Here is a 71,853-nt window from a genome sequence, read left to right on the forward strand (position 1 = left end):
ACATTCCATGTTCCTGGAAGTTGATCTCCTTTAAGAGTTTCTAGTTTGTAAGCCCCCTTTCCGAGATTCTGGAGAACTCGGAAAGGTCCCTCCCAATTTGCTGCTAATTTGCCATGTGCTGGAGTTTTCCGAACTTCTTCTGTTCGCCTGAGTACAAGGTCTCCTTTATTGAAGGACCTATGAACTACTCTTTTGTTTTGTCTTCGCTCTATGAACTGTTTCCTGGCTCGTTGCTTTATGGCTGAGATGTCTCTTTCTTCTTCCACAAGATCCAGCTCGGCTGTTCGAGCTTGCAAGTCGTTCGATTGATCATAAAGCTCGGCCCTTAAAGTTGGGACGCTGACCTCTACCGGGATCAGTGCTTCTGCACCATATACTAGTTTGAAGGGAGTTTCTCATGTAGCAGATTGGATGCTGGTATTATGACTCCATAGGATTTCTGGAATGAGGTCAGCTCATTCTCCTTTGGCCTCGCCGAGCTTTTTCTTTAAGCCTTGTAAGATAATTCTGTTAGCTGATTCAACTTGCTCGTTAGTTTACGGGTGCTTGACTGAGCTGAAATGATGTTTAATGCTAAAATTTGTTAAAAAGGCAGCAAATTTATGGTCTGTAAATTGTCTTCCATTATCCGAGATTATCTCTCTTGGGATACCATATCTACATATAATGTTTTTCCATAGGAAAGATCGCACTTTTTCTGCCGTTATATGTGCTAGTGGTTGTGCTTCTATTCACTTAGAGAAATAGTCTATTGATACTAAAAGGAACTTTACCTGGCCTGGCGCTTTCGGAAAAGGTCCGAGGATATCCAATCCCCACCTATCAAAAGGCCAGCTTACCTCTATGGTGTGGAGTTCTTCGACCGGGATCTCTGAGAGGGTGGCGTGCTTTTAACAATTATCACATGCCTTGACTTTCGAAATACAGTCCATTTTTATCGTCGGCCAATAGTATCCTGTTCGCAATATCTTCGCTGCCAGTGCTTGGCCGCCGATGTGGTTTCCACAAACCCCTTCGTGCATTTCTGCCATAACGTCTTTGGCCTCATCGTTGCTGATGCATTTGAGAAGTGGTTGGGAGTGTCTTCGCCTGTACAGGGTATTTTCGAGTACTGTGTAGAAGCTTGCTCTTCTTCGGAAGAGCGCTAAGTTCGACTCCTCGTTTGGTATAGCACCTGTGTTGATGTAATTGAGAAAAGGTGTTCTCTAGTCTGGTTCCTGCATGATGCTTAATATTGTGTCCTGCTCAAATCTTGGCTTGTTAAGTGTTAGTTGGGACAAGGCCGGTGTGTTTTCCGCCTGCCTTGTTGTGGCTAGCTTGGATAACACATCGGCTCTGGTGTTTTGTTCTCGGTTTACATGAATAATATCAAATTTACTAAACTTTGAGATAAGATCCTTTGTTATGAGCCAATATTTCTCTAGCAAAGGATCTTTTACCTGGTACTCGCCCTTGATTTGATGTACTACCAGTGAGGAGTCGCAGTAGACTGTTATTTGAGGTATCCTGAGTTGTTGGGCGAGCTTCAGTCCTGCTAGCAGAGCTTCATATTCCGCTTGGTTGTTACTCGCATTGAAGCGAAACTGTAGTGATTGCTCGGCTATCACTTTCTCTCCCTCTTTTAGCAGTACCCCAGCTCTGCTTCCTTCTATGTTTGATGCTCCATCTACATGTATACTCCAATTGGCTTCTGTGTGTTGTGTTTCATTAGTCATTTCTGATACGAAGCCGGTGAGTACTTGTGACTTCAGGATTTTTCTCGACTCGTACTGAATGTCGAACTCGGAGAGTTCGATTGACCACTTTATTAATCGTCCGACAAGCTCGGGTCTGGTTAATATCTGCCTTAATGGTTGGTCTGTTCGTACTATGATTGTGTGGCTTTGAAAGTAATGTCGCAGTCTTCTTGCCGTAGTGATAAGTGCCAATGCTAGCTGCTCTATCTTCGGATACCTTGTTTCTGTTGGTTGTAGTACCTTACTAATGAAGTATACTGGATTTTGCTTTTTTCCTATTTCCATCACTAGGACCAAGCTTATGGCATGGTTAGATACTGATAAATACAAATACAACGGCTTACCTGCCTTTGGTCTCTGGAGTATTGGTGGTGATGTTAAGAGCTGTTTGAGTTCCATAAAGGAGTTTTCACATTCCTCCGTCCATGTGAATTTCTTGCCCTTAGAGAATGTCTAGAAGAAATGATAAGATCGGTTTGCCACTGTAGGTAGGAAACGTGATAGGGCGGCTACCCTCCCTGCTAATTGCTGGATTTCTTTTACTATCTTTGGGCTTGTCATGCTCAGGACTGCATTGCATTTCTCTGGGTTGGCTTCTATACCTCGTGAGGTTAGTATGAAGCCGAGGAATTTCCCCCCGTGAACTCCAAAGGCACATTTGTCCGGGTTGAGCCGCATGTTATAAGCTCGGATCTGGTTGAAGACTTCTACCAGGTCGTCACAATGTGATCCTTGTGCAGGTGTTTTTGCCACCATATCATCGACGTAAATTTCCATATTCCGACCTATTTGATGTTGGAATACTTTGTCTATTAGCCTTTGGTAAGTTGCTCCTGCATTCTTTAAAACAAAAGGCATCACCTTGTAACAAAAATTTCCATGTTGTGTTATAAAGGCTGTTTTGCTTTGGTCGTCTGGGTGCATTAGAATCTGGTTGTAGCCAGAATATGCATCCATAAAACTCAAACTTTTGAAACCGGAAGCATTATCAACTAATTTATCAATGCAAGGTAAAGGGTAAGCATATTTAGGGCAAGCTTTGTTTAGATTTGTAAAGTCGACGCACATACACCATTTACCTGAGTTTTTCCTTACCATTACCACATTTGAGAGCCATGTGGTGAAGCGGATTTCTCTTATGAAACCTGCGCTGAGGAGTTTCTTGGTTTCTTCTAGTGCTGCTTGTTTTTTCTCTTCTCCGAGGTTTCTTTTCTTTTGTGCCACTGGTCGGACTGCCTTGTCAATTGCTAAGTTGTGGTAGATGACTTCTGGGCTTATTCCAGGCATGTCGTCCGGTGTCCATGCAAATAGGTCGGCATTCTGGCACAGTAAACTTATAAGCTTTGTGCGCTCCTCTCCTTCTAGTGCTTCACCAATGTGTGTATATTGTTTGTCATCCGATGTTAATATTACTCGGTGGAGGTTATCCATTGGCTGGGGTCTCTCGCCGAGGTCTTCTCTTGGGTCGAGCTCGGCCAACGTGAGGATCTCTGCAGTGTCGTGTATTGCTTGAACTTGTGGCCGAGCTGTCATGTTTGCTGGGCTTTGTTTCAGACTGACATTGTAGCACTGCCGAGCTTCCTGGTGGTCGGCGTACACTGTTGCTATCCTATTTTCCTGTACTGGAAACTTAACACACAAGTGTAACATGGACACTACCGCTTTGAATATATTCAAGGCGGGTCTCCCAATAATAATATTATAAGGGCTATAACAGTCTACTATTAGGTACTGAATACCAATAGATTTTGACATAGGGATCTCTCCCATCGTGGTCGTTAGCCATATGTATCCCATGATGGGGACCCTTTCTCCGGAGAACCCAATTAGCTCTCCAAAAGAAGGCTGTATTGTTTTTTCTGATAACTTCATCTTTTTAAAGGTAGAATAAAACAAAACATCAGCACTACTACCTGGGTTTAGTAGTGTTTTTCTTACCAATAGCTCTCCAACCTATATGGAGATTACTACTGGGTCGTCGAGGTTAGGGCTTGCTGATCTGAAGTCTAATTGATTGAAGGATATTGTGACATCTGGGTCCTTCTCCTTCTTTGGCTGCAATATTCCCTCGATTGCCAGCATCGCCCTATAGCTTCGTTTTCTGGCCGAGTTTGTTTCACCTCCGCCTGCGTATCCTCCTGAGATGTGGCTGATGATTCCTCTTGGCGGATCAGGAGTTGTCTGATCTTTTTTGTTCTTATCTGTCACTGCTTGTTTGTGCTCGTTCCTGTCCGAGTTTGTCCTTCTGGCTTTCTGACCTTCGATATATTTGTCTAAGAGCCCTTGGCGTGCCAGTCTTTCGAGCAGGTCTTTTGCCACGATGCAGTCATCCGTGGTATGGCCAAACTTCTGGTGGAAGGCGCAATGCTTGCTTCTATCCACGAACCTTTGGTCTTGGTAGTTCCCTGTTCGAGCTAGTGGCTTCACGATTTTGGCATTTAGAATCACTTTGATGATGTTTTCTCTCTTGGTATTGAATCTGGTATACGTGTTATATTTTGATGTGAGCTTGAAGGGCCTCTTTGTATCCTTGTTGCCTGGTGATCTGAAAGCTTTTTCCTCATCTTTCCGCTGTGGTTTTTTGTCCGGCTTTTGGGCCTCGCGGAGTTCTTCAATCTCCATTTGACCTGCAGCCCTTTCTCGGAACTCCTCTAGTATTTTTGGTTTTGTTATCGTAATGGTCTCCTGGAATTTGCCAGGTCTGAGGCCAGCTTTGAGGGCATGCAAGTGGACAGCTGGATCCAAGTCTTGGATCTCCATAGTAGCCTCAGCGAACCTGGTCATGTAGTCCTTTAAGCTCTCATATTGGCCTTGCTTGATTGTTCCCAGGTAGTCTGATCCATGGACATATATTCTCGATGTCGCAAATTAATCAATAAAAGATCTCGCCAGCTCCTCAAAAGAGGAAATGAAACTTGCAGATATTTTAGAAAATCACACTAATGTAGTACCATCAAGATAAGTGGAAAAAGCTCGGCAAATCACTGGTTCGTTATTAGCGTCATTAAAGAACATCATGGATTGAAATTTCTTGACGTGAGCTCGGGGGTCACCGAACCCCTTATATGGTTCCAGTGCCGTGGGTAGCACAAAATTTTTTGGCATCTGAAACTTAATGATCTCTTCAGAAAAGGAGTTTTCAAGGGTGAGCTTCTCCTTAGGTGGAGTGATGTTCAGGGGATCTATGTTGCCCTGTGCCGAGCTTTTGGAGGTTTCTCCTTCATGCTTTCCATTGTTCTGTGCGGACAGTTCAGCTATCCTCCGCACCTCTGCCTGGAGTTCGGCTATTTGAGCTAGGAGCTTTGCCTGTGTGGGTTGAGGGTTCTCATTGTCAGCCATGTCCGAGGATCGAGAATCCTGCAAAACAAGGTAAGAAACTAAATAAAATGGATGGTGAGATTAGATATATTCCGGGCCCGCGGTGAGCGCCAAGTGATTCGTCCTGGTACTGGGGTGGCCAAGGTTTAGCAATTCTGAGCAGGCGGTTGTCGGAGAGGAAGGGCTACACGTCGGCCTGGATCGAACACCGCGGCGGGAATACCTGCAAAAGATACTCCGACGCTCAAGTCAATAATGATCTTCAATGAATCAGTTAAGTAAAAAATAGAAGACTGAGAATGGAACATGTCCTTTAGCCGAGAATATGAGTTCGGCTTTATAGAAGTTGTTTTACCCGTTTACTATGGATAAGTCCGAGTTTGTAGGTTGGTTATCATATTCTGTTTTGGTAATTAGATTTGTTGAGCACGTTTCCTATTTTCAAATGAGTGAGGCCGATCTTATCTGTTCACGTGCCGAACTTTTCGGGCGGCCGAGGACATTGGTGACGTATCAACAACAACAACAACAACAACAATAATAATAATAATAATAATAATAATTGTTCCTGTCTAGTAATATAAATCGAGGTACAACTCCTTCTTCCGTGTGTATGGAGCTTTTTAGACGCCGAGCTATACTTCAGCCGTCAAGGAACACCGGAGGAGGTTGGGACCTGCAAAGAAACTCCAACGCTCAAGTTAATAAGAGTAGAAGATGAATATTAAATTACTCAGAATGAATAGTGTACCTCTTTCATGTCAGGAGTGGATGTATTTATAGAATTGTTGTGTGGTTACTTAGTGGGTCTAATATTGTGGTAATTGCTCTTTAGTGAGCTTGTTTAGAGAGATTTACGGAGAGATTCTGTGCCAATTTGGGTTGGCACATAGTTGTTTAATTTGATAGGATAAAGACCAAAATACGTACTTTCCACGTACTCCCCATAAAACACGTGTTTATTTAGTTTTGATCATATTTCGATTTATAATTTTACCTGAGTCGAGTTATAGCTACCGGACAGATCAATAATAATAATAATAATAATAATAATAATAATAATAATAATAATAATAATAATAATAATAATAATAATAATAATAATAATAATCAATAAAATTATTAGAGATTATTTTACAAGAAATTCAAGGTTAAAACTATTTGATATTTTTATATTTAATATAATAAAAAAATGTCCTATTTTAAAAAATATGTTTGTATTAAAAAAAAGTATGTATTTAATATAAATCTAAATTAAAATATTTTCTTTTAATACATATTTTTTAATACAAACATTTTTTTTACATAGCACATCTTTTAATTGTATTAAATACAAAAATATCAAATAATTTTAACATTGAATTTCTTGTAGAATGATCTCTAATAATTTTTTTTGTTATTATTATTATTATTATTGAGTGACTATATATATAAGAATCTAATGAATAAATTTATTATTATTTTGTCAAAAAAATACAAAAAAATATAGTACAGTATTATTGTACAATTAATAATAATAATAATAATAATAATAATAATAATAATAATAATAATAATAATAATAATAATAATAATAATAATAATAATAATAATAATAATAATAATAATAATAATAATAATAATAATAATACTTGTTGTTGTTGTTGTTGTTGTTGTTGTTGTTGTTGTTGTTGTTGTTGTTGTTGTTGTTGTTGTTGTTGGATGGATGGAGGATTGCTATGTCTAATAGAGAGAAATGTTGGGGATTAATTTGTACATTAATTTTTTGGGACCAAAATGTCTATTTTTTATATCTTTGGGGACTGATCTGGGTAATTATTTTGCCGAAAAATAAACTGGGGACTAATTTGTTTGCCGGAGTAAAACCTTGAAAATTGATATGTGTATTAATTTTTCTTGTGGACTAAAATATCTGATTTTAAAATCTTTGGAAACTGATTTAGATAATTACTCTAATATTTAATAATGATTTAATATAATTATTTATATTAATTATGATTTAAATAAAAATATAATTATTTAATTAATTATAATTTAATATAATCATTATTTTAAAGATATACAGAGTCCTGAGGAGAAACTAAGGTTTCTCGAAAGGGAAAGTATGAGGAGCCAATAGAAGTTTTGTATAGGATGTACAATGGAGGTTTAGAGAGTATTAGAGATATAACCATTAGTGTTACCTTTTCTCATCAGCTAAAACTTTTGGGATGAGTGGTATCATGACATGATATTAGAACTCTAGATTCAAAAAGTCAAGAGTTTGATTCTTGGTGAACCCCAAAATCAATTTAAATTTTTGGGAAGATGTTTATTATCCTTAGTATGGGGATGTTCATTTTGTAACTCAATAACTCATTGTACGCATAAATCCTTCTGGCACTACACAGGGCTTCAAATTTTCTCTCATTGGAGATGCTCTTACAACTTGAGCCATTAGAGCATCTCCAACCGGAGAAAATTTGAAGCGCATTTACTGTAGTATCAGAGGGATTCATGCGTTGGAGAGGAGAGAAGAAGAAGAGGATGTTCCTCTACAGAGGGACCTTGTATATCTAATGATAATTTGTCATGTGACAAGTTATCTTTAAAATAAATAATTATATTAAATTATAATTAATTAAATAATTAAATCATATTTATAATTAATGAATAATTATTTAATATAATTATTAATAAATTAATTATAATTTAATTATTTAATTAATTATTATTTAAATAATTATATTAAATTTTAATTAATATTATTTAAATAATTAATCATAATTAATTATACTTAATTATTTTTATTTACATAAAAAATAAATTAATATTTTCACACTTTACAAAATAATTTTTAGTTGGGTTGTTTATTTTTATTTATAAAATTTAAAATGTTAACCACCTTACAAAATTAACTGTTGTGATGTAATATGTTTTATTCGTTTGTGATATATAACTTTTAAAATTAGTCAATATTATTATGCCGTTATTGTTTATGAAAGTAACTGTTATAAAATTAGCTGTTATAAATTTTTTTCTTGAATATTAATATCTTTTAATAGTAAATTATTTTTGAATTTATAAATTTAAATAATATTATTGAAAAAAATAGTAACTACATTAATTTTAATAACTTTAATTAACTAATTAAGTGGGACCACAATAGAGACTAAAGTTAGTTTTTCCTAATGGAGAAGAGATGGATGCTTTGAGTTTCTATTTACTGTTTATGATGCAAAAGCGGGTGTGAAACTACTTTTTATGATAGGTGGGATATAAATAGGGATTGGGAAGAGTTTCCTATTGGAGATGGTCTTAGGAGAATATAATTATTACCTCAATCTTATTCAAAATATATTTGAATAATTCTCCACATACAAGCGTTTTTCCATACAAGTCATTTATATTGACGCGCTTCGAGCCGTTACTGCACGTTCTTCTTCTTCTTCTTACTGCACGTTCTTCTTCCTCTTCTTTTTCCTCCTCCTCATCCTCCTCCTCCTCCTCCTCTTCTTCTTCTTCTTCTTCTTCTTCTTCTTCTTCTTCTTCTCTTTCGTTATCATCGTCACCAACACCACCACTTCCTCCTCGTCCTCTTCCTCCTTCTTTTTCATTGAAATTTTTTCTAGTTATTTTTTCTGTTAGTAGTTTATGATTCTGTAGGTGAATAATGTTTCATTATTGATGGTTTGAATTGAATATAATGTAAAAGTTATGCATTAAAAAAATATATTTTCTGTATTTGCAGTAAATTTGGGTGTAACACGAAGATATTTGGGTGTAACATGAAGATATTTTGGTGTATTTTAAGAATTTTTTGCTGATTTTCACAATTTGAGACAAAACGGCACTGTTTGATTCATTAGAAAAGAAAAAAGAAAACAAAATGTAAAACCTAATTCGATTTGCCCTAAGCTCAGCACTCAGCATCAATGTTCTTCTTCTTCTCGAGTTCTCTTCCTCTCTCACTCCCTCAGCAAAAGAAAAATTCATCACTTGCTCTGTCTAGCTTGTAGCTACCCCTGTGTAACCGCTGCGTCGCTGTTGCAACTTCTTGAAGCCGCCGTCCCTAGTCCCTACTGTGTTCGTCTTCTGTATCGCTCGAAACTGCCATCTGCACTGCAACTCATTTCGTGTCGTTCCTCAGTCGCGTAGCCTCTGTTTTCCCATGCTGGCTTTGTTCCACTGCGCTCCACTCCTTCTCTGCTCTAGTTCCGTCACGCTTCACCCTCCTTTGCTATAGTTTCTCCACGCTCCATCCTCTGCTACTCTAGTTTTGCTGCGCTCCACCCTCCTCGGCTCTAGTTCTGTGGCGGTCCAAGCCACCTCTTCTTCAGTTCTGTCGTGTCTAGCCTTCGGTCGTGCTCCTTCACCTCTGTGTTCTAGAAGGTATTTTTACCGTAATTATTGTTTTAATTGGTTTAGTATTGTTGATTTGTGTTTTTTCTTCTTCATTATTGTTGTTGTCACTGTGGTTTAGGGTTGTTAATTATATTCTTGATTCTGTTATGCTGTTGTTGTTCTGTTGTCTTTAATTTTTTCTAAAACTGTGATTTTTTGTTCTTGAACTTGTTAAGTTGTTAATTTGTTAAATTGTTAGTCTGCTATGTTTTAATTTGCTAAACTGTTTGGTTCCTATGATTTTCTAATTTGCTGTGATTTATATTTTATTATAAAACGATTATTCTGATTAAATAACGATTGAATCAATGAACCAATAGCTAGAATGGTTTGATGATCGGTTCGATTTTTATAATTTTGGTTTTTCTATATATTTTTTTGAGTATATACTATAGTTCTAAAAACCAGATCAGACCGATTAGTCGGACCGTGAACCGATGGTATTACCCCATTCGGTCTTCCGAAAGAAACCGTCAATGAAAAAACCATGCTAAAACTGTTGACCTGGATGGTTCTCGGTCGGTTGAACCGAACCGATACCCATCTTAAATGACACCGTTTTGATATTTAATTAAAAAAAAAAAGGGAAAGGGTTTGCCGTTCTGAGTTCAGTCTTTCACTCTCCTCTCCCTCACGCAGCTCTTCCAAGTTCCAAAGGTCTTCCATCGCGCCGCCGTTCGTCTCACCCTAGCCGCCCGTCGCGCCGCCCTCCTGTCTCACCCGGTCATTCGCTAATCCTCTTGGTTCGTCGTGCTCGAAGATCCTCCCTTAGTTCGCCAACGTGAGCATCTCCAGGTCCTGCTCCGCAGCTCTTGCCCGTCGTCCGTCCGTCGTGTGCGTTGGCAGCTTGCCAGTGTTCGTCGCCAGCTCCCCATCGTCCGTCGCCAGCTCGCCAGTGTTTTTCTCCAGCTTTCTGTCGTCCGTCGCTGTCCCTCAAACCTACTACCCACTCCGGAGGTAATGCCTCGAATGCTCAGTGGCTCAGTTCTCAGTGTTTGTTCTTGGTTGATTGGCTTTCCTTACAATTATTCAATCATACTCATGAGGGAGACAGAGACATGCAACAGTTATTCAATCAAACAATCATATCTAAAAAAAATTACCTGAAAGTTCGCAGACGCTTTTAGCAGAGCATAAAAGAGGGAGATAGAGACACCGAGTGACCAAGACAGGGAGCAGGGGTGGAGCACTTTCGAATGGGACCAAAACCTAATGTTCTATGCATAATCTTACTCGCTTGGAATGCAATATGCTACTCTTTCCCTTTTCTATTGTTCTTGTTGCTTTGTTGCATTGTCCCTTTAATTAGTAGCCTCCTTGGTTACAACATGAACATGGGATCTAATGCTAAGGGTGCTTCTGACGATCAAATCTCACAGATTCCAAGTTGGAGATATAAACAAGTTCATGATTATCATGCCTTGGATCATTACAATCATGATGATTGTTCTCAAACATTCATCAATGAGGATCAAGTAAGGAATAATGAATTTATTAACTTACCTCTTCTATACATATACATTAAAAGGAACATGTTACAATGCAACTATCTTTTTAGTGTCTTTCACTCAATTGAATAGTTTTTTAAGTTCACTAATAAGTAATTTATAAGAGACATGCTACACATACAAGTCTTATTGGCATACAAGTTTATATAAGTTAACTCTAATTTAATAAAATTCACTTTTATAATGCAAGAAAGAAGAGGAAGAGTTTTGAATTATACAAAACTTATCAATACACATACACAAAAAATTTTTAAACAATACAATATAAATGACTTGTATGTGTAAATAACTTATATATAAAGAATAATTCAATTTATAAATTTTAAAATCCAGATTTTAACTATAAGATTCTATTGGAAAGAGTCCATATTTTTCCTATAATTTTATATATTATATTTTTAAAGTTGGATTTAATAAATTATATTTCTAAAAAAGAAAAAAAATTATCTAATGCTTATATTGAACGTTGGTATTCATTATTAATAAGTAATGAATCAATTTTTTTAGTGTTTATTTTTTTTTTATTTTATAGATTTAATTTCAATACATTAATAATGTAAATATGTTTATCAAAATAATTTATATGTTGATAATAGATAAAAAATAAATTATTATTAATCCTATTCCCATCTATATTATTATTAATTTTGTAATATAAAGTAACAAATTAGTTATGGTCGGTGACTTGGTGTGATGACAGGAGTGTTGCATTTGCTTGAACAGGTACAAAAAAACAAAGAAGAAGTTAGGCAACTGCCCTGTATCCATCTCTTCCATAAAAAATGTGTGGATCAATGGCTAAGAATTATATCATGCTGCCCTCTTTGTAAACAAGGATTACAAAGGAAGCAATAATAGCAGCAGAAACAAATCAAACAAAATTCACCAAGAGAATTTTTAATAATTTTATTCCATATATTAGTTCTTTATTTATTTTTGTTGGTCATATATATGTACACACTTTACACACACGGGTTACTTGAGTGAGAATTTACATGTACAGAACACGCCGCCACCAGTAATTCATATTAAATTGAATATTTAAAAATTGAGATTGCAAGCATAAAACTTCTTGTCTTTTTTTTTTCTCTTTAATTTCACCAAACATATTGTACAAGCATGGGTGAGTTTTAGGATGCGCCTGCCCAGTTCAAGCGCTCAAGATGCCGATAGCTTTTTGTCGTGTTGGAGGTTGGTTTGAGTATTAACCACGTGTACACTCAATTGACGTTGATGGTAAAGGACGTGTTGTTTCTAACCTGCACAGAGTTAGAACGGGTTTATAATATTTACAAATGTATCTATTGTGTCTTAGGTGAGAACATAATATATATATTTATGGGAAGTCAATATTAAATATTTGCTTTCATCAGGTTGAATAGACAATGGAGTGATTAGACTGTGTTTGTTTTTAAATTTGTAAAGGTGTGATATTAATTTTTGTGTATAATTATAAAACGGTGGTAATATATTTTTTTATGGCTGTATATATATTTGATTTTGGACTTGTTCCAAAAAAAAAATTGATTTGGACAAAACAAAACACTAGCTTAATTTAAATCAATCCGAAATTCAAGAAATAAGTGTGCCTATAAACTGTTAGTTTCGAAAAAAAAAAATTATTGTTACAAGTTATAAAGTTAATTTATAGAACTTAACGTTATAGTTAGTAATTGATGTATGTTTATGAAATGAGAATTATTGTTATAGTATTGTAATGAATTATTGATTAGGTGACTATGGAATAGAAAAGAAAGAGTTGACACATTGATAATTATTTTTACATTAGCTAATGAACTGCTTACCTTAGCTAATGAACTGCTTACCTTTTTGTAGCTCATATTTTTTTTTTAATTTTCATTTTCAACTCAAACGTAAACTAATTATCAAAATAAAAATTACTAATATCTAATAACAATTCATAATAAGTCAAAGTTAAAATAATTTAATTTGTACAAATAAAAAATGTTTCTAGTTATTAGACAAAAACAACTTTTGCATAATAATTTATAATTATTAGCTCAAATAAAATATTTTTATTTTTTCTATAAGAAAATGAAGTACTAACTTTTCAAACGGTTCTCCTTGCGAAATGAGAATGGCATTTCAAAGTCAAAGAATGTTAGAATTTTTCCATGCTCATTTACATTTACAGAAGCAGCAACTTTTCTCAAATTTTTTTATATTAAATTTTCCCAAATTTTTTTTTATCTTGCCCAGACTTTCACTTCATAACAGTATTCATCCTTTTATGAGTGTGGGTTTTTTAGTCTAAGTTTCAAGATTTTTTTCATAATTTAACAAGTATTCAAGTAAAGTTTTGACCCATCTTTTTATAGGTGTTATTTACTTGTCTGGATCTTTTATGAGCCAATTAACATAAAAAAAAAAAAAAAGGAAAAAATGAAAATATATTAAGCATCAAAGACTACTATATAATATATCTTCTTAGCTAGGGTCAAAATGAAATTTTAAAGAAGACCCGCTAACAAAGCAGCAACTTCGACCAGAGAACAGGCTAATGTTGCGCCTCATTGTGACAGACCGACAGCACTTCTTAAAACTCACCTACAAGCATGAAGCATATCTTTGTATTGAATAATGAATCCTTCTTATCCATGCAACTAGTAAAAGAGATTTCTCCAAAATCATTTGGATTTTATTCATGATAAGGTTTAACTTAGATTCTTAAAGTTTTACTTTATATTATTAAAAAATAAAATATTATTTAATTCTTAATATTCCAGTTAAATCTTAATTATAAATTTAATATTTAAACTATTTTATTTTTATCTCAAATATTTTATTTTTTATTTCTGTTCTTTGATGAAAATAAATTTTTTTATCTATTATTATCTTATTCTTTCTCTTGTTCTTTTGATGTCACTCTTGAATTACTACAACTACAATTGTTATCATGGTCTAGAAAAAGATGATAATGAAAAAAAAAGTATATTTGAAAGAAATAAAGTTTGATCAAAAGATTAAAATAAAATAAGATGTTTATAACAAAAATAGGATATTTCCAAACAAAATTGTTAAGTTACAACCTCAAACCTACAAAAAGAATAAAGTTCGATGAATGACTTTTGATCAATTAAAGATTCTTTTGACATTATCATTAAGAATAAGTAATTTACAGCAAAAACCATAACAAATACACAAAAAGAAAACATAAACACAATCACACAAGCATAACACCCAAAATGCAAAGAAAGCACCACAACCAAAAATAAAGAAATAATAATCCCAGACTAGAGAGGCACCAGCTGCATGATAACATGTCCAAGCACACCATCACAATAATTCCATTCTCCAGAACCACCTAAGCTTCCATAAATAGACCCACCAAAAATTCATGCTACACCAAACCTCCATGCAAAAAGTACTCCTATATTGTATGATAATAATCTCTAACAAGTAGCTAGGCACCAATAAATCAATAATTGTCCATTGGCCCCATTCGAGCACTACTCATCATATATAAATGCAATGAATCCAATTTACTAATTGTTAGACTACTATCGAACCATATAGCAAAAATGATAGAGATATTATATTCTTGGTCCTGTAAAAACAAAACGCACCAACCCCTTACCATCAACTTCTATCTATACCACATTATTATTCTTTCAGCCTGTGTTGTTATTAAATTAATTTCACCAAAAATAAGTGGCGATTTTGTCCAACAATCATATTAGATGTATCAAAAAATCAATCACCAGTATAAATATATGTTAAAATATAAAATATATATAAAAATAAGTTAAAATAAATTAAATATATAGCGATTAATTTTTAATATATACATAATAATTTAATTTACTCTAATATATACATAACAATTTTTAATATATAAAACTGAATGTTGTATGCATAATGTTGCTCTCTTGGAATGCAATATGCTACTCTTTCCCTTTCCTATTGTTCTTGTTACTTTGTTGCATTGTCCCTTTGATTAGTATCTTCCTTGGTTATAACATGAACATGGAATCTAATGCTAAGGGTCACTACAAAGTTTTTGTTTATTTGTGGATTTTTTTTTATTTGTGGAGATTTATAACCCCACCAAATGGTTGAGGGATTTCTAAAATTCCGAAAATTTGAGGTGCCACGAAGTCTTTTGTGGGAGTTTAGTGGAGGAGGGGTGTCACTGTTTTGTATATGTTTAGTGGAGGTTTTATACTAGACTTTTGTGGTAATTTTAAATCATTTTTCTGGCAGTTTGAAACCCCCCACAAACTGATTTTTTAATTTAACAAAAATTAATTATTTTGTGAGATTTTCAAACATTTACAAATCCTATAATTATTTATTTATTTTTAATTTCAAATTACTCATTAATCTCATCTCATTTACATACTATCAAATTAGAAATTTATTTGTTAATATCAAAATTTAAAAAGTAAATCTTTTATAATACAATTCTTCAATATAAGACAAAATTCTATATATATAAAAAAAAATTCTCAATGTCAATAGTTCCAAACATAATTGCATATTGTATTGTTTTACATAACTATTACTGTTTTCTTTAAAAAGTAAAATAAAACAATTTCAATATTTCAATATCATCTAATTACATAAAAGTCTCAAATATACAATCCAGATCCAAGAATGAAAAAATATTCTATGAACTACACAACTTTAAGAACATGTCCAAAATTCCAAACCTATAAAACATTTTGCCAAAGAAACTACCAGCAATTCAGCTTCCTTAGTGTCCCAAGCTTTATCAGCATTGAACAAGACAAATAACATTCACCACTCAAATTGAGAATAAGGCAGAGAGTACAAAAGAAACACTGCATAGTTTCCATACTAATTGTACATCAATCTTAGCACATAAAAAGTTCTCAAACATGTTTTATTTAAATCTTCTAGCTTAACTAAATCATTAGCCCTGACATTCATCGAAATATAAATAAATAAAGTGATGATACAAAATAATAACCATGTGATAATAAGAGTAAAATTAGCCATTGATGGTGGTGGGTACCTTAATTTATCAAGTGGAGAACAACCCAAGTCAGCATTGCATACTGGACAATGCTTTAATTACTCATCTATTAGCTTCTTATCTATGCAAACTGTTATTCAACAAACACAGATTCAACTCACATTACATGCTGCATGGAACATACTCACAGTGACACACAGCTAAAAATGAATCAAAATATATGAGGTGATAGATACAAATATTTTCCACAGAATTGATTAGAAAAGTACTAAAACATGACAGTAACAAATAATGTATCAAAGAGTGAACAAAATAAAAAAAAATTGTACCAAAAGATGATCGTAACAGATACAAAGAATTAATAATGTATCAAAGAACAACCATAATAAATAAAAATTGTATTGAATTTACCAAGACAACAAGGCCAAATAAAAGAAAATTAAATCCGATCGAAACTAAAAATAAAAAGAAAAAAGAGAAAGAAAGATAAGAAAGAAAGATAAAAAAGCAAGAAGGAGGAGGAGGTGTACTGTAACAATTTATTGCACAAAGGACATGTTAAGCATGCCTCAAGCTTGGCTCTATTCAGCTTCAGGGCTTGCCCTTCAAGATTTACTCTTTTGTACCTGAAATCACGACAATCACGAACATCCTGTTAAAAAATAAAAAAGGTAAAATAAATTAAAAAGCGAAACATTTATCTAAAGTGATTCCACTGGCATAATTATTCACCTTATTATTATTGGTATTATTATTACTGTAGAGTGTAGAATACTTTATAAACAAAGACATTTGAGACTAGAGTGTAAGCCATAAATAAGAGTATAACACAATAATCATCACTACCAAACGAAAGCAAGTTCAATTTTCTGCATTATGAAATTATTAAAATCAAACAACAATTGACTCAAATACTTGCCAATACAAACCAATGCATTGGGTTCTACAAAGTCAACTCTCTTAGGTATGAAACAGGACTTACTTCACACCCTTTGTCTTCAAACCTTTATTTACTGTATCAGGTGTAGCTTTAGTCTGAAGATTTCTTGGCACAATATCTTCAAACGGGTTCCATAATACCTACCAAGAAGAAACTGTGGAGGTGAAATTCTTAAAGTGCCAAGGTACAGGTCTTTGTTTCCGGCTACTCTGCCTATTCTTGCCTGCCATCGCCCATGCTGGTGGTGCCTTAAACAACACATGCAATTTCATCATTTTCACACACTCAAATTAAATGTGGCCACATAAAGTACAATATGCATAGATAGATGTGATAGATATATTATACCTAGTTACTCCTCTGTATAGAGACGCCCCCCTAGAGAATCCACTGCTCTTCCTATTAACAAAATAAATTATATCTCAAAAATAGAAATAGTGTGAAATATATTATTAGTAGAAATTATTAAATACCTTCTTAGAGAAGCAACAAAGTCTTGTCATGTCATGTTTTTCACTTCCTCTAGCTCCTTCTCATAGTTGGAAACCTGTATGTAAAAAGAAAAATGATTAAAAAAGAGGGGGGTGTTGTGTAATGAAAGGGGATCCTTAATTATAGTAAAGTAGTTACCGGAAAGTTGGTGGTAGTGGTTGGATCCCAGTATTTGAAAGCAGCGAGATCATAAGCTCTGGCCGCTTTCTCTTCCTTGTCATAGCCACCTACATTATTAGAGAAAAATCATTCAACTTAGACAAGAATCTGAATCTCAATACACGGGAGGGTGGGGGAATATACTTCACACTTGAGCACAGTAAAGTAAATCAAAATGCATCATGTGGTCAAAGTATATAAAAAAAAGAGGGAACTCACCCAAATAAACTGAGAAATTAAGGCATAATGAGAAACACGAATCCACGGTCAGTCAATGTACCTGTGAGTCACCACACTCTCCATAGATATCACCAATCCCACAACAGAGAACAGATGCTTCCTTCAAAGGGTATGTCTAAAAGATCTAAAAACTGTGTTACACAAGAAAGAGAGATCAGCCAATGTGCATAATTGCAAGCTTTGAATTTTCAAGCTAGTGTAGGGCTAAGCTAATCCTTCTAAGGTATCTGACATATTTTGGACTCTGATAGTGAAATTCAAACCTTGGTTCTGAAAGAACAATTAACATAACTTCATTTTTATATTGCTTTTAGGTAACATATATTTAGAAAATCATCATCCTTAATTTCTAACCATTGAATACAGCATCTTTTATCAAGTAAACAGAAATACATTATAAAATGAAAGCTTTCTGCCGGCAGATTCCAACATCAATGCAAAGATATCCACAATTGTCTTAGGAAAAAACCTAAGCATCATGTGATAATCATCTTCATTCAGCAGAGGAGATGCAAGTTTATGTGATCATAGCCAATCTGAGATTTAACAAACACCTCATACAATATAGCTGTTTCTAAATAAAATCAATTTATCAGGATTTTAAATATATACATTAGTATCAAAATTAAAGAGTTTCATGAAATCAAAATTCAAAAATTAGCAAATCAATTTATCAGAATTTCAATTAAGAGAATAAACAATTCATCAAACACTTAGAGTGCTTGAGAATTTGAAACAATGTTATCTATTAAGAGATAATAAAACTCATCGAATGTTATATCACATAGCAAAGTATTCATAATCTACGAACGAAAAAAAACGAGGAAAAAGAGAAGGAGAACCAGAAACTAAGAATGAGTGGAAAGAAGAACATACGGAAGGGATAGAATGCCGATGGAGAATACGAGCGTCATTGGCGGAGAAGAGTTGACCGAAGAGGCACTTTCTCTCAATCTCAAATGCTTTGCGATTAGATCTGGAAACGCGTTGATGAAGGAGGTGCCTTGGCTCGATCTCAATAGCTTTATGGCAAAAGCAGAAAGGAGATGAACTCTAGCGACGGCGACGGCGGCAATGGCAGGATGGAGATGTCTATCGCAAGTTTAGGGTTTCGATAAGCTCTCCCTCTTCGGTTCTCTCTTCCGGTTTTTTTTTTTTTGTGACTTAAAAGAAAATAAACAAAAATGAAGAAAGAAAAAAAAACAAGAAATTGCATAAGAAAGACAGTCTCGCTGAATACTACTCTCAAACTCCTTCCAAGGCAATGGAAGCTCTACTTGGGGAGAAATAGTCCTCATTGCAGTCTTTGCCATGATGTCTGCTACTGTATTTGCATCTCTCAAGATCAGCACGCCATTTTCAAGACATGATATCTCGGATTTTTAACACTAAAGGATCAATAAACCCAGAGCAATCTTGTAAATTATTGACAATAGTAAAAGCCTCCACACAGTCTGTCTCACATATAATGTCTCTTTGTCCCGAGTCCCATGCTAAAAGAAAGCCTCTCCAAATAGCAAACAACTCCTTGCAAAATGCTACGACTCTCAATTGTTCCCAGACAGCCTCGTTGCCACCTTCCCTTCCAATCTCTGCTAACACAAGCAAAACCAACTCGAGCACCACTGCCAGGATAGCTAGCATCACAATTAATCTTAAAGGTACCCACTAAGGGAGGGAATCCAAGAGCCACTAATGGTTGAGAGGATAGATAGTCGTTGCAACTCAAAAATATTTCGGAGCTCCTTTTCTAAGGACAAAGCCATACCAATCACCTTATTTGTGGTCCAATGCTCATGAGGATGAAAGATCTCGTTATTTCTCGAACACCAAATCCACCAGAGACCAGAAAAGAATCTAAAGGGGCGCTGTTTGCTATTATGTAAGAACCAACTCATCAAATCCACTGGTTGATCGGAGATCCCTAAGGCTTGCCAAACAAGTTGGGCTTTTAGACAATCCCGAATACAATGTAAAACCGATTCCTGACCTGAGAAACATCGTGGACAGCTATCCACGTGCGAAATGCCCCTCCTAAAATGAAATGCAGCAGTAGGAAGAGCCTCTCGAAGACATAGCCAGGCCAAAAATTTGTGCTTTTCCGGAACATGTTGACACCAAAGCCAAAGTCAATTACCCATATCCTCCCAACTAAACATCTTCTTACTGAGTCACAAATAACCACTATGAGCATCATAAACCTTTGAGGCCGCACCAGTCCAACACCAACCAACTTCTGAACCAGCTTGAACATCTGGGTTGTAAGAGTTAATGTTGCTTTGCAGAGACTGATTTAGAGGAGAATAGATATTCTCAAGGTTCCACTATCCAGATGACCAAAGGTCCAAGATCCTGAGATCCGAATCAGAAATGTGAACATAATCCATCTCCTGACACAGTCGCCCCTCTCTTCTCCATTTAGAAAACTAAAAGTTCTGTTCCAAATCCCCAATGCACCAACTAAAACCTTCCTTCAGGATATCCCAAACTCGACATATACTCTTTCAAACATAAGATCCCCTTCCTCGAGACCGACTAAAACAATCATCCTTAGAAGAATGGTATTTCTCCGTCAACAGTTGAACCCATAGCTTGTCGCGATGGTGAAAAAGTTGCCAAAACTAGTTTTTCAAGAAGAGCAATATTGGCACAAAAAGGATCTCTAATTCCCAGACCTCCAAACTTCTTAGGAGTGACCAACACTTTCCAGTTAACTAGATTCAGGCCTCTACCATCAGCTTGACCCTTCCATAGAAAGTTTCGCATCATGGATTCTATCTTATTAGTTACCCCTTTAGGGAAGAGAGATACTTACATGCGATAAGTAGGAATCGCAGTCACTACCGAGTTGAGCAAACAGAGTCTGCCTGCCTTATTAAGCAATCTCCCTTTCCAGCTGGCTAGCCTTCCCCGAATCTTGTCCAAAATATCGTTGAAAGTTGCGAGTGTCACCCGAGAGTGATTAAGGTTCACCCCTAAATACTTGCCCAAGTTCTGGATGAATCTGATGGAGGAGACTCCAGTGAAAATCTCTTTTCTTGTCGCTGAAATATTCCTGGAGCATAGCGCTTTAGATTTTTCCACATCAACCTTCATCCCAGAGGCTCTGCAGAAATTTTCCAAAGCTACCATTACAGTTTGAACTTGCTGTTTTTCAGCTTTACAGAAAAGAAGCAAATCATCGGCAAACATCAAATGAGAAATTCTTGGACCCCCTCTAGAAACCGAAACCGGCTTCCACAAGCCCTTATCAGCTTACTGATTAATAGAACAGGACAATCTCTCCATACACAACACAAACAAATACAGTGATATAGGATCTCCTTGCCTAAGACCCCTGCTCAGAGTAAAGCTATTTAATCTATCCCTATTCCAGAGGATAGACAGTGAGAAAGCAGTGACACAACGCATAATCAGATTGACTGTCGGAGGAGGACAGCCAAAACTCACCAGGGTTTGTTTTAGAAATCCCCAATCCACTCTATCGTACGCTTTCTCCAAATCAATCTTAAAGGCTAGGGTGCCTTTCTTTGACTTTGTCTTCTTCATGAAATGGAGAACCTCTTGTGCTACAATGATGTGGTCTGGGGTTCCTCTTCCTGGGATAAACCCTCCTTGAAGGGACCCAATAATCTCTTTGAGATGGGGACGAAGTCTATTGACCAGGACCTTCGTTATAACTTTGTAAACCACATTACAGAGACTAATTGGTCAGAAATCCTTCATGGAAACCGGGTTTTCTACCTTCCGAATAAGAACCACAAGAGTTTCCATCATCCTTGGATCTATATCCAAACCAGAGAACGCATGACGAACCATAGTCCAAACATCAAAACTAACAATCTTCCAGTATTCTTTAAAGAAGAAAGCCTGAAACCCATCAGGGCCCGGCGCCTTAAAAGAATGCATACTGAAAACAGCCGACTTAACTTCTTCCAGAGTAACTGGCACTGTGAGGCTACAACATGCTTCATCATTCAGGAAAGGCAGCGGCACATCACCAAGACAACCTAAGTCTACATCCTCCGACTGGCAGAATAGGCGTTTATAGAAGGATTCAGCTTCCCTTCTAAGGACATCCGGGTCCGTTTCCCACACCCCATCTTGAAGAAAGAGACCATGAATCTTATTATGCTTTCTCCGCACAAGAGTCTGGACATGAAAGAACTTAGTATTTCTATCCCCAAATTTTACCCACTGCTCTCTGGATTTTTGAAACCATAGAAGTTTCTCCTGCACAAGCGTGTTATTAAATTCCTCAATCAGCTGTTTTTCTTTTTGCCGCATAGACAAATCTTCCATTACTTCAAGTCGCTTCTGAAGGAAATTAATCTGTCTCTCCAATTTGCATTTCCTAACGAAAATATTGCCGAACACTTTAGAATTAAACTCCAAAGAGTTCTTCTGCACTTCTGAAAGCTTGCCATGCATCTCTCTGTAGCCAGCCTGCCATGACTGGTTCACAATATCTCTGTACCTCGGATGAGTTGCCCAAGCTGCAATAAACCGAAAAGGTCTATTCTTTTTCGGTTGGGGACGACCTGTACAGCATACTAGGATAGGACAATGATCAGACTGAAGCCTATTTAAAATTTCTGCGTAAGCCTCTGGAAAGAGAGATAGCCAGCCACTATTGATACAAACCCGGTCAAATTTTTTCGCCACCTCAACACCATTTTTAACCCTTCTGTACCAAGAAAACTGTCTTCCAATAGTCTTCAAGTCAAACAGATTACTATCCCCTAGAGAAGCAGCAAGCCAATCTGCATGACGACTCGAGAAGAGGCAACCCTTAGATTCATGAAAGAATAGTACTTCATTAAAATCACCAAGAGCAATCCATGGCCCGCAGAAAGACGAAGAGTGAGTAACAAGATAATCCCATAGCAGAACTCTGGTATTAAATTGAGGACTACCATAGATACCACTGCACCTCCAAATCACATTATTTACCTGAACCTCAACTGTAACACACTGATCGAAAGCATCAACCCATTTGCAGTGAACACTCTGTATTGCAGAAAGGAACCAGATACCCCCCTTATGTCCTGACGCCTCCACTATACCAATAGGGTGATAATCAAGTCTTTTCCAGAACAGTTTCAAGTGTTGAAAAGGACAGTGAGTTTCAACCACAATAAAAATTACAGGTTTAAATTTTCTAACCAGCTCTTTACAATTCACCCGGGCTAACTTATTAGAAGCACCCCTAATATTCCAAGCTATTATATTTAAACTATCCATAATATAAAATATAAAAATATAAAACAAGGAAATCAAAGTACTTCACCAACCTCAAACCGAGGCTTGTCCAGCGGAAGTGACTCCCGTGACCTTCAGGTTTGCCGGATCTCCATGGAATATCTCTTTAATCTCGCCTACCGACGTAGTAACAGTCGGCAATGCGCCTTCCTTCTCCAATGGAACCGCCACGGTAACACCCTCCTTCACGGTTGCAGGAAGACATGACGATGCTTCCACCACCGTGCCTCCATTCTTCTCAACTGGCAAGCTCTGTAGGGACCCCGGCCTTGGTCGTTTCTGGAGAGAGGACCCGCAAGACACTGGGGTGTGTCGGGTTGAGGAGATCGACGTCTCACCAACACGGAAAGCGCTGTGTCCGACCTTGACTCGTGACCCGACCCTAGCGCGATAGGAGCTGGATCCATTTGTGTGAGAGAAGTGAATGGTGGACCTGATTACTCTACCCGAATCGGTTCTGGATTGAATGCCTCTTTGGACCTTGTTAGATTGCTTCTGACCCAGCTTGGTTTTACCTTTCCTCACAACTTGCTCCCAGCCTGGTTCATCATGCATGCAAGCCTCCTCAACATTATTTCCTTCCAAATTATTAGCCTCCAAATCCTCTTGCAAATTCGATGCAGGATTCTCGCCAGTAACGCCACCTACCACATTAGGTTATACTTCATTTGAATTGTGAATTTTGGTCTCAGGATGTGGCACTGCCTTTGTACCGTCCCGTAGCTTGGTGGCATCGGAATCAGCACTCTTTCCTTCCCTAGAGTCTCTACCTAAACACTGTGCCATATCGTGACCATAACGTGCACAAGAGTTACAAATTAAATTTAAATTTTTATACTCCACTACATGAGTTACGCCTTCCACAATGATATGCTTGATCACTGGCAGTCCTAAATTTATTTGAACACATACTCGGGCATATCGTCCTCTCTCAGCCAACTTAGTGGCTAAGTCCACTTTGATGGAAACTCCTATTGCAGAAGCAATACGCATCATGGCCTGTTCCTGATAGCACCAGATTGGGAGCCCCAAAATTCGAACCCATAGTGCCCCTCAATCAACCACGGGCCACCAAGCATGACCTTCTCACGATTTTCACATGCATCGAATTTTACCATGAAGTACCCAAACCCCACATCAAGCAGATCAAAGCCACTTTTGATGCGCCAAACCATCCGAAACTTGTGTGAAAGAGCTGTGTAACTATAATTTTTATCAAGAACCTTGATCACTAAAGCTTCTCGATAAGGCTCTGCCAAACAAAGCTTGGCTTCTTCAGTGAAGTTTACACATGGAGGTTGGAAATCGCCCTGCTTGCCCACCACCGTGGCTATGCTATCCCCAGATAAAGATCCTGCAAGTGCAAACGCCTTCGATTTCTCTGGACCAATGACTTTATCTTTAAGGGAGATCTTTGTAGGATTTGAAAAACCCTCTCATGAAAAACCCTCCTTGGCACCGGATGCACCCCCATCCACACTCTCCCCCTTATTTCTTTCGACGGCATGGCCGCCATCCTCACTGTGTTTCGCCTTCAAACACTCGTTCCCGCTCTCTCCTTCTCTCTCTCCTTCTCTCATTCTCTTTGAGTACGGAGTACGTACTCGTTTCTGGTGTTTTATTTAATTTTAAAGTAGTTTTAATTATTAGGTAATTATAACAGTGGAGTTTATTGTTAGTTTGTGGGAGTTTATCAAAATATCATATATCAAATATATTGTGAAAATTTTTAAAAACTTCCCTTAAAAAATACCCACAGATATATATAAATGTTGCAGTGGGTGTCTGATATTCCGAATTGGAGACCTAAACAAGTTCATGATCATCATGCCTTGGATCATTGCAATCATAATAATTGTTCTCGAATATTCATCAATCAAAATCAAGTAAGTAATAATGAATTTATTAATTTATCTACTCTGTACATATAAATAAAAAGAAAGATATTATAATATAACTATTTTTTTTTTACAAAACTAGTATGTGAATACTAAAATCAGTAATCAAATAAGTTATTATATATTTATGTATAAATATATATTATTTAACTTATTTTTAATATATATTCTATACACATAGTTGATTTTTGTATGTACAATTAGTATGATTGATTTTTTTTATTGTCTTTCATTCAATTAAATAGCTTTTTTAAATTTACTAATAATGAATTTATAAATTTTACAATTCAGATTTTAACTAAAAGATTTTATTAGAAAGACGAGAATAAAAAATATTCTAGATGTGTTTATTTTTTCTATAATTATATATATTATATTTTTTAAAATTAGATTTAATAATAAGTAATAAATTTAATTTCTTTTAATGTTTATTTTATTTTTAACTTATTGATTTAATTTTAATACATTAATAATGTAACAAATATATTTACGTGATGATAATATATAAAAAATAAATTATTATTAATAATCCTGATCCCATCTATATTATTAGTAATTTTGTAATATTAAATTAAAGCAACAAATTAGTTATGGTTGGTGTGATAATAGGAGTGCTGCATTTACTTGAACAAGTACAAAAGCAAAGAGAAAGTTAGACATGTTCCCATCTCTTCCATAAAAAATGTGTGGATCAATGGGCAAGAAAAAATTGCATGTCTAAGTACTACAGAATTTATTATTTTTAACTAATATTTTTAATTATTAATCTAATTTATTTAATTTAATAATATAATAATATATTTTTAGTGTATATTATTTTTAAATATAATTGACTAATTATTAATAAAAAATAATAAATTTTGTTAGCTATTTAATATTTTTTGGGCTAAGAATAATATTACATCGTTCACATGTAAAAAGTAGTACTTGAACTAAAACTATGCAATATGCATGTTATCCATATAGAATAGGTCAACGGATTTAAATTTTAGATTAAAGAAAAATAAAACTAAATTAAGTACTAATAAAATGATGACAATAAAAGAGGTTTAACTAAATATACAATTGAAAAGAAAATTGTACAATATTAAAAGAGCCAAAACACTCTCTAACATCCCCATGTTGAATACCAGGTGTTGATCATCATATAGAAAAAATTTTAAAACAAATAAAATTAAAGAGTAGACAAGATTTGTTCTAATAAAAATGTGGGTACTCCTTGCGATTTTGTTCTTCCTCTTCAGGAGTGAAGCCATGATCTTTGATGTTGAGGATTCTGCGTATCTCATCTATTTTCTTTCCCTTTATCATATTTTTTATAGTTCCGTATATCAGATCCAAGAGATTTCTGATCTCAAGGTAATTTGCTGCCTAAATTTACAGTAAAGAAATCAATACATATATACCAAAATTAATTTACAATGGGCACTAATTAATGCTATTTTATGTTTGTTCTACAAATTAATTTACAATGGGCACTAATTAATGCTATTTTATGTCTGTTCTACAAATGCTGCCAATAAATCTAAGAGGGTAATCGGTAATGTGATCAACATTAACATTAACAATAAAGGAAAGAACAAAATATAGTAGAAGACTAGAACTCCAGAAGTATATACTATTATATATAAGAAACTTTTTTAAAAGTTAGTATATGATGAAAATCAATCTATTAAAAAAATTTTATTTTAAATTCTAAATTTTAAATTTTAAATTCTAATAAAAATTAATTAAAAATATAATCTTACGATTAAAAAATTTGGTAATATTAAATAATAAAAAATTAATCTCTATACTTAGTAAAAATTTAAAAGTTTTAAAAATTAACTACGAACATAAGATGTGAAAAAAAAACCTTTTCTTAAATTCTAACCATAAATGCTAAATTCTAAAAAATTGAGATTAATTTTAAAATTACTACTAACTAAAGATTAATTTTTTTGTCCTTATTAATTTTTTACCCTAATTCTAAGTAGTAAGTATCACAACACACTCACATTACACATTCACCCACAAGTAATAAAGGGCTATATTCAACACTTGACACATTTACCAAAGTTTGTATCGGGATAGGCGGTTTTGTTGTTCAGAAAGACCAAAAGCTGTGGGAAAAAGAATTTTTTTTTGTTTTTAATTAATTTTCAGTGGAAAGACAAAAAAAATGGCGATTATAAAAATTGAAGAGAGATCAAAAGCAGTTTTTATTTTTTTCAGTCATCTTCGTCAATATATAATAGTATATCTATATTCATAACATGCATGTGCAGTAGTGTATGAGAAAAAAAGAGAATGAGAGGATTAATCACCATCAACAAATCATAAAGGCCGTTAGAATCAACATTGAGAAATTGAGCATCCCAAGCCTCAAGATCTTCTTGGTTGTCGTTGTGGTGGTGAGTGTGATGTGTACAATAATCGATGACCTTCTTGAGAGTCTTGGAGTCAACGCAATCCAATGGAATCTTGCTCTCTTCATGGTTGTACGATCCATCTTCCATCATGTTGTTTATGATCACCGAATGTTGCACCATCACTTGTTCTTCCACACTGAAAATCTCCTTTTCCGAACTGCATAGCATGATCTTCTTCAACGGCGAACCCATCACTAACAATAATAATAATGTATTGCTTCAACTATTTGATTAATCAGAAAACCAAAAGTGTTTGGAGTTCAAGGACTATGCCTGTATAGTGTATACACTGACTCAAGGGCTTGTGTTGTATTTATATGACGCAGATAACAGCACAAACTCTCTTATTTTTTGGTTTAAATCTTTTATTTACAAATTATAAATATAATAATTTCGGGTATTATCTTATCTTATCTTATTTATGAAATATAATCTTTGAAGATCTTTACAAATCTTTCACTACTATGAAATCTTTGCGGCCAAAGTAACTGTTAATTTGTTATATTTTTAAATTTAAAAGTACCACCTTTTTTAAAAGAAAAATATAGTGTTTTTAAAAATCGGATTAATCATCAAATCGTTCTAGTAACTAATTTATTGGTTCAATTGGACTAACTATGGTTTAACCGAAAAAAATCGTTTTATAATAAAATAAAATAACAATAAGAATAAAATAAATAAATAAAAATAAGAATCTGTTTAAAATTCTATTTCTTTTGAAAAAAATAAAATAAAACGAAAAATTAATATTCTAAAATTGAAATTTAGACTCATGTACTTACAGGGTAATAAGATATATGCATCATGCACTAAGTCACTTTTCTTTAATTGACATAATTTCAAATAGTAAATTAAGAATTAGAATGCAGAAAAATAGGGCTAATGTCACATATGATGTACACTTAAAAGAATAATTCAATATAGCTCCTCTATCATCTTAAACCAGAGTTAGTTGATGGTATACAGTTACCAAAGTTCTTAAACACACCAACGCAAGATGTACTTCAAAATTAAGCAATTTCAAGTGGAAAAAACAATTTTTATATAAATTTTTTTATTTTTTTCTTCGTAATATTAAATTTGAAATATTTTTTTATACTACTAATTTAATAGAAATATAATTGACAAACAAAAAATTAGTAATTGTATCTATTCTTCTTAAAAAAGTTTTGAATAAAATTATCTCTCTCCTTTAATTCTTCTCAAAATCTCTCTTATTCTTTTCTATTCTAAAACTTTTTTCTTACATTATTACATTTTGCTGGAATATATATATATACTCAAAATTGAAATATGTATATTTGTTAACCTAAACAAAGTTATATGTTCAAAATCAAAATTTATGTATGTTAACCTAAACAAAGTTATACCACTATTTTTTTCTATTACATCTTTTTTTTCATTACAGTATTACTTACATATAGAATATAATGGTAGTGATACTTAGAGTCAAAATTCAAGAAGATCCACAAATTTTGCTTCAATTCCAAACTTTACAAAATATTAAAAATTTGTTACTTAATTATTATTATTATTATTATTATTATTATTATTATTATTATTATGCTAAACGAATTGCTTCTTAAGCGTAATACGTGCAAAGATCATAATAAATTTTTGTGTGTTTCATATGTTTGAGATAGATTATATAATTTTTCTTTTAATTTCATAAATCAATGAGATAAAATGAAATAGGAAACATTATACATATGCATAACACAGGCTACTACGCACTAATACATTATATAAATAGATATGTTTTGTATTAAAATAAATTTTTTTTATTTTAAATAAAATATTTAAAAAATTATATTAGAATATTAAGATTCAAAAAGTGATTCCACAAATCAGTTTTTCAATTATTGAGTTTTATTATATAAATTAAATAATAATAAAAATTATAATTTTAAAAAATTTTAAAAATTTAAAATTTTAAAATAATTACTATATTATTTAATAAAATTTAAAATATTAAATTTTTAAATATATAATCAACAATAATTTGATAAACTCATTTAAATAAAAAGAATTCACATAAAAAAAATTACAATTTGAAAATGTAAAATTTTAAAATATAAATGACAAAATAACTTTATAAAAATTTAATTATTTTTATTATTTTATGTAAAGAGAATTTTGTTTATTAAAGTTTAAAAAATGATATTAAAATTAGTAGTATCAAAAAATATTTTAAATTTAATATTATAAAAAATTATATAAGGACTAGTTTGATTAATTTTTAAAATTTTAGGAATGAAAATGACTTACGTCTGGACTTTTAATGATTATTTTGATTATAAAAAACTTTTTTACATGTTAAGTGACGCGTCAATCCATTATTTTGTGACACGTGACATGTTATTATGCCAAGTGGCACTTAACGTGATACATTATCATCTAATTGACAGAATGACTAATTTGACTTATATTTTATTTTTTAAAAATTAATATGACTAAAAAAATTATTTATGAACTAATTTAAAAAATGAGTGATTTTTAGTGACGAATTTCACCTAATAATGTCATTGCATCTTAGCACTGTCAAAGTTGCTGTCAACACTAAAAGTAGGTTCCACGTGTTATATGACCTAGATGTTTCCTTGGGATAAAATAAAGCAAGTTAGGCTTATGGCAGAACACGACTTAAAATTTGGGGGAATGTGACAAAAAATCGATGTTGTAATTTTCGAAACAATACTTTTAGTTGATTTAGAGGTTTTATAGTTTTATTAAATTTATAAATAAATTTTTATACTACACAAGTTTATAATTAAGTGTTCATACTTTGTAAAGAAAATTTAATTATGTCCTTATTATTACAAAAAAGTTAAAAGAAGAAAAAATCCTACTATATACCTGTAAGAATTAAATTAATATATATATATATATATATATATATATATGGGTTACACATTCATATATTTTTTATTCAAGTTCATTCAAGCTGTCTCAATACTAAAAAACTTAATCCCATTAAATAAGTATGTATTTATGCATCCAAACTTCCAAAACGTTTAACATTCATTTGTGTCTTCATTACGAAAAAATATTCATTCTTCAACCTCGAAATCGCCACTGGAGAAGTTCAAATTTTTTTCAAAATCTCTTAAACTTCCATCGTGTTCTTTGTGGAAACTGCTCCTACTTCAGAATTGCATTAAACTTTCGAAAGGAAGAAGAAAAAATAAACAAAAACAAGAACAGAGACTCCACAAAGTATGAAAAAAACTGTCGTTATTATGTTCATTTGATTCATTTGATTAAAATGTGCATGTTTATGCTTGTCAGTGTATTGAGTGAATTATTGACCAAATTTTTTTGTCCTTACAGCAAAAATGAAGAAGACAATGGTGATAAAGAAAGAGAAGCCGCGCTTTAACGTAAGCATATGTACACATTAAATATATTTATCGCCTTTCATTCGAATAAAGTCTATTTTGTAATGAAATTGCAAAAATAAAAAATAAAATAATGGTTAATTTCTTATGCAACTGATACGATTGATGCAGCCCCTTTACTCTCTACTGCTGCAGCCTCTTTACTCTCTATTGCTGCTAGATCTGCAAGATGTGTTGCGAGCTAATGAAATTCAGAAGGAATTGTACAATATTTGCATATTATTAATATTAGCAACGACCGCATAAGTTTGAGAATTTTATTTTTAGTGGCTTTAACATACATACGTTTGTTTTGTATCTCTACTTTGTAATTTTATCTCTGTTGTAATTAGTTTATATTCATCTTTTACTATACTTGTTGCTTAACATCTTATTGTTGTGTTACCAAGAAAACTACATTTCTCGGGTTTTTACTATTTTATTTTATTTTATTTTACCAATAAAATTATTTTAGGATAAATTGTTCATCCACAACACATCTGGTCTGCAGAATGAACCGAACATGTTATTAAGGTAAAACAATTATATATATAGTATTAAATGAACGGAACATTATTCATTATATAAAATCAAATTCAAAAAAGTTTTCTACATAATGAATCAAACATGTTATTAAGGTGAATCAACTATATAGTACTAAATGAACAGAACATTATCCATTATATAAAATCAAATTCAAAACAGCTTTCTGCAGGATGAACCGAACATGTTATTAAGGTGAAATAATTGTATAGTACTAAATGAATGGAACATTATTCATTATATAAAATCAAATTCAAAACAGCTTTTTGCATAATGAACCAAAGACGTTAATAAGGTGAATCAACTGTATAATACTAAATGAACGGAACATTATCCATTATATAAAATCAAATTCAAAACACCTGTGTCTACAATTTAGAAATTATCAATTCAATTCAATTCAATTCAAAACACCTGCGTGCATTCAATTCAATTCAATTTAGCAATTGTATTCCATTCAATTCGATTAAAAAAATAATCCAAGCCTCGTCCGCTTGATTCGTTTCAGAAGAATAATCCAAATCGTTCTCATTCAACTGATTTGAAGTTAAATCATTCATTGTTTTGATAGAATATTGAAATCTGAAAACGAAGAAGATAAATTCACAAATCAAAGAAGAAAACAAAGAAGATTAGAAAGAAGAAGGACAAGCAGCAGAGAAGAACAACAAATATAAGAGAAGAAAAAAAGAAGAAGAACGATGAGCAGTAGAGATTGCAGATCCAAATCGTTAACGTTAAAAAATGTTTACGTTTGAAGAAGAGATTTACGTAATTCTATTACGTTAATAGGAGAGAGAGGAACGCGTGTGTATTTCACGTAATTTGGGGAGAGGGGGGAGACGCGTTAACAAAAAATTACTTGGATGACTTCGTTAGGTTTTTTATATGGATGTGGAGTATTATTGTATACGATAAAAACTTAATTACAAACTAGATTTATTGTCATATATCAATCTTTTTTTAAATTCAAAAAATTCTAATTGTTTGTTCTTTGCCGTTACAAAAAGTATAGAAGACATTTATTTTTTTTCTAAAACAAATTTTGGAAACAATTGCTTTATAATTGTTTTACATGTATTGGATTATAAAGTATTATTGATTAATAGTTCTAATTTATCTTTCTAACTATTCTTAAAATTCTTAAATGCTTAGAATTCATAATATATATATATATATATATATATATATATATATATATAAAAGAAATTTAGAAAATAATTAGAAAAATAATGTAAGATTTTCTAATTATTTTTCTTAAATATAACAATGAACTAAATAAAGATAACATATTATCTTTTTAGTAGATTAATGAAAATATTTTAATTTATGTGCAATCAAAACTTTTTTACTTGTAATTAAGTAATTATTATTTATAGAAAATTCAATTAAGTTTCCAAAAATGTATACCTAAAAATATAATATTTTTTTAGGTGAAGACTTACAAACAATTATTTTTATATAAAGTTAATAGTTGAGAATCATTAGATAATGATTTAATCAAATTTGTTTAAACAAATTTGTCAAATTATTTAACAATTCTTAAATATCAACTTCACATAAAGACAACAACTACATGTGAGTTTCTACTATGAATAAAGTGCTACATCCAAGCAAAATCCTTATTCAAGTTGTTGTAACAAATTTTTAAATCACGCGCTCCTTTGCACACGCAAACTTTTCTTCTTTTCTTCTTTTCTTTTTCTTCTTCTTCTCTTTCTTCTCCTCCTCTTAGAGATTATCAATTCAATTCAATTCAAAACACGTGCGTCCATTCAATTCAATTCAATTCATAATGAACTGAACATGTTATTAAGGTGAAACAATTGTATAGTACTAAATGAACGGAACATTATCCATTATATAAAATCAAATTCAAAACAACTTTCTGCATAATAAACTGAACACGTTATTAAAGTGAAACAATTGTATAATACTAAATGAACGGAACATTATCCCATTATATAAAATCAAATACAAAACACCTGTGTCTACAATTTAGAGATTATCAATTCAATTCAATTCAGAACACCCACGTCCATTCAATTCAATTCAATTTATAATGAACCGAACATGTTATTAAGGTTAAACAATTGTATAGTACTAAATGAAGGAACATTATCCATTATATAAAATAAAATTCAGAACAGCTTTTTGCATAATAAACCGAACACGTTATTAAGGTGAAACAATTGTATAGTACTAAATGAACGGAATATTATCCATTACATAAAATCAAATTCAAAACAGTTTTCTGCATAATGATCCGAACACGTTATTAAGGTGAAACAATTGTATAGTATTAAATGAACGGAACATTATCCATTATATAAAATCAAATTCAAAACACCTGTGTCTACAATTTAGAGATTATCAATTCAATTCAATTAAATTCAATTCAGAACACCTGCGTTCATTTAATTCAATTCAATTCAATTTAGCAATTGCATTTCATTCTATTCAATTCGATTGAAAAATAATCCATTAGCAAAATGTTGGGAATGTTGATATTGTTGGTGATGATGATAACGAAAGAGGAGAAGAAGAAGAAGGGAACATATGCGTGTATTTGAAAGAAGAAGGAAAAAAAAAAAAGAAAAAGCGCGTGTAATAACGCTTTTTTAATGAGAGTAGTTTTTATTGGTATTGGATAAACTTAAATGAAAAAATACTTGGATGTATAGCATTTTATTCTACTATTTTTTAACATTTTTTGTAACTACGACTTAATTATAAACTTTTATAAAATTTGAAGATTCAACTACAGGATTTTAAAGCATAATAACTTATTTATAAATTTAGTAAACTTATAGAAATTTCTAGATTAATTAACTTATTGCCAAATCAGTAAAATGATAGAAACTTACAAATTAATTAAACCTATACTTTTAAGTATAAATTAGCAATTACACGAGTAGTTTTAGTAAATATCATTCCAACAAAATCACTTTATTGAACTTAGTTAGAAGAAAATGTCTCCCAAAATTTTGCCTAAAATCAACTCTCTAGAATTACATGCAATCTCCATAAAATCTTCTTCGTCTGAACAAAAAGTCCTTGTTTAAGAACACACTTCCTCAACACCCCATCCTGTTCAACAAATCCAATATTTGATAATACAAAGATGGCAAATAAATATCCTTACTCCCGCAAAGGAACTTGCAGATATTGTAAGCTCTCACTTCCATCACTAACATAACTGTGAACTCATCAAGCTTTAATACGGATGGTAAATGCACCTGCAGAATTATTTGAAAAAGCATACCGATTATAAACAAGGAAAATTTTCAGAAACAAACATTAAACATTACTTCCCTATTTTCACATTGAGCAAAGATAAATGCTTTGGAACTACATCTTTAAGATGAACCAAAGAAATAAACAAACTGCAATGCCAATAGTTTTCCATAAATAAACAGAACAAAACATGCATTGCTAGCAATGCCAATGACAGCATCAAATATTCCACACAAAAAAATATAAATAAATTTATCCAATGATGTTAATATCTCTGATTAAGTACACCTACAATAGTTTCTCATTTTTGGGGTCTAATGGATTTAGTAACAACAAAGAACCTGCTAATCTTACATGCTTTTTTCGATATAAACAAGGAAGGCAAGCTCAAATAAACCTCAATTTTGATGTCCATTGTCAATACACGTGACAGATATTTTGAAACAAGGAGAGTACTTATTAAGTAACAATACCCTCATATTCTTAAATATCCAACTAAGAGCGATTAGAAAGATCCAGTAGGCTGTAATGAGTACAATTGGGTTTTAATGAGTATCATTGGACTTGGCCTAATTAATAGAAATAGGTTTGAATATTAGATATAATTAGTGGTATATAAAGGAGTATTAGACTCATTGGCCAGCGACAAACCCTTAAAGGGAGCTCAGACCTGTGATGAGTTAGTCTTTAACTTGTCGGGGTGGGGATTCCGTGGGAAACCAAGAAATATAAAGGAGTATTAGAAATTGTAATAGGGGAATGAGGAAAATTGTAAAATGTCTTTTGACATCTCTTCTTCTCTCTGAATTTCTTCTTTTTCTAATAAATTTTCTTCCTTCCTATCCCTAATTCTTCTATACCCTTACATAGGCTACACTTTTTTTAACCATATTCAAACAGATGGAGTGATTTCACATAACAATCTCACCCCCTATGTCAGATAATCATTACTTGACTTACAAGGTTATCTCTGTATATGTGTGTGAGAGAGAGAAGTACGCACATGTTGGAAGGGTTAATATATCTGCAGAAACTGCACAAAGAATTCCCAAGTTTGAAAGAAATCCCCTAAGGATGCCACACGGGAAATAAAGATGCATCTTCATTGCATGTGTTGCCTTGTTTCCAGCTGTAGGAGAGGTAATATCTTCGGGTGACTTACCACTATCAGCTAATGGATCAATTGACATGCGTGCAAGCCAGCAAAATTTATTATCTTGCAATACAAAGGTACCCTGCATCAATTAAGTAGCAAATCAAATGACAAACCATTCCAATCTAAATTGATATGACGAGTTGTCTGCGAATTATGAATTCATCTGTGATGATAACACACCCTATGGTTTGTCCTCAAGTTGTCTACATGCTTCTTAAAGAGCTCAAGCCAAAAATCCTTGCAAATGAACTTGATGGCTTCCAGATGATCATTGAATCGTGGCCGCTCCATGGTGTACCTGACCCGAGTTTGTTAAGAACACATGCACATTTTTGCCCAATTCATTAATATTTCAGGATTAACAACTGCAAAGAGACATTGTGTAGAATAGATATAGAAGAAGCACATTGAAATGACTTTAAAGGCTTAATTTTGCATTTCATAGTTATCATGGCGCCATTTGTTTTTGCATCTTCATTTGGAGGCTAACCCTTTGGGGAAGTGGTCCTACTTATTAAAAGCATAAACAGATTGATAAACCAACTTATGCTCTCCAAAATTAAAAGTGAAACATTACTCTCTAAAATATCTATGTTTCTTATAGTCATTTGAGATCTAAAGCACAATTTTACCAAACACTATATTTGTGCCTTTTGCAAATTGTGATAAACTTTTGCTTTGTTTTTTGAATTTAATTTTGATACACTGTCAGTGTAAAATCATTTTACATGTGCATCCAATTACATAAGGCCACCTTACCAAAAATAACTACCTTTTACATTGACTGCTTAAATGGTCATCCAAGAGAATGATTGTCCTCGCACGAACTCTGTATAAAATGTTTTACACTATCTATGCATCAAAATTAAACTCTTTGTCTTTTTACCAAACAAAACAACCATAACTTTTGAAGAGCAGTTTTATAAAGATAAAAGGGTTCAACAACTTTCTAAGAATCACAACAATACCAAACCCAATTGATAACAGATCTGCAGGCACAAATTCTAGTACAAACAAACAATAGTTTTAAGGTAAGGAAATTGAAACCATCGAACTCTTTTACCTTTCAGAGAGCTGGTGACCAACCTGGTATCCAATAGCCTCGATCCTGCGAGCAGCAAGATCATGCTTATTAGGGTAGAATCGGTTGCAATAGCACGAAACCACCTCCGTCAACAGGCTATCCAAACAACTCTCTGAAACTTCTCTAACCATTCTCAGTCTTTAACTCGCAGGAATGGAAGAACCAGATTCACTATGCACCCTCAATCTAATTTGTGCTTTGCTTCCCTATTGGTGAACCTTGAACACCAAGGCGTATGGAAAAGAATTGAGGTTGCAAATGTATTACATTAACTGCTAATGTGCCAAGCACAATGCACAATTAGAGAAGGTCAGATGAAGTAGAGAAAGAATTAAGTGACAACTGTTAGAATCATTCTTTCTAATCATCTAACGTGCCAAGAATTAAGCACATAAATCATTCAAGCATTATTATTAATTAAAAAAAACACAGATGTATAAAGGTAATATTTCTTTTCCATTATGGTTTAGAACTTGATTTGCTTTTTTCTTTCATTTACATTCTGTGATTGAAAGTTCTATGATCCAGTTCTTTTCATAGTAAAAATTATAATAATAATAATTTGAGAAAAATTATAAAAAATTTATTTAATTTATTTAATTTATAAAAATTTAATTTATTTTTATTTTTTTAATTCAAAAAATTTGAGAAAAAATATAATAATAATAAAATGTAATTATGAAAAATTAACAAAAATAATAAAAAAAATAAAAATAACTCGTGTCCTTTAATAGTGTCTCTATGTCCTTAGTGTCAAGATAAACACAAAATACACTAATTTAATATCTCTAAACACAATATCTCTATGTCCTGTCTTGTCTCGTCTCAGTGTCTTTATAAACAAAGACCTAGGCATAGAAGAAGACATAACATAATTTAGAATTTCTTTAAGCAATTACTTCTAAACAACATGATGAAATTGTGCCACGATTTTTTTTGTCCATTAATCATCTTTTAAGAATTTATATATATTCTGTTCTAATTTGAAGTAACAGACATGTATTCTATTTTAAATTGCATTAAACACCAAATACAAATTGTATCATCTTATACAACTAAAATGTGGCACAAATGCAATGAAGCAAAGTCTCAATTTTGATTTCCAAACTAGGAATTAGCACTAACTAACTTGAACAAAAAAAAAAACCATGAATTGATTTGTCACAAGGTGAAAAACAAGCAGAACAGCAATCATAAGAGGGCAAAGAGGGCAAGTTTAACAACCATTCTTTCCGCAAAAGGAAGATTCCAATATACGCACAAGCAGAATATAAGAATAATCGCAAAAGATGAATATCCAAGAGAATAAATAAAACAACAAATCATGAATCAAATAATAGCCCAAGAGTGGGCGGGCGATTGATTTGTTTACGTAGGAGAAAATGTGCGTCGAAACCGTGTCTGAATTGCTACGAAATGCCCGGTCCCAATGGGGCGAGAAAGTGTCTTGTCTTCTCTCTTCGCAGTTACGTCGTCTTTTATGTGTGTGCTCTTTGGGAACTATTTGTTTTTTTCGTTCTCTCTCATTTAGGCGAATCCTTATACCTTCTTTGTCAGATTAGGAGTTCTGCACTCTAGGAGTGTTATCGGTTTGGTTTGGTTTTGAACCAAAAATCAACCGAATTAATCTATTCGATTTTCACAGAGTATTAATTAATTGGTTTATTGTATGTGCAACAACCGAATCGAATCGAACTGAACCAAAAGCGATTTGGTTCGGTTAGTTTTTTCGATTTTTAAATCTTAACTAATAGAAAATTAATTTAAGTAAAATGATATTCAAAACAATTAATAAACTGAAATAACATTACATTACATTCAAATTCAACACAAATTCAACTCATTCCAACAACTAAACATAAAACAAACACATTTGTTAAGTCTCAAATTTTCATTTCAATGCATTATTAAGCCACTTCTTCGGTTCGGTTTGATTTCTGTCGAGCCAACCGAAAACCGAACCGAACCGATCGGTTTAATTCGAAAAAAACTCGATTTTTTCGGTTTTCTATTCAGTTGTTGTAAATTTCGGCTCGATTTTACGGTAAATTTCAGTTCGATTCGATAACTTACACCCCTACTGCACTCTTGTTAAATTTAATAAATTTCAATTCTTCGTTTATTATATTTTTTAAATTATTAAAAATGAACCTAACAAATAATTATTCTATTTAATTTGTTTTTATGATAAAAAAATAAAAAAATATATGTAAAATAATATTTTATTCACTTATTATAATTTACTAAGATAAAATTATTTATTTTTTTAACATTAGTAATTTATTTTACGTATAATATAAAAATAAATAAATATTATATGAGTAAAATACATATATAAACTGTTACGATGGGTAACCGGAGATGGTGGGCTGGACTCGCTAGGTTGGCCCAATCGTCTGAGGAAGGAAGCCTTCGAGCGGGTCTGCGCCTTGGGGGCCTCCGTCCGACTTGTGAGTATGAACGAGTGGGGGGTGGTACCTGCAAAGACACTCCGATGCCTAAGTCAGCAAGGGTGTGAGCAGGTCTAGAGAGTATTGGGTCTTAGAGATACCTGAGAGGTGTCAGTGTATTTATAGTGGTGAACCAATAACCACCGTTGAAGTAGTGCCACTTTTTTAGGGTGATAACCGTCCCTTTATCTTAGGGAGGTTAAGATATGGCTCCTGGAAGTGGTTAGAGAGATCCTAGGGGCAGCTACTCATTTAAACGAGTGATTATCTGCCAGCTAACCCTCGTCCCCGACTTCTTTAGGGTAAGTCTGATAAGAACCGACTTCGCAGGAGGAAGGTCGGTACTAGGCGAGGCTCAACCCTTCGGATTGGGCCTTTTATTTGGACCTGGGCCTTATCATTGGGCCAGGGTATGAACAGTGCCCCTACTCGAGCCCAATTTCTTTTAAGATTTGGGTTCGAGTATTCTACTCGGGAACGCAGCCGACTTGGGAGGGAACCGACGTGTTTGTTTGGAACCGACGTGACTTTCGTGACTTTCGATTTTCACAGTTACGTCTAATCAAACGTCGCGTCTGTTAGATGTTCGCGTAGGTATTAATTACCTTGGTAACGGTGCACCTATTTATGACTGCCCCGTTTTTACCATTATGCCCCTAACGTGTTTATAAATACTTCCCCTCTCTTTCATTGTTTCGTTTCTGCGATTTTTCAAATTTCCTCTTCACCTGTTCGTGCAGCATTCTTGCGTTTGAAGGCTTTCATTTCCTCCAACCTTTTTCAGATAAAGGTTAGATTTTTCTTCTTCTCCTTTTGCAACATGCTTTCTGTTTGCATGCTTTTATTTTTCGGATGGATAGGTTGATTCGTAGGTTTTTGTTTGATTCCGTACTTCCCCCTTAGAGACCATGTTTTTTGATTTTCTTTTCTTTTTTTCCCTTTGTAGGTTTTACCAACCCTTTTTTAAAAGAAAGAAAATGTCTTATGTTGAAAGTCTTGCCCAGTGGGTTGATGTTACCGTCCTGGGGGAGGAACCTTTGGTTGACACCGAATTCATCACCAACCTTCGCACTCATCACCGAATTTGTACTTCCGAGGAGGATGAGCCGAAGTATGAGTTGGTGGTCCCGGGTCCGGAAGACCGGGTTTGCTTCGGGAGGGCCACTGAAGCGGCCCCTCATTTCTTCTTTATGTATGAGAGCATGGTTACCCCTTTGGGTGTCTTTCTTCCATTTTCTGATTTTGAGATGTCGGTGTTGCGTCACTGCCGAGTTGCTCCTACTCAACTTCACCCCAATTCCTGGGGTTTTTTGAAAATCTACCAATTTATCAGCCATGCTTTAGACTTTCCGACTTCTTTGAGAATTTTCTTTCATCTCTTCCATATGACCAAGCCCTTCAGTGGGCAAAATAATAAGCAACAATGGGTGTCTTTCCGGGCTATACAAGGTCGGAGAGTTTTCACCCATTTTGACGAATCCTTTCATGACTTCAAAAATTATTTTTTCAAAGTTCAAGGCGTAGAGGGTCACCACCCCTTTTTCTTGGATGAGAATTCTTCCCCTCGCTTTCCCTTATTCTGGTTAGAGGCTTCCCCCTGTGAGAAATATGGTTTGGAGGATCTGGATGAGGTGGAGGCAGCCATTGTGGGGTTCCTCCGAGAAGTATGGGGGAGGGCCCCATATCTGGATACCAAAAAATTTCTCCAGGGGTCGTCGTCTTTTGTCCAGACACAACTAGGTAGCCTTTATCTACTTTGTTTCCGACTTGTTTCTACCGACTTGAAGTTTACCGACTTGTTTTACTAATTGTTTTCTTTTACAGAGATGGCGAGGAAGAATTCCAATGAGTCTTACCAGAGAGTCCAGGAGGCCAAGGCGAGGTCTCACGCCAGAACCGGTGGTGCCAGGGTAACTAGCTCTCCTCTTCCTCTTCCTCCCCCTTCTTCCCGAAATTTGGGGACTCCTTCTCAACCCATTGTTATTCCTACTTCGGCTTCTTCTCAGCCGTCCCCTCCTCCCCGACCTTCTCTTGAGCCAGAAAAGAAGAAGCGCAAGGCTTTAGAGTCTGGCTCTTCTTTTGAAGGTGAGGCTAAGGTGGATGCTCCTGCATTTATCCGAAAGTTCATCTATCCCCATACCCGTATAGGTATGGATGATGTTTCTATTCGGAACCACCTCACTATTCTGGCTGAGGAGAGCATCAGGGCGGCGGAGATTTGTGCCAAGTTCCTTGATATTTTTGAGAAGACTTCTCTTAGCTCTCTGGGTTCAACCTCTAAGGTTGAAGAGTTGGAGGGAAGGCTTCTCATATATCAGGAACATGAGAAGGAGTTGAAGAAGGAGGTCGCCAAATTGAAGGAGGAGAGGGATGGCCTCCGAGAGAAGGAGAGCAAGTTACAAGCCCTATGTAACATGGAGGAGGGCTTGAGAAAAAAGGCGCAGGAGAGTTATCAGAGTTTATTTGAGGACCTTGTGGCCGTAAGGAGGGATTTGTTGAACTCTCGGACTGCCTATGCCGAGTTGGAGGACTCTATTGCTGAGGGGGCGGAGGAGGCCTGGAGGATTTTTAAGGAGCAGGTCGGAGTCCTTGCTCCCGACCTGGATCTCTCTCCTTTGGATCCTGACAAGGTCGTTATTGATGGTGCCATAGTTTATCCCCCTGCTCCCGCGGTCGTCACCGAGTCAGATTTGAAGACTCGGGGGCAGAGGATCATTGAGTCCCCTCCTCGTCGAAAGGATGTTCCAAGTTCCTCCCGACCTCTCGGCACCTCTTCTCCGACTCCTATGGACACTTCTCTCCCTGGTCCTGATGGCGCTCCGACTTCTCTTCCCGACTCTGGTGGTGATGCTCTTTAAAAATTTGTTGGCTATATGGGGGCCCGGCCTGTGGGTCCCCTCTTTTTTAAACTCTTTATATTTGTGATGGTGGTATGTTGACATTTGCCTTGGCCTTTTATGGCCGTAAACAAAAATATTTATAATTGCCCTTTTTTGGATAAGGGTTTTATTTAACAAAAATACCCTTTTTGGTATAAGGGTTTCAGCTACCTTTTTGTGTGCATGCTTTTTTATTTTGATTTTTCGAAGTCCCTTTAATCTTTTTTGAAAACCTTTTGCTTGTCTGTCCTTCTAAGCCTTTTCGCTTTAAGGGCTTTAGGACATTCTTTAAGCTTTTTCCTAGGTTTTTCGATCTCTTTCTTGTTATTCCTTACACTCAACTTTGTTTTATTGAGTTCTATGACTTAGGTTATTTTTGCGATGCGTTTTCTTTTCTACTCGGTTTTTCATTTTGACTTATGAGTCGGAATGTCTCCGAGTTTCTCACGATCAACTTTTATAACCTCTTTACACCGACTTGTACCTCGTCGTTTTATCCTGACGACCATCTAGGTTGGTTCATGGGATTTTCACGTTTTGTCGAGCTTAAGTCGGCGCGTTTCGTAGGAAGAAAAATAAACGAGAAGGAATTTATAAGAGATATTGTAAAAGATCTTTATTAATTTGGGAAGGTACTTTACTGCTACTAAGAGCTTTTAATAATCTTTTTCCCCTTAGCCACTACTATGATGCCTCATTAAAAATCCTTCTTCAGAAAAAACCCTTTAATGTTTGGGAAAAAATCGTGAAGTTGGGAAAAGAGTACATCAGGGAGTAGAGTTCGCTTTTAACTATAATACCTTTTCATATTACAAGCATGCCACGATATTGGTAACTCGGCGCCGCTTAGGTCGGTCACCTTATAATAACCTTTTCCTAAGACCTCGCTAACTTTGTAGGGTCCTTTCCAATTGGTAGCGAGTTTTCCTTCCCTCGATTTGTTGACTCCTATGTCGTTTCTGATTAGGACCAGATCGCTTAGTGTGAAACTTCTTCGAATGACTTTCTTTTTGTATCTGGTAGCCATCCTTTGCTTCAGCACTGCTTCTCTTATCTGGGCTTGTTCTCGGACTTCGGGGAGCAACTCTAGCTCCTCTTTGTGCCCCTGTATGTTTCCGATTTCATCATGGAGAATCACTCTTGGGCTTTGCTCACTGATTTCTACTGGTATCATGGCTTCTACCCCATAGACAAGTCGGAAGGGTGTTTCTCCAGTAGCAGATTGTGGCGTCGTCCGATAAGCCCACAACACCTGTGGGAGCTCTTCTGTCCAGGCTCCCTTTGCTTCTTGTAGTCTTTTCTTCAGCCCTGCCAGTATGACTTTGTTGGCTGCCTCGGCTTGTCCATTGGCTTGTGGGTGTTCCACCGAGGTGAACTGGTGTTTGATTTTCATACTGGCCACCAGGCTTCTGAAGGTAGAGTCGGTGAACTGGGTTCCATTATCTGTAGTGATGGAATAAGGTATTCCATACCTTGTGATGATATTTTTGTAGAGGAACCTCCGACTTCTTTGAGCTGTGATGGTAGCCAGTGGTTCTGCTTCTATCCACTTTGTGAAGTAGTCTATCCCCACGATCAAATATTTGACTTGTCCTGGCACCTGGGGAAAAGGACCTAGCAAATCCATTCCCCATTTTGCGAAGGGCCATGGAGAAGTTATACTGATGAGTTCTTCGGGGGGAGCTACGTGGAAATTTGCATGCATCTGGCATGGCTGACATTTTTTCACAAACTCGGTGGCATCTTTTTGCAAGGTCGGCCAGTAGAGTCCAGCTCGGATGACCTTCCTGGCTAGCGATCTTGCTCCGAGATGATTTCTGCAAATCCCATTGTGAACCTTCTCTAGCACTTCAGTAGTCCTTGAGGTCGGTACGCACTTCAACAATGGTGTCGATATTCCCCTTTTATAAAGGATATTTTTCACCAAAGTGTAATGTTGTGCTTCCCTCCGAATTTTCTTGGCCTCTTTTTCCTCCTTAGGGAGGACGTCGAATTTTAGTTATTCGACCAGAGGATTCATCCATCCGAGGTTTAGCCCAGATACCTCAAGGACATCTTGTTTGCCCTCTGCTTTCACTACCGAGGGTTCTTGGAGAGTTTCCTGGATCAGGCTTCTATTGTTCCCTCCTGGTTTGGTACTTGCTAACTTGGAGAGGGTGTCTGCTCTGCTATTGAGATCCCGAGTTATGTGTTTGACCTCGGTTTCCGCAAAGCGCCCGAGGTACTCCAAAGTTTTTTCCAAGTATCTCTTCATATTTGGATCTTTTGCCTGATACTCTTCGTTTATCTGGGAGGTCACCACTTGGGAGTCGCTGTATATCATCACTTTTGTTGCACCGACTTCTTCTGCCAGCTTTAATCCAGCGATCAAGGCTTCGTATTCTGCCTGATTATTTGAAGCTGGGAATTCAAATTTGAGGGAAACCTCTATTTGGGTTCCCCTTTTATCAACCAATATTATGCCTACGCCGCTTCCTGCCTTGTTTGAGGATCCATCTACATAGAGTTCCCATGTGGTTGGCTTTTCCTCTTGGTCTCCTGCATATTCCGCTATGAAGTCGGTAAGGCATTGGGCTTTGATTGTCGTCCGAGTTTCATATCTCACGTCGAACTCGGAGAGTTCTATTGCCCATTGAATCATTCTCCCAGCAACATCCGTCTTTTGGAGGATTTGCTTCATGGGTTGGTTCGTGCGGACTCTTATTGTATGAGCTTGAAAGTAAGGTCGTAGCCTTCGTGAGGCTATTACTAAGGAGTAAGCAAACTTCTCTAGTTTGTGATACCTTAGCTCGGGGCCCTGTAGAACTTTGCTGATGAAGTAAACTGGATGCTACCCGGCCTCGTCCTCCCTTATCAGGGCTGATGCAACAGCTTTGTCTGCTATGGACAAATAAAGGACGAGACCTTCCCCGACTAGAGGTCGGGTTAGGATTGGTGGTTGACTCAAGAACCTTTTGAACTCCTGGAATGCTCCTTCGCATTCTGGAGTCCATTCAAACTGGCATCCCTTTTTTAATAAAGAAAATAGTGGAAGGGATTTGAGTTCTGATCCTGCTAAGAACCTGGAGAGGGCTGCGAGTCGGCCATTCAATTGTTGAACCTCTCTTAGGCAAGTCGGGTTCTTCATTTCCAGGATAGCTTTACACTTATCGGGATTTGCTTCAATCCCTTTCTGTGTCAGCATAAAACCCAGGAATTTTCCAACTTCTACCGCGAAGGCACATTTTGCGGGATTTAGTCTCATCCCGTGTAACCTTATGGTGTCGAAGACTTGCGAGAGGTCTGACAAGAGGTCGACTTCTTCCTTGGTTTTTACCAGCATGTCGTCGACGTAGACTTCCATTAGGCTCCCAAGGTGAGAAGCGAACACCTTGTTCATCAGTCTCTGATATGTGGCCCCTGCATTTTTCAATCCAAATGGCATGACCACGTAACAGAAATTAGCTCTGGGCGTGATGAATGATGTTTTCTCCTGGTCCGGCTCATACATTGGGATTTGGTTATACCGCGAGTAGGCATCCATGAACGACAAGTATTGATATCCCGAGCTAGAGTCTACTAGGGTATCAATACTTGGTAGTGGATAAGGTTCCTTGGGACATGCCTTATTTAAGTCGGTGTAGTCGACACACATTCTCCATTTGCCATTTTGCTTCTTGACTAGCACTACATTGGCTAGCCATGTTGGATATTTGACTTCTCTGATGAAGCCGGCTTCTAAGAGTGCTTGTACTTGTTCTTCTACTACTAGGGCTCGTTCCGGGCCGAGCTTGCGTCTTCTTTGTTGTACAGGTCGGGACCCTGGGTATACCGAGAGCTTGTGGGACATGAGCTCGGGATCTATCCCGGGCATGTCGGAGGCTTTCCAGGCAAAGAGGTCGGAATTGTCTCTTAGGAGTTTAGTCAACCCTTGTTTTAGGGTTTCCTCTAAGTTGGCTCCTATGTTGGTATTTTTCCTTCCTCTTGGCCGACCTGTATTTCTTCGGTTTTTCCTCCCGGCTGTGGTCGCAGCTCTTCTCTGGCCCTTGCACCGTCGAGCTCTATGGTGTGAACTTCTTTGCCTTTTCCCCTTAGGTTCAGGCTTTCGTTGTAGCATTTCCTTGCCAATTTCTGATCTCCCATCACCGTTGCTATTCCCGCTGAGGTCAGGAATTTCATGCAAAGGTGGGGAGTGGACACCACTGCTCTGAGTCGATTAAGGATAGCTCTGCCAATTAAAGCATTATATGCTGACCCTACATCGATGAATATGAAGTCTATACTCAGAGTTTTGGATTTTTCCCCTTTTCCAAAAGTGGTGTGAAGGGGTAGAAATTCCAGTGGTCTTATTGGCGTGTCGCCTAATCCGTACAAGGTGTCGGGGTAGGCTCTTAATTCTTTCTCATCTAACCCTAGTTTGTCAAAAGCGGGCTTAAAAAGGATGTCTGCTGAGCTTCCTTGATCTACTAGGGTTCTGTGGAGATGGGCATTTGCTAGGATCATGGTTATTACCATTGGATCGTCGTGTCCAGGGATTATTCCTTGCCCATCCTCCTTTGTGAATGATATGGTTGGAAGGTCGGGTGACTCGCTTCCGACTTGGTAGACTCGCTTGAGATGCCTTTTGTGAGAGGACTTGGTGAGTCCCCCTCCCGCAAACCCTCCTGAGATCATATGGATATGTCTCTCCGGAGTCTGCGGTGGTGGGTCTCTTCTATCCTCATCGTCTCGCTTTCTCTTCCCATGGCTGTCCGACCTTTCTATGAGATATCTGTCAAGCCGGCCTTCTCTAGCCAGCTTTTCTATCACATTTTTAAGGTCGTAACAGTCATTTGTTGAGTGGCCATATATTTTATGGTACTCACAGTAGTTGCTACGACTCCCCCCTTTTTTATTTTTAATAGGCCTGGGAGGTGGCAGCCTTTCAGTATTGCAAATCTCTCTGTATACATCCACTATAGAAACCTTTAGAGGAGTATAAGAGTGATATTTCCTTGGTCTATCGAGACCGAGTTCTTCCTTCTTCTTGGGCTCCCTATCCCTCTCTTTTGTTGAGGGAAGATGCCCGGGTCGCCAACTCGAATCTCTCAGTCTGGCATTCTCCTCCATGTTGATGTACTTTTCAGCTCTTTCCTGTACATCACTTAAGGAGGCGGGGTACCTTTTTGATATGGACTGTGAGAAAGGACCTTCTCTAAACCCATTGACTAACCCCATAATAACTGCCTCGGTGGGCAGGTCTTGGATTTCTAAACATGCTTTGTTGAACCTTTCCATATAGGCTCGTAAAGATTCTCCGACCTCCTACTTTATTCCCAGGAGGCTTGGCGCATGTTTTACTTTGTTCTTCTGGATAGAGAACCTCATCAATAATTTCCTTGAGAGGTCTTCGAAACTGGTGATTGACCTCGGGGGGAGGCTGTCGAACCACTTCATCGCTACTTTTGCCAGAGTGGTCGGGAAGGCTTTGCATCGCGTAGCGTCAGAAGCGTCGGCTAGATACATCCGTCTTTTGATATTTCTTAAGTGATGCTTCAGATCCGTGGTTTCCGTCGTAGAGGTCCATATCGGGGCTTTTGAAGTTCCTCGGAACTTTTGCCCTCATTATGTCCTCGCTGAAGGGGTCCTCCCCTCCTGGGGGCGACTCTTCTCGGTCGTCGCGGGAGTTTCGACTTTTGAGGGAGGATTCCAACTTCAAGAGTTTTCTTTCTAACTCTTTTCGTCGTTCCATCTCCTCTTTTAGATTCTTTTCTGTTTCCCTTTGTCGCTCCCGTTCCTGTTCCAGTTGTTCCAGGCGGCTTTGGTGGACATGGACTAATCCCATAAGTTCAGTTGCATGGGGTGGTCCATCCTTTTCCGATTCGCGCCCTTCTGAGGAATTTACCTTCGGATTTTTGACTCCAGAAGTACCCTCTCTATGCTGATCGTTAGTTCCTTGGTGGAGGGTTAAGTTTGTGTCATTGTCTCCAGTGTCCAGATTCTCTTGTTCGGAATCTGACTCCACATGACCCTCCTCAGGGGATCTGTCCGCCATCACTGGTTGATCTCTCGGGTCCCCGGCAACGGCGCCAATGTTACGATGGGTAACCAGAGATGGTGGGCTGGACTCGCTAGGTTGGCCCAATCGTCTGAGGAAGGAAGCCTTCGAGCGGGTCTGCACCTTGGGGGCCTCCGTCTGATTTGTGAGTATGAACGAGTGGGGGGTGGTACCTGCAAAGACACTCTGATGCCTAAGTCAGCAAGGGTGTGAGCAGGTCTAGAGAGTATTGGGTCTTAGAGATACCTGAGAGGTGTCAGTGTATTTATAGTGGTGAACCAATAACCACCGTTGAAGTAGTGCCACTTTTTTAGGGTGATAACCGTCCTTTTATCTTAGGGAGGTTAAGATATGGCTCCTGGAAGTGGTTAGAGAGATCCTAGGGGCAGTTACTCATTTAAACGAGTGATTATCTGCCAGCTAACCCTCATCCCCGACTTCTTTAGGGTAAGTCGTGATAAGAACCGACTTCGCAGGAGGAAGGTCGGTGCTAGGCAAGGCTCAACCCTTCGGATTGGGCCTTTTATTTGGACTTGGGCCTTATCATTGGGTCAGGGTATGAACATAAACCAAACCAATGTCAATATTACATGAATTTCTTTAAATAAATAACGTTAAGTGAATATCTTCAATCATACTTTTATATAATCAAATTCATTGGATTTAAATTACACATTATAGTACTAAATTGAAACAAATGTGTTCGAATTAATAAAAAACATCGTAAATCGATATAATTAGCTTCGATTTACATGCAAATTCACCTATAGTATTATGGCATATAGAAATTCGATATTGCTGCCCATGGTATTGTGTTCTATGATAAATTGAATGATATAAATTCGAATGACATCCTATAGTAATTCGAATGAATTCAATTCGATTTAATAATGGTGTTGTACTCATAGTAAATCAACATAGGTAAATTCGATTTAGCATAGGTTTTTCTATATATAAAATTTAAATTCACTTGTTTTGAATTATATTTCACCGTATTAAATCCAACCCAAAACGAAAAATCCAGAGTAATTTTGAAAATTTATATTAGAATATTCAAACTGCGAAAATGGAAGACGACCAAATCGAATTTATTGATTGGACGGAGTTATCCATATTACTGGTAGTGTTCATGAAGAGGTTAGTGAATGAAATTTATTTTACTTTATTTTTTTAAAGAAATAAAGAATTGTTAGTGATATTAAATTTCTTAGAACAGTCACCAAAAAAATTGCTTAGAACTCAATTATTAGAATTATTAGAATTTTTAAACCTCAAATAATAGTTAGAGTATTGATTTAAAGCGACAGCGTTTTTGTTTGGGAGGCAAGGACAGATCGACCCCTATCCATTTTTAAATTGACAGCTTGGTACTTCAAAGACACCTGACAGTCAACTCATCACCGTTAAGTGACACGTATGTTTATTCCGGTTGTTTTCAACGCCGGAAGGTACAGAAGGACCGCCATGTCTCACGGAATGCAAAGATAGGGGCCGGGACGTACCTTTTTTTTGGACAGGAATCGCTTTGTCCTTATAAAAATTGGATAGAGATCGGATTTGGTGTTTACTCTAATTTGTTAGAACATTGAAACCACAAATGCATGATAGATGCGGAATAACTAAGTGTGTTATATGACCGTTCTTAGCTCGTATCAAAGAAGCAAAGAGTTCATCTTCTGCACCTTCTCAAGCGCAGTAAGTCCATCTCCACACCAAGAAGATCTCGCTTTCTCCTCGACCTCACTATCTCCTTTGACTCTAAGATTGCAAATTTGAGTTATTGGTGGCAAGGGGCAAATTTGGGACTGTGATTTCAGTAAGCATCCATGAACCCAAATAATTCATCATACTATGAATTTTTTGCAAAATAGAAAACTCTCAATAACAGAAGCATTAGGCATCAAATTAACAAGAATAAAAAACAAAATGTAAAGGTTAAACTAAAGAGTAAAAATAGTGATGAATTGCAAATCTAATAAGAACAAAAGAATAAAATTGATTTTTTGTTTTTCAGTGGAATAATAAGTTAAACACTTAGATATTAGGATTGTTTTTCATAGCAACTCAGTAATATCAAAACAATTAAAAAAATTGACATGATCAAAACTTTGTTGTAGGATAACAAAAAATACTATTTAAACATAAATTGATGAGAACAAAATGCAGAAGTTGAACCCAAGAAAAAAAATGATGAACTACAAATTTGAAAAGTGGTTATCTTCGTTTGTTTGTTATCCTCTCCCTGTCGTAGCTGTCGTGGTTGCGTCTTAAGGTTGAAAAGGGGAAGAAGGTGAAGATTGAAGAAAAATTCTGTTTCTTTTTTGCAGATCTTGTTTTTTGACTTTTTTATTTTAAATTATTTAAATTTTAAAATCTAAAAAAAGTTTATTGAATTTTGATATTTGTTAAGTTTATAATAATGGTGTTCGTCTAAAATAAAATAAAGATGTATAAGTTTTTTTATAAAAATAAGTAAAAAGTTGTTTTTGTCTTTTCAAATTTTTATAAAGATATTTTAGTAAAAAATTTAAATACTGACGTGATAATAAAATTCATATATCATATTTAAATTTGTTCACATTTTTATTATATCAATACTCATAAATTATTATCATGCCGATATAAATTTGTTCACATTTTTATTAAAAATTGAATCTCAGTCAATTTTATTTGAAGTGAAACTACGTGTTTAAATTCCATCAAAATTAGAGTTGTTTCCAAATAGTCAAATACGATGACCAAAACTTAATTTTATACAGAAAATGAAAAGGAACCATATGATTAAGATTAGTAGTACTAACTATAGTACCGATATGAAAGTGTAATACCTTCCCTAATCCTATCCACAACTATAACATAGTCACGTCCAAATCATTCTTTGTTAAATGGTTACAGTAACTAAGCACTTGCTCTCTTTTAACATGAAGAATTTCCGGAGAAGGTGATAGATTCAGCAAGAAGAAGCAAGCGAAGCAGAGTCCACAGTCGCGGATAAGGCGCATACAGCACCAGAAGGAGCATGAGCGCCGCTCCTCTTACGCCTAGGTACCATCTTCGCCGGTCGCATGCCGCTGCGAAAAGCCTCGGAGATGAGTTCTCTGCCGCCGCAGCACGTTTCGTCGCCGTCACCGCTGCCACTGATCTTCCTTTTCGGCCCAACCTGCAAGTGGTTCGCGAACTGGAGGCGGCTATGGTGAGGATCGGAGGATGAAGGAGGAAAGAGGAATTTGTGGTTATTGTTGCTGCTGCAGAGTTTCTCCAACGAAGTGACGCAGCACTCTTGCCAGTTGAGCTCGTTGAGATCGGCAATGGCGTCCTCCACCGTAAGAGCCGCGAACGCTGAGACGACGCTACTGTGGAGCGTGGAGCGCGATAGCTTCACGAGATCGAGCGAGTTCACCGCGTCCACCAACACCTTCTGTGGAAAAATCACACAGAAGTTTCTCGAAGTTTTCAAGAACAATTCCAGAGTTACAAGAAGCAACGTACACAATAATGTAATCGTGTTCTATCTTCTTTTTTATCTGAACTTAAAAATTAGCGGGTGTGTGAGTGAGTGTGTGTGTGTGTGAGAGAGAGGGAGAGGGAGAGAACCTTGGGAGCGTGGTGTATCTTCTTGAAGCCGTGAATGCGAATGATCTGAAGTAAGAAACAGAGAAGAAAACAGGTCGGAATGAAGATCGATTATGGAGAAATGGAAATCAGATCAAAATTGAAAAGTGAAAGCGAAACCTGATTGAGTTGACACATGGTGAGGTCGAGGGAATGGCGAGAGCGAAGGAAATGAATGTAGTCGTCGAGGAGAAGCTTGTCATTCCTCACTGATCGCTTTTTCGTGTAGCTGGCGTTGTTCACCTGAGACTCCATGGCCATCAATGCTGCCTCTTGTGCCATTGAAGAATTGAATCAGAGAAGGAGAATCAGAAGAAGCGGGAATTTGTTTGATGATGAGTTCGTTGCGAATTTGTTATGGCGCGGCCGCTCCCTCCTGTCACACTCGCCCTTCCCGTTTTGTAACTGTTCACGTGATGTGTGAGCTATGCTGAAAAATTATGGGGGCAAATTTAATACGTTTATTATTCATTGAAGGATCAAATAATTGATTTTAAATCCTAATCTATAAAAAAAACAATGGAACAACAGGGTATAGCACAAAATAAACCAACAAATATTTTTGAATTATATTCTATATCAATTAATAACATTAATTGTCATTAATTAGTAGTTATTTAAATTTCTTTTTTTAAAAGATACAAAATTAATGATTATTAATTGCCTCTTCTTATTCTAATTCACCTTTTACCATTTATTACGCAAACACTAATTTTTCTTTCCAAAAAAAACTTCAAAATTCCAAAAAACAAAATGCACCAAAACATAAGATAAAGAATCATCTAAATTCTAAGAAAAAAAATATACAAATCATAGGAAAAAGAATCATCCAAAACTAATAAAAAAAATCATCCAAATCCTAAAAAAAAACATACAAAACATAGAAAAAAGAATCATCCAAAACTAATAAAAAGAATCATCCGAAATGTAGAAAAAAGAAACATAAAAAACTAGTTAAAAAAACATTCAAAACCAAATAGGAAGAGGAGAAGAAGAGCCATAGGGTGGCTGGCGACGACATCTTGGATGGCGTTGCGTGGACAGTGGGGGACTCGCGGTGGCATATTGCGACGAGTGGAGGAGTCGCCATAGATCGGAGAAGTTGATCGCGCGTCGCGAATGGGGACCTGGCGGTGGCTGCGTCACGACGGATGGAGAGTCGTGGGGGTGCGAGTGCCGAGCGATGGGGAGTTGCGAGCGGCAGGGTGGATCGGATGAGCGATTGGGAGTCGCGATGGGACGCGAGGAGGGTGAAGTAGAAGCGCGATGGTGGCTGTCTTTCCTGCGCGAACGGCAGATGGGGTGGTGGAGAAGGATGCAAGGACAACCGGCGATGGCACGCGAGGACGGTGCTGTAGTGATGCTAGCGGCGCAAGGACGAAACCGCGGCAACGAGAGGCATTGAGAAGAGGGATTAGGATTTGTGGTTTTGTATGGTGAATGGTGAGTGGAAGTAAAAATAAATTAGGGTAAGTTTTGATTCAAAAATACCATTAATGTCAATTAATCAAATTTTAAATTTGAAAAATAATTTAAAATTAATCATTATTTATTGAATTGTTCAACTCTTGGCTGGTGGACACTTGACTTCCTATATTTTTCCAAAAAAAAATCCTAATCTATCAGAAGATTGACTTCAAGTCTTTTTATTAATCAATAATGTATTATGTTCCTGTCTGGAACCAGGCTCCGAAGTATAGGCCGGTTACAGCTGGGAGAGCACTGGAGGCGTTCATCTCCTATGTACCGTTCCTTGATTTCTTCCTCGTCGGGATAGTGTGGAGAACCTGAAAAAAGGACTCCGACGCTCAAGTCAGTTCACGATCAATAATAATATTAATATTAATGATGCTAATCCGAACTTTTGTGTATTTCTGTGAGCCTGTGTTTAGGTCGTCTAAGCAGCGCTATTTATGTTTGAAAGATACGTCGGTTACTGATTTGAGATTTCCGCTACCTAATCCGAGGTGCGTTGTGGAGTTTTCTCTTAGTGCGGCGTTATCTGATTTTGACATAGTAGTCAATCTGCTTATATGGATACGGGTCAGCCGAGGCATAACGTCGGTTCGATTATAACGGATACGGATGACAGCCCACAAGCTTGACTTTCTAATGTCAGAAGCAAGTTGAGCTTTTGTCTTATGTGACCAACATTATGCCTGTTATATCACTTGCATCCAAGCCCCCAAGCTCAACGTGGTGCCGACCTTCTTTATCTTAACATTTTTTTGCGTTTAACAAACAAGGCGCATTTATTGGTCTTGAGGTCATGAAGGGACGTTTGTAATAAATGCTAGTGGGGTCTATTATCAAGGCAATCGTGGGTAGCAAGCTGTTTGGTAATGCGAACAGTTTTCGTGATCTAACAGTTAGGGATTGATGGTTATCAGTGGCTAAGAGAAGGGGGTTGATTCTTGACCTCTTTTGCTGCTGAAAATCACTTTTTTATTATTAACAGAACTTTAAGAGATATTTTTACTTTTGTCTCTTGTTGAGAAATGTGACTCCCATTTTTGTCTCCTAAAACAGAATTAGAGTAGAGAAGAAGGAGTGACACACTGATATATCCTAGTTCAGCTACTAAGTGCAATGTAGCCTACATCCAGTCTCTATCACAATTATGATGGAATTTCACTATCTTTTTCACAAGATTACAAACACCAATACTTTCCTAAGATCTACCCAATCCTATCTGGGACAAATCCAGATTCTAACCCAATTTGAATTTGACTAGGACTCAACCTAGCTTTCAACAGCAAAGTACTAACCCAACTTGTAAGGAAATTTCCACAGAAAGATGTACAAAGCAAATATGAGACATCTTATGGCTTTTTCTCCTAGTTGAACTCACTATCTTTTACCTCTCATTGGTTTTTTCTTACAAACATCACCATGTTTGTATTTTTCAATGAGACTCACATAGATTAAACTAAGAAAAAGAAATACAACATGTAAACCATGAAGGAAAAGAACTCAACCAGCTTAAGTTGCTATGAGAATCGAACCATATGCTCTGTTCTACTCTCTTACGTTCAACCCTTGGCTGTTCACTCTTCTTATAGAAGAGTGAAGTTTCCAAGTTTGAATCAAGTTCAACCCAATGTTGACTTCTTCTCCAATCTCCAAAGCTTGCAGTGGCTTGACCAGAGGAGAGAGAGAGAGAAGTCCGAATCTGAGACATGCAACTTACCTTCTCTCTCATCCTTTTTCTTCAAGCTTCATTGATCTTGACTGTTGAGCTTGACTTTGTCCCCAAGTTTTGTTTCTGAGCGTAGATTTGCTTCTGACCATGTTTGACTCCACTGTCTCCATGGTAGCTTGATTTGAGCTTGAGGCTTGGTAGATTTCTTCACGGTTCCTTGGTAAAGCATAGAAAGGGAAAGAACCCTTTTGACATTCTCAGACCAATAGAGAATAGCTTCTTGGTTGTAGCCCTTCTTCTTTCCTTAGATTTGGAAACACGCTTTTTGCCTTTTTTTATACCCTAGCTTCTACAGTTTCTGTTTTCTTCTTTCTTCTTCTTTGAGAGACGTGACTAAAAGAGAGAGAGAGAGAGAGAGAGAGAGAGAGAGAGAGAGAGAAAGAGAGAGAGAGAGAGTTTCGGCTTTCAGTGGAAGCTAAGTGAGATTAAAATTAATTGAACTTGGAGTTCAAGTTTCTTAGAGTGTGGGTGTTGGTGATTGAATAGGGCTTGGAAGGGTTTTGGGCCATCTTTAATTTTTATTTAGTTCAGAGGACTATAATAAGATTTGGTTTGCTTGTAGTGAACCAAGGTTTGTGTTAGTGTGGGCTTGATGATTTGTTCCTTGGGCCAAATTGTTTAATCTATTTTCCTGCACATTAAACCAAATACATTACATAAACAATTGATGATTACATAATAAGGTTTGTTCATCATTTTCATTTAATTATTAGTTTTCCAAACTCAACAATCTCCCCTTTGATAACAAACACTATTAAAATGAATTGAAAAAGATCAGGAAAAGGAACTTCCCTTTGAAGAATGATTCAAAGTAAAACTCCCCATGTCCTTTGTTCACTAAGCTCCCCCTGAAAATTTGCTTTGATAAACCTGATTTGAACAATTTATTCATAGAAATAATGCCAATATTCAAGATATATTCAAACAATTTTTATTGTTTTAGGAAACTTGTTTGATCCAAAATTTCAACACCTCTTATCAAACCAATGACCTTGACAGGATCATAAAACAGAGCTAATGTTCAATAAATTCATACCCTAAAACAGAGCATGATTATAACCATTAAGATCACAAAATACCAATTATTACCCAATATGTATAGCCCATGGTGATGATCAAAATCAGAACAAAAATTAATTTCCTTCGCACCCGAAACAGATTGGGTGGATACAGTGTTCACCCATTATGTTTCTGTCTCAATTCATTTTTCACACACCACTTTCTCCCCCTTTTGTTATCAAGGAGGGAAACCTGCAAGTAAACACAGCAATAAACATAGCAAAATAGCAAAGCATGCATGTCAGATAGAGTCAAATAGAGTTATTAAAGTTGTTACAGTCATCCAAAATAGAGTTCAAGAGGAAACTAGAAAGCAGTTATCAGAGTTCAGTAAATAGAAGCAATAAAACATCAATCTTCAGTTGGCAGCAGGGAGCAATACTAAGCATCAGATTCCTCTTTCTCAATTTCTAAAACATCTTCATCTTTGTCCGACAATACCTAGTCCTCATCAAGCGAGTCAAGATGCTTCAAAAATACTTCAATCCGATCATGGGATTTCATTAAGGATTTTTCATTTTGCAGTGCAATTTTGCACTGTTTTTGCTTGATCTGACCATTTGTTTGGTCATGAAAGCGAACTCTTGAAGGACATGCTTAACTATCTGGTGCAGAATTATAACCCACAAACTAACTGACAAGTGTACCGGGTTGTACCAAGTAATACCTCAGGTAAATGAGGGTCGATCCCATGAGGATTAATGGATCAAGCAACAATAGTCAATTGATTATTCTAGTCAGATAATCAAAATTTAGGGTTTCAATAGCAAATAGCATGAAAACAGAAAATTAAATAAGAGCAAACTAAAATTGGTTAAGAAAATAATATGATAAAAATAGTTAAGGTGTCAGAGATATTTAAATTTCTGGATTAATATTCAATGTTAACTACCTTGATCATGCAAAGATTATGTTCATGGCAAACTATATGTGACTAAACCCTAATTCCTTAGACTTTTTTAGTCTCCTCTAACCTTCATCAACTGCCAATTCCTCAGTCACTTGATTCCGATTAGAGGGTTAAGTTTAAAACTAGTTTATGAGCCACACAAACCCTAGATACCTAAAAATAAGACGATTATATGTCACGTATCGTGTTAAATCCAGATAAATAGAGAGTTGTGAGGAATTGATTTCAAGATGTAATTCTAATGATATAACTTTTCCAAGATTCAAATATAATTCAAGTTGAATTAGAGTTATTTCCCAATAATCACTAATTCTTAGGATGAAGAACGAAACCAATTCTTAAACAATAATAAAAACATTATTCAAGAGTAGAAAAACAAATAATTATCAATCCATCAAAGTAAATAGAGCTCCTAACCTTAACAATGGAGACTTAGTTCCTCATGGAGAAAATAAACCCTAGTAGAAAAAAGTATGAAAGTGTGGAATGAAAATTTGGAGATTGCTAGGTCAAGATCTCTTCTCCTTTTATATCTAATCCTAATTAATATAAAATATATTTTCTAAAACTAAATAATATCTTTTCTTATTTGTAAATAAAATAAAGTTTTAATAAAAAATAAATGAAATCTTCGCGTGGGACCACTGCAGACTCCAAAGCTGGCACCTAACTTGATGATTGGCACCTAACTTGGGAAATATCAAGTTAGGCGCCATTATGACAGTGTGTATTTGCATGTTTGGCTTCAACTGGCGCCTAACTTGGAAAATTTCAAGTTAGGCGTCACCCTTCCCGTAAGGACTTGGCATGCTTGTCTTCACCAAGGCCGTACAATCTGGAGAAAAAGTGTATACAATTATATATCGTTGAAAAGCTCTAAAAATTGGCTTTCTAATGCCATTAGAATAGAGTCAATTGGACCTCTGTAACTCTATTTATGCTCGTTGGAGTGTGAAGATGTCAGGGTTGACAGCATTCACGAATTCTCTTTGCACTTGTCTTTAATTCTTGGTTCCTCCTTATTCTTTTGCTTTTTTTTTTTCTAAAAATTCCCTACAAGAATCATGAAACCAAAAGGATTAAAGCAATATCCCATTTGATCACCAAAACTCTTCATAATTAAGCATTATACATTTATTTCTTATATAAAAAAGCATAGAAAAATACAACATGATGTGCACGCATCACTATCCCAGAAATAAGATATTTGTGTGAATCAGAGGTACCAGCTGCTAAGGGAGTGGGAAGGCTTTCATCCTCACTTTCATTTATGGCCGAAGCCTTAGCACCCTTAAGACTTTTGCCTTTAGCTTGTTTTGTTGCACCACCACCTTTGAGAGAAGATACTTTGTTTTCTATGGGCTCATTACTTAAATCAATTGAAAAATATTCAAACAGAAAAGTTAAAAACATTCCATAAGGAAGAGAGCTATTTTTCTCACTTTTGACACAGTCCCACATATGGCGAATCATGATGTAAGCAAATGAAATAGGACTAGCATTCAGAATGGCATAAAGCACTAAACAGTCACAAACCATCACCTTTTGATAAGATCCCATTTGAGGTATGATGATGTGTGTCACAATGCAATGCAATTGAGCCCTAACAGGTCCTAGGGCCCTGTGAGTGGGGATCATGCCATTCATGAGAGAAAAGTTCTCACAGATTCTAGCCAGAGCATTTTGATGAGAGACACCAACATGATCATCCCGTTTCTTAGTCATGTAAACTCTTACTCCTATGTCATCATAGCCGAGGGCTTTACTTATGGTGCTAGTGTTCAAGACAAACTGAGTACCCCTGACATCTGAGTGGAGTTCACCCTCATGAAAAAGGAGGTTAGTATAAAATTCTCTAACCAGATTAGGATAAATAGGTTTTTGAATCTTAAAAATGTTGGCCCATTTCAGAGTTTGAAAATTGCTTCTGTAATCTATCCTCTTTTCAGCCAAAGCATCAATATCAGCCACAAAAGTGGAACAAAGAGTTCGTTTTGAAATAACTTGCTGATGGAACTCATAATCTGAGCAGTAAGTGAAATGATGAGGATCATAGTGAGAATGAGATGGTTTACCAAACTTGTTTTTGAAGTCAAGGGAGTCAAGGTTTGGAGGCCCCCTGGTATCATGAAGAATCTGATGTCTGGCACCCTTTGAAAGATGAGTGGATAGAGCAGAGCGTCCTCAAGGATGAGGAATGGGACAAGGAGGAGGAGAAGGTGGATTTTCTTCTTCATACATGGGTCTTTTTCCTTTTCCACTCTTTGCACGAGAGGATTTGACTCCCTTGTGAACAGATGAACCCTTGGGATGAACTGATTTTCTTGCCATGGATTCAGTTTATTGAGAAGAGGAAGAGTGAGAGTGAATGTGTATGTGAGTGATGAGCGGATAATTTATACGCTTTTTGGCATTGTTTTTACATAGTTTTTAGCATGATTTAGTTAGTTTTTAGTATATTTTTATTAGTTTTTAAATACAAATTACATTTTTGGACTTTACTATGAATTTGTATATTTTTCTGTGATTTCAGGTATTTTCTGGCTGAAATTGAGGGACTTGAGCAAAAATCAGATTCAGAGGCTAAAGAAGGACTGCAGATGCTGTTGGATTCTGACCTCCCTACACTCAAAGTGGATTTTCTGGAGCTACAAAACTCCAAATGGCGCACTCTTAATTGCGTTGGAAAGTAGACATCCAGGACTTTCCAGAAATATATAATAGTTTATACTTTTCCCGAGTTTAGATAATGCAAACTAGCGTTCAACGCCAGCTTCCTGCCCTATTCTGGAGTTAAACACCAGAAACAGGTTGCAAAATGGAGTTAAACGCCAGAAACAAGCTACAAACTGGTGTTCAACTCCAAGAGAAGCCTCTACACATATAAAGCTCAATGCTCAGCCCAAGCACACACCAAGTGGGCCTCGAAAGTGGATTTCTGCATCATTTACTCATTTCTGTAACCCTAGTAATTAGTTTAGTATAAATAAAACTTTTTACTATCATGTTAAACGTCTTTTATCTGATGTTTGATCAGTTTTATGCTATCTTAGACCTTTATGGAGGCTGGCCTCTCGGCCATGCTTGGACCTTGTTCTTATGTATTTTCAACGGTAGAGTTTCTACACACCATAGATTAAGGTGTGGAGCTCTGATGTTCCTCATGAATTAATGCAAAGTACTATTGTTTTTCTATTCAACTCAAGCCTATTTCTTATCTAAGATATACACTTGTTCTTCAACCTGAGGAAGGTGATGATCCGTGACACTCATCATCATTCTCACCCAGGAATGTGTGCCTGACAACCACCTCCATTCTACTTGCAATCGCTTAAGTGCATATCTCTTAGCCTTCTGGTTCATGACGCATGGTTGCCTCGCCTGACAACCAAGCCTTCCATTCCATGAGATCAGAGTCTTCGTAGTATAGGCTAGAATTATTGGTGGCCATTCTTGAGATCCGGAAAGTCTAAACATTGTCTGTGGTATTCCGAGTAGGATCCGGGAAGGGATGGCTGTGACGAGCTTCAAACTCGCGAGTGCTGGGCGTAGTGACAGATGCAAAAGGATGACTGAATCCTATTTCAGTATGATCGAGAACCGACAGATGAATAGCCGTGCGGTGACAGCGCATTTTGGACCATTTTCACTGAGAGGACGAGATGTAGCCATTGACAACGGTGATGCCCTGCATAAGCTTGCCATGGAAGGGAGTAGGAATGATTGGATGAAGACAGCAGAAAAGCAGAGGTTTAGGAGGAACGAAAGCATCTCTATACGCTTATCTGAAATTCTCACCAATGAATTACATAAGTATCTCTATCTTTATTTTACGTTTTATTTATCTTTTAATTATCAAATCTCTAAAACCATTTGAATCCGCCTGACTGAGATTTACAAGGTGACCATAGCTTGCTTCAGACCGACGATCTCCGTAGGATCAACCCTTACTCACGTAAGGTTTATTACTTGGACGACCCAGTGCACTTGCTGGTTAGTTGTGCGAAGTTGTGACAAAGTGTGATTTACGTTTGAGAGCACCAAGTCTTTGGCGCCATTGTTGATGATCGCAATTTCGTGCACCAAGTTTTTGGCGCCGTTGCCGGGGAGGGAACGAACAACAATTTTGCATTTGTTTCCGGTAACAACAGTGCCAAGTTTTTGGTCCGGCAACAACACCAAGTTTTTGGTGCCGTTGCCGGGGATTGTTCGAGTTTGGACAACTGACGGTTCATCTTGTTGCTCAGATTAGGTAATTTTATTTTAATTTTAAGCTTTTTGTTTTTATTATTTTTATTTTCGAAAAAAAAATAAAAATAAATATTTTCAAAAATATATTTTTCTTCAGAATTTTTAAGAATGAATTCTAGTGTTTCATGATGATTTGTTGAATCCTGGCTGGCTGTAAGCCATGTCTAATCTTTTGGACCGGGGTTTCAACTTATCATCACAAGAGCTTGTTGATCTTCACCCATTTGGTAGTTACACACATAGTTGTTGTATACATGGGAGGTAGGCAATATTTACTGAAGCTTGGCTGGCCATTGGCCATGTGTAGTGTTTTGGATCGGAGCTTTCACTAAAAGCTTGGCTAGATAGTAAGTCATGTCTAATTCCTGGACTGGAGTTTTAGACTAACATTGCAAGATTCCTGGAATTCCTATTAAAAATTTTTTTTTTGAAATCCTTATTTTCTTTTTCAAAATAATTTTCAAAAAAATATGCAAAAAAATTTAATAAAATCATAAAAATAAAAAATAATTTGATGTTTCTTGTTTGAGTCTTGTGTCAGTTTTTAAGTTTGGTGTCAATTACACGTTTATCTCTTTCTTGCATTTTTCAAAAATTCATGCATTGCATTCTTCATGATCTTCAAGTTGTTCTTGGTAAGTCTTCTTGTTTGATCTTCATATTTTCTTGTTTTGTGTCTTTTCTTGTTTTTCATATGCATTCTTGAATTATTAGTGTCCAGAGAATAAAAATTTCTAAGTTTGGTGTCTTGCATGTTTCTCTTTTCTTAAAAATTTTCAAAAATAAGTTCTTGATGTTCATCATGATCTTCAAAGTGTTCTTGGTGTTCATCTTGACATTCATAGTGTTCTTGCATGCATCATTTGTTTTGATCCAAAATTTTCATGCATTAAGTCCTTTTATTGTTTTTCTCTTTCTTCATAAAAAATTCAAAAATAAAAAAAATATCTTTCCCTTTTTCTCTCATAAACTTTCAAAAATTTGAGTTGACTTTTTCAAAAAGTTTTTAAATTTAATTGTTTCTTATGAGTCAAATCAAATTTTCAATTTAAAAATTCTATCTTTTTTTTCAAATCTTTTTCAAAAATCAAATCGTTTTTATTTTTTCTTTCATATTTTCGAAAATTTCAAATTAATTTTCAAAAATCTTTTTCTTATCTTGTTCATAATTTCAAAATCTTTACTAACAATTAATGTGATTGATTCAAAAATTTTTAAGTTTGTTACTTGCCTAGTAAGAAAGGCTCAATCTTTAAATTTTTAAATCATATCTTTTTGTTTTTTGTTAGTCAAGTAATCAACTTTAATTTTCAAAATCAAATATTTTTAAATTTCTTTTTCAAATCTTTTCAAAATAAGTTTCAATCACATCTTTTTCAAAATTAATTTCAAAATCTTTTCTAACTTCTTATCTTTTCAAAATTTGATTTTCAAATCTTTTTCAATTAACCACTTAACTTTTTGTTTGATTCTTGTCTTTTTCAAAACTACCTAACTAACTCTCTCTTTCTAATTTTCGAAAATCCCTTCCCTCTTTTTCAAAATTCCTTTTTAATTAACTATTTGTTTTAAATGTTAATTTGATTTAATTTTATTTTCCTTTCTTAATTTTCGAATTTTAACTTTAATTTTTAATTTAAAAATAAAAATATTTTTCTTTTCTTTTCAATTATTTTCGAAAATTCCATCCCTCATCCCCTTCTATTTATTTATTTATCTACTAACACCCCTTTTTCACTCAAAAATTCGAACCCAATCCTTTCCCCTGTGTTTGGATTCTTATCTTTTTCTTTTGCTACTCTTCTCTTCTTATACTTACATAAGGAATCTCTATACTGTGACATAGAGGATTCCATATTTTTTTTTGTGTTATCTTCTTTTTCATATAAGAAGGAACAAGGATAAGAACATTCTTGTTGAAGCTGATCCTGAATCTGAAAGGACTCTGAAGAGGAAGCTAAGGGAAGCTAAAGCACAACTCTCTGGAGAAAATCTGAATGAAATTTTTGAAAAAGAAGGAGACATGGCTGAAAATAATAACAATGCAAGGAAGATGCTTGGTGACTTTACTGCACCAAATTCTAATTTACATGGAAGAAGCATCTCAATCCCTGCCATTGGAGCAAACAATTTTGAGCTTAAACCTCAATTAGTTTCTCTGATGCAACAGAACTGCAAGTTTCATGGACTTCCATCAGAAGATCCTTTTCAGTTATTAACTGAATTTTTGCAGATCTGTGATACTGTTAAGACCAATGGGGTTGACTTCGAGGTCTACAGGCTTATGCTTTTCCCGTTTGCTGTAAGAGACATAGCTAGAATATGGTTGGACTCTCAACCTAAAGATAGCCTGAACTCTTGGGATAAGCTGGTCACGGCTTTCTTAGCCAAGTTCTTTCCTCCTCAAAAGCTTAGTAAGCTTAGAGTGGATATTCAAACCTTCAGACAGAAGGATGGTGAATCCCTCTATGAAGCTTGGGAGAGATATAAGCAACTGACCAAAAAGTGTCCTTCTGACATGCTTTCAGAATGGACCATCCTGGATATATTCTATGATGGTCTGTCTGAGTTATCAAAGATGTCATTGGACCATTCTGCAGATGGATCCATTCACCTAAAGAAAACGCCTGCAGAAGCTCAGGAACTCATTGACATGGTTGCAAATAACCAGTTCATGTACACTTCTGAAAGGAATCCTGTGAGTAATGGGACGCCTCAGAGGAAGGGAGTTCTTGAAATTGATACTCTGAATGCCATATTGGCTCAGAATAAAATATTGACTCAGCAAGTCAATATGATCTCTCAGAGTCTGAATAGATTGAAGGAATCATCCAACAGTACTATAGAGGCATTTTCTGAAGAAGAAGCTTATGATCTTGAGAACCCTGCAATAGCAGAGGTGAATTATATGGGTGAACCCTATGGAAACACTTATAATCCCTCATGGAAAAATCATCCAAATTTCTCATGGAAGGATAAACAAAAGCCTCAACAAGGCTTTAATAATGGTGGAAGAAACAAGTTTAGCAATAGCAAGCCTTTTCCATCATCCACTCAGCAACAGACAGAGAATTCTGAGCAGAATCTATCTAGCTTAGCAAATATAGTCTCTGATCTATCTAAGGCCACTTTAAGTTTCATGAATGAAACAAGGTCCTCCATTAGAAATTTGGAGGCACAAGTGGGCCAGCTGAGTAAAAGGGTCACTGAAACTCCTCCTAGTACTCTCCCAAGCAATACAGAAGAAAATCCAAAGAGAGAGTGTGATGAGCGGATAATTTATACGCTTTTTGGCATTGTTTTTAGTATATTTTTAGTAGAATCTAGTTACTTTTAGGGATGTTTTTATTAGTTTTTATGTTAAATTTACATTTCTGGACTTTACTATGAGTTTTGTGTGTTTTTCTGTGATTTCAGGTATTTTCTGGCGGAAATTGAGGGACTTGAGCAAAAATCAGATTCAGAGGTTGAAGAAGGACTGCTGATGCTGTTGGATTCTGACCTCCCTGCACTCAAAGTGGATTTTCTGGAGCTACAGAATTCAAAATGGCGCGCTTCCAATTGCGTTGGAAAGTAGACATCCAGGGCTTTCCAGCAATATATAATAGTCCATACTTTGGCCGAGTTTAGACGATGTAAAAGGGCGTTGAACGCCAGTTCTACGTTGCTATCTAGAGTTAAACGCCAGAAACACGTCACAAGCCAGAGTTGAACGCCAGAAATACATTACAAACTGGCGTTCAACTCCAAGATTGACCTCTACACGTGTAACATTCAAGCTCAGCCCAAGCACACACCAAGTGGGCCCCGGAAGTGGATTTATGCATCAATTACTTACTTCTGTAAACCCTAGAAACTAGTTTAGTATAAATAGGACTTTTTACTATTGTAGTAGACATCTTTTGATCATTTTTAGATCTCTAGACCTCCATGGGAGGCTGGCCACTCGGCCATGCTTACCCTATATTCACTTATGTATTTTCAAACGGTAGAGTTTCTACACTCCATAGATTAAGGTGTGGAGCTTTGTTGTTCCTCATGAATTAATGCAAAGTACTACTGTTTTTCTATTCAATTCAAGTTATTCCGCTTCTAAGATATTCATTCGCACTTCAACATGAATGTGATGAACGTGACAATCATCATCATTCCCTACGAACGCGTGCCTGACAACCACTTCTGTTCTACCTTAGATTGAATGAGTATCTCTTGGATCTCTTAATCAGAATCTTCGTGGTATAAGCTAGATTGATGGCAGCATTCATGAGAGTCCGGAAAGTCTAAACCTTGTCTGTGGTATTCCGAGTAGGACTCTGGGATTGAATGACTGTGACGAACTTCAAACTCGCGAGTGCTGGGCGTAGTGACAGACGCAAAAGGAGGGTGAATCCTATTCCAGTATGATCGAGAACCTCAGATGATTAGCCGTGCTGTGACAGAGCATTTGGACCATTTTCACAAGAGGATAGGATGCAGCCATTGACAAGGATGATGCCTCCAGACGATTAGCCATGCAGTGACAGCGCATTGGACCATTTTCCAGAGAGGATAAAAAGTAGCCATTGACAACGGTGATGTCCTTACATAAAGCCAGCCATGGAAAGGAGTAAGACTGATTGGATGAAGACAGCAGGAAAGCAGAGGTTCAGAGGAACGAAAGCATCTCTATACACTTATCTGAAATTCTCACCAATGAATTACATAAGTGTTTCTATCCCTATTTTAAGTTTACTTATTATTAATTTCGAAAACTCCATAACTATTTGATATCCGCCTGACTGAGATTTACAAGGTGACCATAGCTTGCTTCAAGCCGACAATCTCCGTGGGATCGACCGTTACTCACGTAAGGTTTATTACTTGGACGACCCAGTGCACTTGCTGGTTAGTTGTATCGAAGTTGTGAATGAAAAACGATTTATTAAGACGTGCGTACAGAGTTTTTGGCGCCGTTGCCTGAGATCACAATTTCGTGCACCAAGTTTTTGGCGCCGTTGCCGGGGATTGTTCGAGTTTGGACAAGTGACAGTTCATCTTGTTGCTCAGATTAGGTAATTTTCTTTTTGTTTTATTTTCAAAAATTTTTCAAAAACCTTTCAAAACTTTCTCCTTTGTTTTCGAAAAAAAAATGTTTTCAAAAAATATATTTTTCTTCAGAATTTTTAAGAATGAATTCTAGTGTTTCATGATGATTTGTTGAATCTTGGCTGGCTGTAAGCCATGTCTAATCTTTTGGACTGGGGTTTCAACTTATCATCACAAGAGCTTGTTGATTCTCACACACTTAGTTGCTCTATACATGGAAAGCATCAATATTTTCTAAAGCTTGGCTGGCTATTAAGCCATGCCTAACCCTCAGATTGGAGCTTTAGACTAAGAGTACAAGATTCCTGGAATTCATATTAAAAATTTTAAAATCCTTATTTCCTTTTTCCTATATGTTTTTTCGAAAAAAAATATACAAAAATCCAAAAAAATAAAAAAATCATAAAAATAAAAAATATTTCATGTTTCTTGTTTGAGTCTTGAGTCAAGTTGAAAGTTTGGTGTCAATTGCATATCCATCTTGCATTTTTCGAAAAATTCATGCATTCATAGTGTTCTTCATGATCTTCAAGTTATTCTTGGTAAGTCTTCTTGTTTGATCTTGATGTTTTCATGTTTTGTGTCTTTTCTTGTTTTTCATATGCATTCTTGCATTCATAGTGTCTATACATGAAAAATTTTTAAGTTTGGTATCTTGCATGTTTTCTTTGCATTAAAAATTTTTCAAAAATAAGTTCTTGATGTTCATCTTGACATTCAAAGTATTCTTGGTGTTCATCTTGACATTCATAGCATTCTTGCATGCTTTCATTGTTTTTATCCAAAATTTTCATGCATTGAGTCTTTTTCATGTTTTTTCCTCTCATCATTAAAAATTCAAAAATAAAAAAAATATATCTTTCCCTTTTTCACTCATAAATTTCAAAAATTTGAGTTGACTTTTTCAAAACTTTTTAAAATCTAGTTGTTTTTATGAGTCAAATCAAATTTTCAATTTAAAAAATCTTATCTTTTTCAAAATCTTTTTCAAAAATCAAATCTTTTTCATTTTTCTTATTTATTTTCGAAAATTTTAAAAATATTTTTCAAAAATATTTTTCTTATCTTTATCTCCTAATTTTCAAAAATAACATCATCAATTAATGTTTTGATTCAAAAATTTCAAGTTTGTTACTTGCTTGTTAAGAAAGATTCAAACTTTGAGTTCTAAAATCATATCTTGTGATTTCTTGTGAATCAAGTCATTAATTGTGATTTTAAAAATCAAATCTTTTTCAAAACTAAATTCAATCATATCTTTTCAAAAATATCTCTTTATCTTATCTTTTTCAAAATTTGATTTTAAAATATCCTTTCTAACTTCTTATCTTCTTATCTTTTCAAAATTGATTTTCAAAATTTGTTTCAACTAACTAACTAACTTTTTGTTTGTTTCTTATCTTTTTCAAAACTACCTAACTAACTCTCTCTCTCTAATTTTCGAAAATATCTTCCCTCTTTTTCAAAATTTCTTTTTAATTAACTAATTATTTTAATTTTTTATTTTAATTCTCGAAAATTACTAACCTTTTTCAAAAACTATTTTCGAAAATCACTAACTCTTTTTCAAAAATTATTTTCGAAAATTCTCTCTCTCTCTTATCTCCTTCTATTTATTTATTCATCTACTAACACTTCATCTCACCCAAATTCAAACCCCCTCTTCCATCTGTGTTCGAATTTTTTTCTTCTTCTTTTCTTCTACTCACACAGGGACCTCTATACTGTGGTAAAAAGGACCCCTATTATTATTATTATTTTTCTGTCCTTTTTTTTTCATATGAGCAGGAGCAAGGACAAGAACATTCTTGTTGAAGCAGATCCAGAACCTGAAAGGGCTCTGAAGAGGAAACTAAGAGAAGCTAAATTACAACAATCCAGCAAGCACCTTTCAGAAATTTTCGAACAGAAAGAGGAGATGGCAGCCGAAAATAATAATAATGCAAGGAGGATGCTTGGTGACTTTACTGCACCTAATTCCAATTTACATGGAAGAAGCATCTCCATTCCTGCCATTGGAGCAAACAATTTTGAGCTGAAACCTCAATTAGTTTCTCTGATGAAGCAGAACTGCAAGTTTCATGGACTTCCATCTGAAGATCCTTTTCAGTTCTTAACTGAATTCTTGCAGATCTGTGATACTGTTAAGACTAATGGAGTAGATCCTGAAGTCTACAGGCTCATGCTTTTCCCTTTTGCTGTGAGAGACAGAGCTAGAATATGGTTGGACTCTCAACCTAAGGATAGCCTGAACTCTTGGGATAAGCTGGTCAAGGCTTTTTTAGCCAAGTTCTTTCCTCCTCAAAAGCTGAGTAAGCTTAGAGTGGATGTTCAGACCTTCAGACAGAAAGAAGGTGAATCCATCTATGAAGCTTGGGAGAGATACAAAGAACTGACCAAAAAGTGTCCTTCTGACATGCTTTCAGAATGGACCATCCTGGATATATTCTATGATGGTCTATCTGAATTGGCTAAAATGTCATTGGATACTTCTGCAGGTGGATCCATTCACCTAAAGAAAACGCCTGCAGAAGCTCAAGAACTCATTGACATGGTTGCTAATAACCAGTTCATGTACACTTCTAAGAGGAATCCTGTGAGTAATGGGACGCCTATGAAGAAGGGAGTTCTTGAAATTGATACTCTGAATGCCATACTGGCTCAGAATAAAATATTGACTCAGCAAGTCAATTTGATTTCTCAGAGTCTGAATGGAATGCAAGCTGCATCCAACAATACTCAAGAGGCATCTTCTGAAGAAGAAGCTTATGATCCTGAAAATCCTGCAATAGCAGAGGTGAATTACATGGGTGAACCTTATGGAAACACCTATAACCCCTCATGGAGAAATCACCCAAATCTCTCATGGAAGGATCAACAAAAGCCTCAACAAGGCTTTAATAATGGTGGAAGAAATAGGTTTAACAATAGTAAACCTTTTCCATCATCCACTCAGCAACAGACAGAGAACTCTGAACAAAATACCTCTAATTTAGCAAACTTAGTCTCTGATCTATCTAAGGCCACGGTAAGTTTCATGAATGAAACAAGGTCCTCCATTAGAAATTTGGAGGCACAAGTGGGTTAGCTGAGTAAAAGGATCACTGAAATCCCTCCTAATACTCTCCCAAGTAATACAGAAGAAAATCCAAAAGGAGAGTGCAAGGCCATTGACATTACCACCATGGCCGAACCTGTAAGGGAGGTTGAGGACATAAATCCCAGTGAGGAAGACCTCCTGGGACGTCCAGTGATCAATAAGGAGTTTCCCTTTGAGGAACCAAAGGAATCTAAGACTCATCTAGAGACCATAAAGATTCTATTAAACCTCCTTATGCCCTTCATAAGCTCTGATGAGTATTCCTCTTCTGAAGAAAATGAGGATGTTACTGAAGAGCAAGTTGCCAAGTACCTTGGTGCAATCATGAAGCTGAATGCCAAATTATTTGGTATTGAGACTTGGGAGGATGAACCTCCCTTGTTCACCAATGAACTAAGTGATCTGGATCAACTGACATTGCCTCAGAAGAAACAGGATCCTGGAAAGTTCGTAATACCTTGTACCATAGGCAACATGATCTTTGAAAAGGCTCTGTGTGACCTTGGTTCAGGGATAAACCTCATGCTCATCTCTGTAATAGAGAAACTGGGAATCTTTGGGGTGCAAGCTACTAAAATCTCATTAGAAATGGCACACAATTCAAGAAAATAGGCTTATGGACAAGTAGAGGACGTGTTAGTAAAGGTTGAAGGCCTTTACATCCCTACTGATTTCATAATCCTTGATACTGGGAAGGATGAGGATGAATCCATCATCCTTGGAAGACCTTTCCTAGCCACAGCAAGAGCTGTGATTGATGTTGACAGAGGTGAATTAGTCCTTCAATTGAATGAGGACTCCCTTGTGTTTACAACTCAAGGTTACCCTTCTGTAAACATGGAAAAGAGGCACAGTAAGCTTCTCTCAAAACAGAGTCAACCAGAGCCCCCACAGTCAAACTCTAAGTTTGGTGTTGGGAGGCCACAACCAAACTCTAAGTTTGGTGTTAAACTCCCATATCCAAACTCTAAGTTTGGTGTTGGGAAGTCTCAACAATGCTCTGAACATTTGTGAGGCTCCATGAGAGCCCACTGTCAAGCTATTGACATTAAAGAAGCGCTTGTTGGGAGGCAACCCAATTTTTATTTATCTAATTTTATTTTTCTTGTTTTTTCATGTTTTATTAGGTTCATGATCATGTGGAGTCACAAAATAAATATAAAAATTGAAAACGGAATCAAAAACAGCAGAAGAAAAATCACACCCTGGAGGAAGAACTTACTGGCGTTTAAATGCCAGTAAGAAGCATCTGGCTGGCGTTCAACGCCAGAACAGAGCATGGTTCTGGCGCTGAACACCCAAAATGGGCAGCATCTGGGCGTTTGAATGCCAGAATTGCACCCTGGAGAAGAGCTGGCGCTGAACGCCCAGAACAAGCATGGTTCTGGCGTTCAACGCCAGAAATGGGCAACAAATGGGCGTTCAACGCCCAAAACAAGCACCAATCTGGCGCTGAACGCCCAGAATTGTATGCAAGGGCATTTTGCATGCCTAATTTGGTGCAAGGTTGTAAATCCTTGAACACCTCAGGATCTGTGGACCCCACAGGATCCCCACCCACCTCCACTCACTTATTCTCACCCCTCTTTCACACAATCCCATAAACACTCTTCCCCAAAACTCTTCACCAATCACCTCAATCTCTCTTCCCTATCACCACTTCACCCCTCACATCCATCCACTCTTCCCCATAAACCTACCTCATAAACCCCACCTACCTTCAAAATTCAAAATCAATTTTCCACCCAAAACCACCCTTATGGCCGAATACACCCCTCCCCCCTCTCCTCCATATTTTCTTCTTCTTCTTCATCTATTCTTTCTTCTCTTGCTCGAGGGAGAGCAATATTCTAAGTTTGGTGTGGTAAAAGCATAAGCTTTTTGTTTTTCCATTACCATTGATGGCACCCAAGACCGGAGAATCCTCTAGAAAAGGGAAAGGGAAGACAAAAGCTTCCACCTCCGAGTCATGGGAGATGGAAAGATTCATCTCCAAAGCTCATCAAGACCACTTCTATGATGTTGTGGCCAAGAAGAAGGTGATTCCCGAGGTCCCTTTCAAGCTCAAAAGAAATGAGTATCCGGAGATCCGACATGAAATCCAAAGAAGAGGTTGAGAAATTCTAACAAACCCCATCCAACAAGTCGGCATCCTAATGGTTCAAGAGTTCTATGCCAATGCATGGATCACTAGGAACCATGATCAAAGTAAGAACCCGAATCCAAAGAATTATATTACAATGGTTCGGGGAAAATACTTAGATTTTAGTCCGGAAAATGTGAGGTTGGCGTTTAACTTGCCTATGATGCAAGGAGATGCACGCCCCTACACTAGAAGGGTCAACTTTAATCAAAGGTTGGACCAAGTCCTCATGGACATATGTGTGGAAGGAGCTCAATGGAAGATTGACTCCAAAGGCAAGCCGGTTCAACTAAGAAGACTGGACCTCAAGCCTGTAACTAGAGGATGGTTAGAGTTCATACAACGCTCCATCATCCCCACTAGCAACCGATCTGAAGTTACTGTGGATCGGACCATCATGATCCATAGCATCATGATTGGAGAGGAAGTAGAAGTTCATGAA

The 71,853-nt window shown here is 35.9% G+C and overlaps 4 protein-coding genes, 1 long non-coding RNA gene, 2 other non-coding genes and 1 pseudogene across 10 annotated transcripts in view; all 8 read right to left on the bottom strand.

The window, feature by feature from the left end:
- Positions 1–1,031, bottom strand: part of LOC148554822 (uncharacterized) — a 1,056-nt gene extending 25 nt beyond the window's left edge. The window contains exons 1-2 of the mRNA XM_088490514.1: positions 926–1,031; positions 1–376 (exon numbers count right to left, since the gene is read on the bottom strand). The exon at positions 1–376 is cut by the window's left edge and continues 25 nt beyond it. Coding sequence (XP_088346640.1) covers positions 1–376; positions 926–1,031 — 482 coding nt within the window. The remainder of the gene's footprint in view (positions 377–925) is intronic.
- Positions 1,032–3,689: 2,658 nt separating this feature from the next.
- On the bottom strand, positions 3,690–4,754 carry LOC148554823 (uncharacterized; annotated as a pseudogene).
- An 11,580-nt stretch (positions 4,755–16,334) lies between these two features.
- On the bottom strand, positions 16,335–17,391 carry LOC107646626 (uncharacterized). Its single transcript, XR_015885764.1, has 4 exons — positions 17,319–17,391; positions 17,194–17,244; positions 16,888–17,093; positions 16,335–16,531 (listed from the first exon to the last, which is right to left on the bottom strand). It is a non-coding gene; the product is annotated as an uncharacterized LOC107646626 (long non-coding RNA).
- Positions 17,392–26,093: 8,702 nt separating this feature from the next.
- Positions 26,094–27,499, bottom strand: LOC107648058 (SKP1-like protein 11). The gene is made up of 2 exons (XM_021104203.2): positions 27,203–27,499; positions 26,094–26,267 (listed from the first exon to the last, which is right to left on the bottom strand). The coding sequence occupies exons 1-2, from the start codon at positions 27,497–27,499 to the stop codon at positions 26,094–26,096; spliced, it is 471 nt and encodes a 156-aa protein (XP_020959862.1).
- A 6,646-nt stretch (positions 27,500–34,145) lies between these two features.
- On the bottom strand, positions 34,146–37,180 carry LOC107648059 (uncharacterized). 4 transcript variants are annotated; one of them, XM_021104205.2, is made up of 5 exons: positions 36,684–37,168; positions 36,393–36,449; positions 35,801–35,918; positions 35,425–35,699; positions 34,146–34,466 (listed from the first exon to the last, which is right to left on the bottom strand). In XM_021104205.2, the coding sequence occupies exons 1-5, from the start codon at positions 36,833–36,835 to the stop codon at positions 34,445–34,447; spliced, it is 624 nt and encodes a 207-aa protein (XP_020959864.1). In that variant the 5' UTR covers positions 36,836–37,168; the 3' UTR covers positions 34,146–34,444. The 4 variants fall into 4 exon arrangements, with proteins under 4 accessions (XP_020959864.1, XP_020959866.1, XP_016207565.1 ...); XM_021104207.2 differs by having other exon boundaries at positions 34,147–34,466; positions 35,468–35,699; positions 36,684–37,162; XM_016352079.3 differs by lacking the exon at positions 36,393–36,449 and having other exon boundaries at positions 34,148–34,466; positions 36,684–37,180.
- Positions 37,181–50,949: 13,769 nt separating this feature from the next.
- LOC107648060 (uncharacterized) lies at positions 50,950–51,943 on the bottom strand. Its single transcript, XM_016352081.3, has 3 exons — positions 51,782–51,943; positions 51,644–51,688; positions 50,950–51,467 (listed from the first exon to the last, which is right to left on the bottom strand). Exons 1-3 carry the CDS (start codon positions 51,941–51,943, stop codon positions 51,000–51,002), a joined length of 675 nt encoding a protein of 224 aa, XP_016207567.1. The 3' UTR covers positions 50,950–50,999.
- Positions 51,944–63,499: 11,556 nt separating this feature from the next.
- LOC148554824 (small nucleolar RNA R71) lies at positions 63,500–63,607 on the bottom strand. Its single transcript, XR_015886638.1, has one exon. It is a non-coding gene; the product is annotated as a small nucleolar RNA R71 (small nucleolar RNA).
- A 4,875-nt stretch (positions 63,608–68,482) lies between these two features.
- Positions 68,483–68,590, bottom strand: LOC148554825 (small nucleolar RNA R71). The gene has a single exon (XR_015886747.1). It is a non-coding gene; the product is annotated as a small nucleolar RNA R71 (small nucleolar RNA).
- Between the last annotated feature and the right edge of the window lie 3,263 nt (positions 68,591–71,853).

The sequence above is a fragment of the Arachis ipaensis genome, chromosome B6 (genome assembly GCF_059453495.1).
Source record: "Arachis ipaensis isolate K30076 ecotype BB chromosome B6, ASM5945349v1, whole genome shotgun sequence".
In the NCBI taxonomy this organism is placed as follows: domain Eukaryota; kingdom Viridiplantae; phylum Streptophyta; class Magnoliopsida; order Fabales; family Fabaceae; genus Arachis; species Arachis ipaensis.

What these genes read in the sequence shown, in the direction of transcription:
- LOC107648059 (XM_021104205.2), bottom strand. Translation starts at nt 36,835, where the DNA reads ATGGTTAGAGAAGTTTCAGAGAGTTGTTTGGATAGCCTGTTGACGGAG. An exon ending in GGTCACCAGCTCTCTGAAAG is followed by an intron (nt 36,450 to 36,683) that starts GTAAAAGAGTTC and finishes CATTTTATACAG; the next exon opens with AGTTCGTGCGAGGACAATCA. An exon ending in ACATATACAGAGATAACCTT is followed by an intron (nt 34,467 to 35,424) that starts GTAAGTCAAGTA and finishes ATAATTCTGCAG; the next exon opens with GTGCATTTACCATCCGTATT.
- LOC107648060 (XM_016352081.3), bottom strand. Translation starts at nt 51,943, where the DNA reads ATGGCACAAGAGGCAGCATTGATGGCCATGGAGTCTCAGGTGAACAAC. An exon ending in CCATGTGTCAACTCAATCAG is followed by an intron (nt 51,689 to 51,781) that starts GTTTCGCTTTCA and finishes TTCTTACTTCAG; the next exon opens with ATCATTCGCATTCACGGCTT. An exon ending in AGATACACCACGCTCCCAAG is followed by an intron (nt 51,468 to 51,643) that starts GTTCTCTCCCTC and finishes ATTTTTCCACAG; the next exon opens with AAGGTGTTGGTGGACGCGGT.
- LOC107648058 (XM_021104203.2), bottom strand. Translation starts at nt 27,499, where the DNA reads ATGGGTTCGCCGTTGAAGAAGATCATGCTATGCAGTTCGGAAAAGGAG. An exon ending in GCCTTTATGATTTGTTGATG is followed by an intron (nt 26,268 to 27,202) that starts GTGATTAATCCT and finishes CTGTAAATTTAG; the next exon opens with GCAGCAAATTACCTTGAGAT.